This window comes from Andrographis paniculata, unplaced genomic scaffold (assembly GCF_009805555.1).
Source record: "Andrographis paniculata isolate CXL003 unplaced genomic scaffold, ASM980555v1 Contig77END, whole genome shotgun sequence".
In the NCBI taxonomy this organism is placed as follows: Eukaryota; Viridiplantae; Streptophyta; class Magnoliopsida; order Lamiales; family Acanthaceae; genus Andrographis; species Andrographis paniculata.
Window position 1 is genome coordinate 3,284,549 of NW_026137614.1, and position 62,164 is coordinate 3,346,712.

At 29.9% G+C, this 62,164-nt stretch overlaps 3 protein-coding genes across 8 annotated transcripts; 1 reads left to right on the top strand and 2 right to left on the bottom strand.

Moving 5' to 3' along the window:
* Positions 1–22,159: 22,159 nt before the first annotated feature.
* LOC127266690 (uncharacterized) lies at positions 22,160–24,612 on the bottom strand. 2 transcript variants are annotated; one of them, XM_051297039.1, is made up of 4 exons: positions 24,222–24,612; positions 23,151–23,667; positions 22,579–22,823; positions 22,160–22,486 (listed from the first exon to the last, which is right to left on the bottom strand). In XM_051297039.1, the coding sequence occupies exons 2-4, from the start codon at positions 23,597–23,599 to the stop codon at positions 22,254–22,256; spliced, it is 927 nt and encodes a 308-aa protein (XP_051152996.1). In that variant the 5' UTR covers positions 23,600–23,667; positions 24,222–24,612; the 3' UTR covers positions 22,160–22,253. The 2 variants fall into 2 exon arrangements, with proteins under 2 accessions (XP_051152996.1, XP_051152997.1); XM_051297040.1 differs by lacking the exon at positions 24,222–24,612 and adding an exon at positions 24,094–24,186.
* Positions 24,613–25,076: 464 nt separating this feature from the next.
* On the bottom strand, positions 25,077–31,122 carry LOC127239471 (ABC transporter G family member 28-like). The gene is made up of 14 exons (XM_051257641.1): positions 30,756–31,122; positions 30,469–30,545; positions 29,974–30,255; positions 29,734–29,797; positions 29,503–29,649; positions 29,309–29,343; positions 29,052–29,125; positions 27,973–28,850; positions 27,568–27,864; positions 26,993–27,481; positions 26,773–26,921; positions 26,392–26,681; positions 25,497–25,627; positions 25,077–25,420 (listed from the first exon to the last, which is right to left on the bottom strand). The coding sequence occupies exons 1-14, from the start codon at positions 31,013–31,015 to the stop codon at positions 25,264–25,266; spliced, it is 3,330 nt and encodes a 1,109-aa protein (XP_051113598.1). The 5' UTR covers positions 31,016–31,122; the 3' UTR covers positions 25,077–25,263.
* A 6,202-nt stretch (positions 31,123–37,324) lies between these two features.
* LOC127266689 (OVARIAN TUMOR DOMAIN-containing deubiquitinating enzyme 12-like) lies at positions 37,325–46,824 on the top strand. Of its 5 annotated transcripts, XM_051297035.1 has the most exons (13): positions 37,325–37,394; positions 37,545–37,673; positions 38,366–38,728; positions 38,832–39,004; positions 39,392–39,465; positions 39,865–39,919; positions 40,290–40,364; positions 40,466–40,539; positions 40,630–40,678; positions 45,777–45,861; positions 46,022–46,078; positions 46,300–46,392; positions 46,482–46,824. In XM_051297035.1, the coding sequence occupies exons 3-12, from the start codon at positions 38,392–38,394 to the stop codon at positions 46,383–46,385; spliced, it is 1,065 nt and encodes a 354-aa protein (XP_051152992.1). In that variant the 5' UTR covers positions 37,325–37,394; positions 37,545–37,673; positions 38,366–38,391; the 3' UTR covers positions 46,386–46,392; positions 46,482–46,824. The 5 variants fall into 5 exon arrangements, with proteins under 5 accessions (XP_051152992.1, XP_051152990.1, XP_051152993.1 ...); XM_051297033.1 differs by lacking the exon at positions 37,325–37,394 and having other exon boundaries at positions 37,401–37,673; XM_051297036.1 differs by lacking the exon at positions 37,325–37,394 and having other exon boundaries at positions 37,401–37,661.
* Positions 46,825–62,164: the final 15,340 nt, after the last annotated feature.

A 62,164-nucleotide genomic window follows, 5' to 3' on the forward strand; every position in this document is an offset into this window, starting at 1 on the left:
TTTTGTTAATATTATGAAGTTCATATATTTATGCAACAAAAAATATATTTATGGTTACGCCTCAAGTTACTTGTCACACATAGTTAGTCTAGTGTGACTTGTCTGTCAGGTCTAATTTGCAGGGTATTAGGTTCGATCGGTGGTTTACCCAATGTGTACTGTAGACAAAAAAATTGGGTTATATTTTTATAAACACAAAATTGTACAAATCACATTTAATTTAAATATATGCGGGTCCTATTCTCTATTCGGATCCTTTGATTTTCTTCCCGAGTCAATTCATTTTTCCGACTTGGATTTGGGTGGCTCCTTTGATCCGAAGGGATTTGGTCTTCGGTTTGGCTTTGCCGCCTTTTGGAGGACTTTGGTATCCGAGTTAGCGATTTGATCATCGGCTTTGGATTTTGATGTCTCATTTGGATGATCCGAGAGAATTTGATCTTTGAGGAGGTAGATTTGGTGCTCCATGACGCTTTTGGCGGTGTGTCCTTTTGACTTTTGGATCAAAGAGGGCCGATTTTGCGCCTTTTATGAAGAACACGACGAACATCTTGAAGCTTTGAGAGCGACTTTTTAGGCTCTTCCTTGGCCTTGATGGATTCCTCGATGGCTTTGGAAGCTTTGATCCTTCCTCCGGTTTGGGCATACGACGAAAAACGTTAACTTCATCGATTCGTCAACCAATATTGGATCATTTGTCCAAATCGGTGACTTTTCAACGAAGAACGCTTCGAAGGACACGAAGAACAATGAAGAACATTGCAGAGAGTCTAGAGAAACTTACCCTTGCGCGAGTCTTCAAATGAACTTCGGTGTGTAATGAATTGGCCAAGGCTCCTATTTATAAGGGAGAGTGGCCTTGGCTTTCTTTTTGAATTGTGCCATGTGACGCATCCTGATTGGCCAATAAAAAGATTTTATAATCTTTCATTTTCCATCAGATACCGTTTTTAATTCTTGACGGATTTGATTGTGCACGTTCATTTCTCGCCAAAATCTTTATATCATTGCCTCTTTTGGAAGATATTAATTTAAATACTTCCTTTATTGACAAGATCTTTATATCATTGTCTTTTTTGGAAGATATTAATTTATATACTTCATTTATTGACAAGATTAATTTATATTGCTGTCAAATTTATTATGACTTTATTTATGCAATTAATATTTGTACGATGTCTTCCATTTTAAGCATATCTTTGCATTAATGATTGATATTTATTGTACAAAAATTAACATATGTGTGTAATTAAATACCATATATTTATATTATTGGGATTTTATTTTCTTCCAAAATACATGATATTTAATTTAATTTAGACATTTAATTTTTAATGCCTACATGTACTTTCGGGTAGCGGCTGCGGGTTCTCACGTCATAATATATATTGTTTGTGAATATTTTAAGCTCATATATATATATACTCCATCTGTTTCAAAACAATATATATATTTAGGATGAATACGAAAATTAAAGAATAATGGTATTATATTGATAGTTGGTGTAAAAGTGTCTTTACAAGACCAAAATATCACCACTTTATGTAATTATTGTGAAAAAGTAGGAATAGTCTTATAAAATATTGGGAGGTTGGTTTCTAAAAATGGAAATAAGTTAATTAATTCTTAATGATATTATTTGAAATTAAAAAGAATATAACCAAATTTATTTGTAAATTTAATTTTTCAAATAATATATACATTTTTTAAAATATACTGTTTGATTGGACTTTAAAAATATATATCCATCGTGTTATGAAATATATCCAATATAATATAAATATAAGTATGTATACAAAGATAATTTATATAAATATATATATATGTATAGGTGTGTGTATATAATTTAGAGAGAGAAAGAGAGAGAGCCGAGGGAGAGAGGGAGGAAAACATGCAAATAGAAAGAATTGTATATTACCTTTATTTGTCCCAACGAACCACATTTATAGGAATTTTACAAGAGATTAGTCACCAACTTAGCTTGGTTGGCATAATACAATATTGACACATATCAAAGCATTATAAATTAATGATACCTATATATAATATGTCATAATACTCCCCCTTAGGTGCCATTTAATTGCAACGAATACGTCTCGTTAAAACCTTACTAGAAAAAAATCCAACGGGACAAAAATCCTAGTTAAGGAAAAAGAGTACGTCATTCATGCATTAAAAATACTTCCCCTGATATGGACATTACTTGAATATCGCTCATCCTGATGTGGACATCATTTGAAATCTTGCAACCGACGCATCCCGATGATCTTTACTAATTTCTTGAACATTGCGGTCGGTAAAGCCTTGGTCAACAAGTCTGCTAAATTTTGGTCTGATCGAATCCGTTGCACATTTATTTCATCATTTTTCTGGAGATCATGAGTAAAGAAAAATTATAGTGAAATATGTTTCGTTCTATCTCCCTTGATATATCCTTCTTTCAGTTGCGCTATACAAACTGCATTATCTTCATACAAAATAGTAGAAGAATTATCATTTTCAGATTTTAAACCACAATTTTGTAAAATGTGGTGAATCATTGATTTTAGCCAAACACTCTCGACTAGCTTCATGAATTTCTATTATTTCTGCATGATTTGAAGATGTAACGGTTAATGTTTGTTTAGTGGATCTCTAAGATACCACTGTACCGCCACAAGTAAACATATAACCAGTTTGAGACTTGACTTTATGCGGGTCAGAAAGATACCCAACATCTGCATATCCGATCAATTCATGTCGAGATCCTTTTGGATATAACAGAGCAAGATCAATAGATCCTTAGAGATAACGAAAAATATATTTGATTCCTTTCCAATGTCGTTGTGTTGGCATTGCACTAAATCTGACCAATAAATTTATAGCAAACGCTATATCTGGTCTAGTATTGTTAGTCAGATACATTAGTGCACCAATAGCACTTAAATATGGTATTTCAGGACCAAATGCTTCCTCATTCTCCTCTTTTGTTCTAAAAGGATCTTTAATAGGATCGAGAGTTCTAACGACCATTGGAGTACTCAATGAATATGTTTTATCCATTACAAATCTTTTCAATACCTTCTGGGTATATGCAGATTGATGTATCAAAATTCCATTTTCCAAATGTTTCATTTGTAGACCAAGACAGAACTTCGTTTTCCCAAAATCTTTAATTTCAAACTCTCTTTTCAAATATTAAATAGGTTTTTGGACCTCTTCAGGGGTTCCAATTAAATTCAAGTCATCCACACAGACAGCTACTATTACAAAATTTCTCCCATTTTTCTTTATAAAAACACACGGACAAATAGAATCATTGGTGTAATGCCCCGATTTTAAAGTGTATAAAATAATATTATTATAGTAATTAAATATTTTTATAATATTTTGAAATTAATTTTATTCATATTTTTTATATTGATTATAATTATACAGACGATTAAACGGATAAATATCGATAAGGATAAATATAAAATATAATATATATATATATTAATATAATAATAATGATAATGATAGAGATGGATGGTGATAATGTAAGTAATAATAATAATAAAGTTAATAATAATATAATATAATATAATAAATAATAATAATATAATTATATATATATATATATCAAACAACCTTACCTGGGAAGGAAGAAAGTAGAAGAAACGCAGGAAAGAAGAAGAAAAGAATGAAGAAAAAGAAAAGAAAAAAGAAAAAGATTTAGTCGTCCGATTTCGATTTCGATTTCAGTATTGTATTCTTTGTTAAACTTATAATTTAATTATGGATTTTAATATGAATTTGGATATTGAAGATATTAAATTAGAAATTCTTCAAAAAAATTCATAATTGGCTATTTGGCTATTTAATCGACGAATTTCTTTAGCTAATAGCCTATTCGTAGTCCTAGCATTATATTTTGAGAATTTCGTATCGATCTGAGCCGAATTAAAAACGGCAGTAATTCATATCTTTAAATATTTTTATTTAATAATCAGGCGATATAAATATTATGAGGTATAAGAGTTTTATAGCTATAATATCGTAGTATACTAAATATAAAACCCAACGAGCTAATTATATAAATTAGTTTTTGAATAAGCAGGTAGCTCATATGAATAAGCATATAGCTCAGCTGATTTGAGTAAATAATGGGGCAGATGTACGTTGGAGGAGATTTGGGTGAGATTGCAAAAGTTAGGGAGTGTCGATAAGAGGTAACTAGTAAGTAATTAAATCTAATTTTAAGAAATTAGGTATGCATGTTACATGGGATTCTGATTAATATATTAATGTGATATTATGTGAATCATTTTTTCAGTGCATGTATATATATGTGTGTGCGTATGCATGTGGGAGACTTCACGGTTTATGATATTTGATATACGTATTTGATCGCATGGGTGAATTTATGAAAATAAGGATAGGTGAGTTGTCTCACCAGCCCTTTTGAATAAATTCACTTATTTGACATGTTGCACACATATTGCACGATTTATCGGATATGTTTTATGGATCTATCGTTTAGTCGCCGTGTGCGGTAGTGCTAGGCAAGGGCATCATCTGGGGTTATGATATTCGACCCTGATGTACCGTAACACTTTGGCGGTAGTGGACGATAGTAGTCGGACAACTGGGTGATTTAGTCGAACGATCATTCAGGGTTAGAACCATTGTAATTTAGACTTATTTGGTCCTAATCATTCGTGTTCGGTGTTGTTCAACTCATTAGATTTGCACCTGGTGAGGTCTACGAGTAGTTTAGGATCATATGCCAAACTCCAAACGTGATCCCGTTAGGGCGCACGAGGAGGAGTAGAGTTTTCGGGTTTCCATTGGGTGATTCCACGTTTCACAGATTCTACTACATTACACGGGATACGGCTAGTCAGTGGGGGTCCTATCTTCGCTATCACAGATTATGGGGCGTCTTGTGGTTAATGGCGACAACGTTCGGCTATCCATGTATTAATTGTGCGAGTCATATGGTGGGTATATGGAAGTGACCGGATGACCGTTATATTATTATGGGTTTATCAGGTCCTTCCTTGACCCGAGGATTTTCCGGCTATTTATTAATGATGGTCTAGTGAGCTTGTTATTACGGGGCCGAGGTTATTCCGGCTGCACACTTAGACAGATGTAGTGAGCCTATTATTATGGAGCCGAGGTTATTCCGGCTGCTCACTTTGACGGATATATATATGTGGATGTGCATTGTTGTCGAGTTTGATATCTTTGTTGCATCATTTCACTACTGGCATGACATGACACGTATTTTATGATTGACGGGAATTAGACTTTATTTTAAAAATGTATGAAATGACATATTTCATGTTAATTCTTAAAATGGATTTAATTCTAGACTGTTTTTAAGAAAAATATTTGTTTCAGGTATGCATGGCACATCCAAGACAGGGGACGTCTCGGGATATAGAAAGACGGGTTGAGTTAGTGAACTTACATCTATTGTATTATATGTAAAATTTTAACCGGAAAAAACCTCTTGTTTATGAGCGTGTTTGTAAATATTCATAAATCAGATTTTGTTATATAATAATGCGCTTTTATGGTTAATTTTAGCCTTAATACTGTATTGTGGGGCCAAAAGTAGGAGGTGACGACCTCATGATGCAGTGTGGCGGTAGCATTTCCAGTATGAGCCAACTGAGGGTGTTACAATTGGCATATCCCTCTTTCAATAATGATTCACTGAGACAATTATACCACACAAGACCAGATTGTTTGAGCCCATACAAATACTTTTGTAATTTAATAGAATAACATTATTTTGGCTTGATTTGTACGCATCGGGCATGCAAAATCCTTCAGGGATTTTCATGTATATATCACTATCCAACGAACCATATAAATATGTAGTTACAATGTCCATCAGACGCATATCCAAATTTTTAGGTACTGTCAAACTGACAAGATATTGAAATATTATTTCATCCATTACTGGAGAATATGTTTCATTAAAATCAACCCCAGGTCTTTGTGAAAAACCTTGGGCAACAAGTTTTGCTTTATATCTGACAATTTCATTATTCTCATTTCGCTTTCGAACAAATACTCATTTATAGCCAACAGGCTTAACACCTTCAGGTGTTTGAACAATAGGTCCAAAAACTTTCCGTTTTGCCAGTGAATTTAATTCAGACTGGATCGCATGTTTCCATTTTGACCAATCTATTCTTTTCCGACATTCATCAATTGATCTAGGTTCTGGATCATCGTCATTTTCCATTAGGTCAAGTGCTACATTATATGCAAAAGCATTCTCCATAATTGTATTATTTCGGTTCCAGTTCTTTCTAGTATTAACATAATTTATTTAATTTTCAATAATTTCATTCTCTTCATGAGAAATTCTATTAGGATTAACATCCTCATCAAGTTTATCAAGATCAATTTCTTTAAAAATCTGATCCATGTTACTACCTGTTTCTTGATGATTCAAATCCTCAACCCTTTCATTTGTTCCTCTTTCCTTTCGAGAATTTTTATCTTTGGAACCTACTGGTCTGCCACGCTTTAGCCGTGCATTTGATTCATTAGCACTTTGTATTTTTTCTTCAGGAATAACAACTTTAGCAGGTACATTTTCAGCAGCTATATAAGATCTAGTGACTCTGCTGGCGTCACAAAAAGCATCAGACAACTGATTTGCTATTCGTTGCAAATGTAAAATTCTTTGTACCTCTAATTCACTTTGACTTGTACGAGAATCAAGAAAAATGAATAGTATTTTCCAAGTAATTTCCTTTTTCAGTTGATTACTTTCTTTCCTAGTGTCGGGAAATGCGACTCGTCAAAATAACAACCAGCAAAACGAGCCGTAAACGAATCAGCAGTTAACGGTTTAAGATATTAAATGATAGATGGTGATTCCTACCCGACATATATCCCCAATCTCCATTGGGGGCCCATTTTTGTATGTTGGGGCGGTGCAGTTGGCCCATAAACTGCGCACCCAAAAGTTCTCAAATGTGAAATATTGGGCTTTTCATTGTACACTAATTGTTCTGGGGAGTAACTATGATAGCTTGTCGTCTTAATTTTATCAGTGTTGCTGCATGCACAATTGCATATCCCAAAGCAGAGACAAGAGTTTGAATTTCATCAACATAGATCTTACAATTAATTGCAGCCTTTTTATAAGTGATTAAGCTTGACCATTTTGAGTATGTACATGAGGTACAAAATGTTCAATGTCAATTCTAATAGACATGCAATAATCATCAAATGTCTTAGATGAAAATTCACCAGCATTATCAAGACGAAATTTCTTTATTGGGTGATCTGAAAACTGAGCTCGTAATCTAATTATTTGAGCAAGCAACCTCTCAAATGTCAAATTTTGGGTGGATAATAAACATACATGCGACCATCTAGTAGATCCATCGATAAGTACCATAAAATATTGAAATGGTCCGCATGGTGAATCTACAGGCTCACATATATCGCCCTGAATTTGTTCTAAAAATAAAAGGGATTCAGTTCCCACTTTTTCCGGTGATGGTCTAGTTATTAACTTCCCTTTTGAGTAAGAAACACATATAAACTTATTTGTATTTAATATCCTTTGATCTTTCAAGTTATGACCATTGGTATTTTTACTAATTCATCTCATCATAGTATTACCGGGATGCCCAAACCGGTCATGCCAAATCATAAAATCTGTAGACTTCTGATCTACCAGATATGTTTCAACCACATTAATCTTTGTGCAATATAATCCAGAAGACAATGAAGACAATTTTTCTAATATATATTTATGTCCATCAATGAATTTTGTAATCAACAAAAATTCATTATTTGTCTTACTTGATGTTTTAATATGATATCCATTTCTGCGAATATCATTAAAACATAACAAATTTCTTTGAGATTTACTAGAATATAGTGCATTTTGGATATCAAGTTTTACTCGTTCGGGGATAAATATTATCGCTCTTCCAGAGCCCTCAATTAACTTCGCACAAACACTTATACTATTCACCTCAAATTTTCCCAACTTCAGGTTGGTGAAATATTTCTTATATTTCAAAATGGTGTGCGTTGATTCACTATCAATGAGACATGAATTGTCTTCCATGTTATTCATTATAACGTGCTCAACATTCATATTTCTTCTTTTGAGAGAAATATAAGAATAAATATATCAAAATTTTGGAGAAAATACATAGTTGTCATATCATTATAAAATGTAGGTAGCAAACACTACATGTGTTACAAAAATATATACACATATCTATATGCGTACTATTATATCGCATTTCCGGGATTTTCATAGTATCCACCTTCAGGGTGTACTAGAAAATTAGATACATCTAACTGCGTATTATCCTTACATTTATCACCCCCTCTACCACTGGCAACGTTCTCCGAAAAATTAATTTATAGGGGATTGACATTTTCCAGTGCTTTACCTTCTTCAGGTACTTTGCCTTTATGTTTAAGAGAATTCTTGTACAACTCAACGAAATAAGAATTGGAACGACAATTTTTGAACCAATGTCCTGTCACTCCTCAACGATAACACTTATCCTCGTTTTTCTTTGAACTCTGACCAACATCATTCTGAAGCCGCTTCATAGGCCTATTTGATTATGCTCATCAAAATATTTCTGACGGTAGTAATGCAAAACAAACCTGCCACGACCATATCCATGGTCGGCTCCACGTCCAAGACTCATTCCACATCCACGACTAAATCCACATCCGCTGCCTTGTCCGCGACCTCGTCCGCGGTAGAATCTAGGCATATTATCTAAATACTGAGTCGCATTCACTTCAGGGAATGAACTTGCAACAATTGGCCTCGATTCATGATTTTTTTAATAATAATTCTTTATTCTGTTCAGCAACAAGTAGACAAGTAATAAGATCACAATATTTATTAAAACCCTTTTCTCGATATTGTTGCTGTAAAACTATATTAGAGGCATTAAACGTGGTAAACGTTTTTTCCAACATATCCCTATCATAAATATTTTCTCCACAAAATCTTAACTGGGACGTGATTTTGAACATTATGGAATTATAATCGGCAACTGTTTTAAAATCTTGCAAACGCAAGTGTTGCCATGCGTGTTTCGCTTTTAGTAATATGACATATTTCAAGTGTCCAAACCGATCTTTCAAATTTGTCTATAATTCAAATAGATCTTTCACCATTAAATATTTCATTTTCAGGGCTTCGTCAATATGATGACGTGAGAAAATCATTGCCTTTGCACGTTCTTGATTTGTGCATTCATTTTCACTAATTATTGTTTTTGAAAGCCCCATGGATTCAAGGTGCATCTCGACATCCATTACCCACGATATATAATTATTTTCGGTAATTGCCAGTGGGAGAAATTCAAATTTTGCTATATTAGACATGATTAAAAGAAAGTGAATAAACTTACCAGAAACTCCGCAACCTTTCAAGTAACCTAAAATATAACAACAAAAAAATATGCTATCTTTATATGCATTTCCTTGGCAAAGCCTCCTGATAATATGTTATGAAATATATCAAAGATAATATAAATATAAGTATGTATATAATGTATATAAAGATAACTTAGATAAATATATATGTATAGGTGTGTGTATATAATTTAGAGAGAGAGCCGAGGGAGGGAAACATGCAAATAGAAAGAATTGTATATTACCTTTATTTGTCCCAACAAACCACATTTATAATAATTTTATAAGAGATTAGTCACCAACTTAGCTTGATTGGCATAATACAATATTAATACATATCAAAGCATTATAAATTAATGACACCTATATATAATAATTCATAACACATCGTAATTATTAAAGATGATAAAATTAATTACTTGGACAGCACTTGATTAGCAGGGTCGACCCGACCCGGCACATTGGCTATCTCTATATGTGTAATAGTAGTTTATAATATTAATATATTTATATATTTTCGACTATTTCTTTTAAATCTTTTGGTGTAAAATTCAATGATTATGACCCAGTCTATTTTGGTGGCGTGACTTGGGAGTGGGGCTTTCGGATTCTTTAACAACATATATTAAATGAATATATAAATTCTAATTTATTCAAAAAACAATATGTACACTTACTTTTTCTTTAAGGTTTGAAATTAGGGTTCTAATCTTTTTTATGGCAACATATAAAATCGATGTGTGTACATTTCATTTAAATCCATAATTCTATATGGATGTTAATATTAATTATCCAATCTAAAAAAAAAAATTCAAACGAGTCCTATCTTATTAAAAACTAATCAAACCTCAATTTTCTACTATTCTACTATTTGAAATCTGTATTTTTTTAAAAAAATATATATTGTTATTCTCACAAAATATTTTATCAAACATTGTTTTATATCAAACTCAAATCAGAATTTTTCTAAATAAATCAAAAGAAACAGACCCTAAAAAAATAAAGGCACGAAGAAAAAGCATTAAAAGCATATTAACATATCGATAAAATTCTAGAATATATAAATATGCAAAAACACAAAATCATAGTGTATATATATTTTACTCACAACTACTCCATCCTTCTAATTAATCTAAAGATTGTTTGGGATTTCGTAGTATATTAAAAAGTAAAAGTATTTTACTAGTTAGTGAAAATATGTAAGATGGTTTTGATATTTCTGTTATTTGTATTTTATGTATAGATTAATTGTATGTATAATATTATATTTGTATTCTCCTAAAATCTCCAATTCCTAAATCATTTTCCTAATCATTTTCTATTCATATAATTTTTCTATTTAGCTCCATATTTATTTCACATCACCTCTGTTTGTAATTACTACGTATTTTTACTCATTTTACCTTCTAAATAACTTTTTATTCATATTTTTATCCACAAAATATAATCCAAAACCCTTAGGTAATTAATATTTAATTATATTATTTGTTTATCTATGGAATAAATCTATTTATTTTATATAAATAAATTTTTGTATATAGAATCTATTTACTTATGGCTCAATAATATTTGCAGGATTTGTTACAATACATTAGTTTTTATAATAGAAAAATATTTTTCCAAATAAAAAATCATTATTTTCAGCTTGTTTATTATATTACTCATACTTATATCTAATTGAAATCAATATTTTTCTTATAAATATTTTATATAATTATAATGTAAGAGTTATGAGTACTTTGTATTATATATTATTATTATTTCTTGTCAATTATTATTTTTTTTGTTGTAATCTTTTATTTTATATTTAAATTAATAAAAAGTAGAAATAAATTATAAAAATTACAGTGTAGTTGAAAAAAAAATGATAAAGAAATTAAATGAGGGTACTATAGGATTTTTACATGAATAAGGAGTGAAAAAGAATAAATTTGTAAAAATAGAAAGTAAAAAAAATAAAATTAATGTACATGGAGTAAATAAGAATATGAATATGGAATTATGGATATATGTGGAAGTTGCCCTTACATAAAAGTTAAAGGGTATTTTCACATCGGTTAAGCTGATTTGACCAAATTAGTAAATATCCATAAAAAATACTAGCAAATAATGATATAATATGTAAAACATATTTGAAAAGCACATTATATAATTGCATGTAGCAAAATATATTATGATAGTAATTTAATCTGATAAGCAAATATCTAAATAAAAAAAAAGCAAATATTAATACTCCCTCCGTTTCACGTAATATGAGTGTATTACTGTAGACACAGAAATTTAGGTAAAGTATAATTAGTACGTAATTAAGAAGTGTATTAGTAAAAATAATTATTATTTAGTAAAAATAATTATAGATTAAGATTAAGATAAGTAAATAGTTTAATTAAAATTAAGAAAATTATAAAATTTAAAATGCGATTAAAGTGTATAATTATATTTCCAAAAATAGAAAGGACAAGTTATGTGGGACGGACGAAAATTAAAAATATGGACAAATTATGTGGGACGGAGGGAGTATAATATATTACACATTATATAATACAACATATATTATCTGTCTTGTGATGATTTGCTAATTATTTCAGAGTAACGTGCTAACTTAGTAATATGATATTTATTGTGTGATGATTTGCTAATTACTTCGTATTAGTTTATTAATTTAGTTTCACCACTCTCTAATGTAATTATTCGACTTAATTGTATTCAAAACTTTCAAAATAAATATTGCATACTATTCGTTTAGCTTCTATACTAATTGAACAAGTGATTATTTTATATATTTTACAAAGATTTACAATACAAAAAGTGTGTACACCAAATAAGCATATAGTCCCTCTGTCTCAATATAATAGTCTTGTTTATCATTTTTGTCTGTTTCAAAACAATAGTCTCGTTTCCATAAATAATCATATCATCATAAAACTATCATTATTTTTTCATTATTATTACATAATTGACACTGCTTTTTAAAATAATATACTCACAATGGAAAAAAAAAGTTATTTATCCTTACTTTTTATCAACTTCCAATATAATATTAATATTTTTTGAATCTCATGCTCAACACAACAAGACTATACTTTTAGTACAGAGGGAATATATGTTATATTTTCAAATCCTTACTGATAATATATCGAAAATAGTAATAAATCCATTTCAATTATTGCTTCAGCAAAATATGATAATTGAACAAGTAGTTTATAACAACATAGCTTTTCAAAATATTTTGTCATGATTATCCCTTAAAGAATTTAAAATTATATTTTCTTTTGTATTTAATATTAAAAATATTCTTATAATTATATAATTTTTTATAATGAATTTTTTTCATTATTCATTAATTACGGGTATAAATAAAAATTAAGAAAATATTAAATTAATTTTAATTTTTTTTAAGAATTAAAACATGAAAAAAAAACTATATAATTATGAGACTTATTGGCGTTTTTATATATATTAAGATTACAAAATATAATTACGATAGTTTTAATTTTATTGATTATTAATATAATTATTTTAATTATAAAAATAAATAAAATTACATTCCAAAATTATTACATTTTCAATATCCTTAATTAGAGTATAAATAGACAAAATTATAATTTACTTTAATCATAAAATTAATCAATTGTTTTATTATCTTTTAAAATGTATTAATTATAATTTTATTAATTATGATATACTAATAATATTTAATATATATTTATTTTTTTTAAAATTAAAAATCAAAAAAATCAAAAAATTTGACAAAAAGAAATTAATGGAGTAGACCCGCACCAAGATTTAAATAATATTGATATTATGGTGGCAGTGGATAAAAAGTGTGAATAAAATATTTTTTACCCTTACGAGTGTACTAATGTAAAAAATAATGAAAATTTTGTAATAATAATGAAAAAGTAATTGTAATTTTATTAGATATGGTTATTTATGAAAGTGAAACTATTATTTTGGGACGGATAAAAATAATAAACAAAAAAATTGTATTTGAACGAAGAGAGTAGTACCATATTTGCAATATCTGATATATCGAATATTAAATATTGATTTGTACAAAAAGTATGTCATATTTAAGTATCTTGACGTTAATATTTTTTCGTGGTTACCATATTTTATAACAATAATAAATTTTAGTCACTGAATGACTATCTCAATTATTTTTTATTATTTTTTCGTCTATAACGAAAGATACTATTTTTTATTTTTATTCGTTTCAAGAATATTATTTTCTTATTTAATAATTGTATTATCTATCCAATATAATTAATACATTTAGAACTTTCAATATATTAAGCAAATGTCATTATTTTATATTACAAAATCTAATAAGGGCATTTTTATCTTTTTTATTATAAACCAATATAATAATAATATTCAAAGATCTACGTGCAAAAAGTAAACGTTACTCTTCTTCTTATATCCAATGATAATATTTTCATTTGACATTTGCATGCGAATTAAAAAAAATTAATATTTTTAGATTACATTAAGAGTGATGTGAAAAAGTAAAAAATAGGAGTATTTTAGTATTTAATTGAAAGTTATTTTTTTTAAAAAATAAAATAAATTTTTTTGATTTGAACAGACTAAAATGAAAAATGAAAAATTAGCGCTGTACAAAGAGAATATTTATCACTATATGCTTTATTAATAATTTTTTTTTTAAAAAAAATAATACATCATCCAGACATAAGTTATGCATAGTTATTTTTCCGTCTCAATTTAAAATATTTTTTTATTATTATTTTTGTCTGTCTCATTCAAAATTATTTTTTTATTTTAATAAAAAAATTATATACTAATATCAAAATATCTTTTAATTTTTATTTAAATTACAAATATAATATTACATATAAAATTAAAATATAAAAATATCAAATTTTTTTATTATTTTTATTAATTAATAAAATATTATTATTTATTAATTTAATATAAAATTTGAAAGCTTCTTTTCAAATGAAACGAAAGGAGGGAGTATAATTTAATAATTAGTATATATTTATATCCGGAGTACTAAATGAGACAACAGTTGACCTGGTATAACTTTATTAAAGGTAAGGGTGTGTTTCTTTAGGGTTTTGGGTTTTGAATTGGAATTTGAATAATAAAAATTTTAAATTTGAATAGTTGTATGATGTGATATAAATAGATATTGATGTGATATTTTGAATGTAAAATTAATTTTTACTATAATATAAAAAATAAAAAATAAATATTTGATTTGATATTTTTGATGGAAAAATTTTAGATAAACAGTATATTTATCAAAATCCTACGAACGAACTTTAATAATTGTAAAACTACGGAGAAGACTTATTTAACAAATATAAATAAATTAATAAATAATTCAAAACCTCTTATCCAGCGCGTCTGATAGAGAGAGATAGTGATAGGGATAGGTAGCTATTAGCCTACGCGTATATGTACGGACAACCTTTGGCGTCCTCATATTGTCCGTTTATTATGGTTGTGTTTTTTTTATTTTTTTTATTTTTTATTATGAGTTTAAAAAAAAATTAATTTAAAATTAGTATGAAAATAATATTTAATAAGATATTTTGTAAAAAATTAATATATTTTTACTAAAAAAATATATAGTATAAATGGTAAAATATGAAAAAATTTTGTGATAGAAACAGACCCTATTGTATTCCCGCCTCAGTCGCAAATATTTTATACTTTTTTATTCAATTTTATTTGTCATACTATTTTTTTTTGTTTATTCTAACTTATTAATTATTTAATTTTTTTCAGAAAATATAATTTAAAACTTCGATGATATTTAATTTATAATTTTTTTAAAAATGAGTTTTTCTACTATTCTAAAATAAAAAATATTTTCCAAAAGAAATAATAGTATATTACACTCATTATTTTTATTTACTTACATAATTTCTTCTGTGTTTTCTTCCTATTTTTTTCTCTAAATTTTTAAAAAAATATTAATAAAGTGCATATATTTATTATTGTTATATTTTCTATACGATTCTTTATGCTTCACATAATTGTTTTTTTTCAACATTTTCATAAAGCAACACATCTAATTTTAATTATACAATTTAGTTATTTTAATTTTAATTTATAATTATTTTTGTTATATAATAATTATTTTATTAATATACTTCTTAATATTTACTAATTATACTTTACTTAAATTCTTGTACACATAATAAAATAGACACAAAAGATTGGACGAAGAAAATAATAGTCCATTTCAAAAATACTCTTATGATATTTACAAAATAAAAAGTAAGTAATTAATTTTATTTTATCAGATAATCAAATTTTATATATATATTTTTTACATCACCTAATTTTAAATTTTATATACTGAAAATCAAATATTCTCTTTGTCACAGCTAATTTGTTAATTTTAGTTAAGATACTGAGTTTTAGTTATTGTGTAATTAGTAAATAATTATAAAATTTATTAAAAATAATTATGATTTAATAAAAATAATTATATAATAAAATTAAAATAACTAAATAATTTAATTAAAAATATATATAAATTATATAATATGTTTAAAAATATACAAATAATATGAGACACATCAAAATACTCCCTCCGTCCAATGTAATATGGATGTATTAATGTAGACATGAGAATTTAGGTAAAGTATAATTAGTAAGTAATTAAGAAATATATTAGTAAAAATAATTATAGATTAAGATTAAAATAAGTAAATAGTTTAATTAAAATTAAAAAAATTATAAAATTTAAAATTTAAAATGTGATTAAAGTGCATAATAATATTTTCAAAAATAGCAAGGACAAGTTACGTGGAACGGACCAAAATAAAATATATAGACAAATGTGGGAGGAACGAGTAATAAAATTGGAACTATTATGTTGGACTAATGGAGTTATATTTTTTACTATAAATACCCTCACCCCCTTTCTCTTTCCCTGCCTTAAACTTTTCAATTTCAATCTCTCTCTCTCTCTCTCTCTCTCTCTCTCTCTCTCTCTCTATATATATATATATATAAACCCTAGCCTGCCAACTTCTGTAATTAATTGTTTCAGTGGATTGTTCATTCATAATGCCTTCGGCGGCGGGGGCGGCGGCGGTGTCAGGCGGGTTCGCGAGGCTGCCGCGGCGGAGAGGTGCGGTGAAGGTGCAGATCCTCAAGGACTGGGGCGGAGTTGTGGTTTCCGGGGTTTACAGCTTTATTGGAATTTTCGGTGGCGCTCCGCCGCCGGACGTTGTTCCCCCGGGCGGCGGCGGCGGGGATTGACCGTTTGATCGTCTTAACTAGTCGGGTTCTGTCTTTGACAGTAGTAATGTTACAAATACGTACGGAATGGCTTGAATTTTACACTTTTAAAAATAAATTACTGTACTAATTAATTGTTGGCCTTGAGATTAACATTTAAGTAATTACTAATCATTACTTTTTAGCTAGTAATTAGCTTGTCTTACAAATTGGTTTGACTATTTCAAAATTCATTACAGGTGTGTTTGTTTGGGGTTGGAATTTTGGATTGAGATTTGAACCGTAGAAATTTTTAAACGTGAATATTTATATGATGTGATATAAGTAGGTGTTGATGTGATGTTTTGAATGTAAAATTGATTCTTAGTATAATATAAAATATAAAAAAAACTTGTTTAATTTGATATTTTTTGGAGAAAAAAATTGAACGAATAGTAAAATTTAAAGAAAATGCCCCAAACAAACACATTTGATCTTAATTTTTTCTTGTAATTTATTACTACTAATAATAATCATAAAATTTTGTTCAATAAACTACTTTTATTTTAAGGAAAAACATACGGAATTGAAATTTTAATGTAAATATTATTTTAATAAAAAAGCTTATTTAGAACGGTTTGAATTAATTAAATTAAAAAAGGAAAAAAAAAAAAAAAAGAACAAATCCTTAAATAGGAGTTTTGAATATTTTAAAAAATATATGAAATGATAAAAACTTCAATATCTGATTTTATATATTGTAAAAATATATATTCAATATGATAATTTTTAAAAGTAGGATATTACATCTAATTTATTATTCAATTATTTAATTTGTACCATTATTTTTTAATTACATTACCAACTAAAAAGAACACATCTAATTTATTATTTAAATTTAAAAAATTATCAATAATGTTTTTCATATAGATTCTCACATACTAAAATCTTAAAATTAATTTTTACTTTTTATTATTATCAACAATATTATTCATATTATTATTATTATTTTTTTCTCCAATTTTATTTATTGTTCTTTATACCAAATGAACCATTATAGTTCGGTAAAAGATGGTCTGATGATATAGGATTTGGACTTGTGATCGTGAGGTTATGAGTTCAAATTCCGCGGGCTTGTTCCCACATCATCCAAAAAAACTAATAATTTACCATTATATAAAAATTAAAAAGGTAATAATTTTTTACATTTGGGACGGAAGAAAATTTCAAACAAAAATCATTTAGTGATAAGCGGGGTTGACCTGCGACAAAACAAGTCAGCGCATGTGTTTCTGGAAGGTCCTAGAACTCCAAAACCAGCACAGCCCAACAGCAGCTGCTGCCTACAACAGTTCAAGGTCAACTATTTTGTTGGGAATTTTGGCCGTTCGAAGACTAATTCGACAAGTCCCTTTATAAATAATTAGTTGATCCACTCCGTAGCTCGACCCATCGGATCGGTCCAAATCCTTTAAACCAAATCCATTTATCCAAACCCACCTTATCTTAAGCACAATTAGTTTGTTGACTTTGTTAATTGGTTAGTATGTTAGGAGGGTTTAAATAGAAATTAGTTTGGGCGTTTTGAGAGTGAAAAGTGAGATTGAGAGGATTAGAGATAGGAGGGTGAGACCATGGAGAGGGAGAAAAACCATAAGCGATTCCGGTGAGTTTTCGGTGAGGTTCGGAATCCTTTTCTTGTGCCGATTCCGGTGGGCGTCGAAGTTTAGAGTGACGTGCCGACCTTATGATTACCTCGGGCCACTTCGCACCATGGACTAAGCCGAACGGTGCGTCCCTAACGCCGTCGGAGAAGATCGGTGCAGCCGCTGGTTAGTCCGAAAGCCGTCGCCGAAGGAGATAGTCAGAGGAATCGCCGACCACCGAATGATGCCCTGCCGCTGCCTAGCTGTGTCGTCACAGGAGGAGGTGCAATCGCTGCACGGAGTCGCCGGAAATCGAAGGATGCTGATGTCCGTAAGAAGAGAGCCATCGTCAATCTGCTCTTTGCCGGAGAAACTGGAGTTGCTTCCCGTCGCTGTTGTTCGCCGGTGATGTCGTCGTCTTCGTGAATCATCGTCGTCGTCAGAATGAAGAACGCGAACAGGGAAGAACCTAAATCGATTTCAATTTCCTTTAATTGGTTTTAGGTTCTGTTTGTTTGCTTCTGTTTTTCAATTGCAGATTTATGCCTTTGCTTTTATTTGTTTGATTTCTTTTAATTTCGTTACGGTATTATTGATATTGGTTTTATTCAAAATTTGCTTCCGATAATTATCGTATTTTTGTATACTAGATTGTAGATAAATTCAAAATATTCGGGAATAAATTCACAGCATACTTAGTAAATCCAAACTATCTTAATCCAATCTTTAAAAATAAAAAATTAAAAAAAAAATAAATTATTTTATGAAAACTAAATTACAGAGAACGACGGACAAGGTAATATATAACACAACTACAATTACAAACGACGTGTCATTTCTTTGGCCGGAAATGGAATCTGCAGAATCGAAAATACACAATTAGTGTGTTTGTTTGGGGTTTGGATTTTGAATTGAGATTTGAATAGTAAAAATTTTGAATTTGAATAGTTGTATGATATGATATAAATAGGTGTTGATACGACGTTTTGAATGTAAAATTAATTTTTAGTATAATATAAAAAATTGAAAAATAGATGTTTGATTTGATATTTTTGGAGAGAAAAAATTAAATGAATAGTAGAATTTTGTTAAAATTCTACAAACGAACACACCCTTTGCATCAATAAAAACATAATCGAAAAAATAATTGCAGAGAGAGAGAGAGAGAGACTCGCCGGAAAATGACATCATCCGTCACCGCCGGCGCACAGCCGGGAAACAAAGTTCCAGAAGGTTCGACTGAGAGACGCAAAAATCTGACGTTTGATTGCGCCGCGAGCGGGCGGGTGGAGAGCCCGGGATCCGATAAGTTTTCCGGGTCGGGCCATGGGGATTCGGGACGGCGTCGTTTTGGAGCCCGTAGTGGTTAATTAATTGCAGTCTTGTAGAGGCAGAGTGGTCTATTTATATAGGTGATTTTGCATACGTCACCTCCTACTGTGGCTACGTGGCACAAAACTATGATGTCATCTAACGGCGGAGAAAATTTTAACAAAAACGCGTAACAAACGGGGGCAAGAAAGAAAAATATAAAAGTCATTATTTTTATTTTTATTTCTATTTTTTTGCATATATTAAATTTATTATTTATTATTTAATATAAAAATATAAATTTTATTGAGAGTGTATCTGTTGGGTGATTGAGATTGCGTTGATGATTTAATTGAAATGAGATGTGATAGTCGATATTTGACTTGCGATTAAATATATATATGTATATATATTCTCCCTTTAGTAAAATTATAATGTTAGATTGGATATAAAAAAAATTTTTTGAAAAAAGTAACATTTACTTTTTATAATAATTTTTTAAATATTAATATTATATTATATTATAATAAAAAAATAAAAATATTTTTATTAATATTGTGTAATATAAAAATAATGATATTTGTATAATATATTGTAAATTTAAAGAGTATTTATTATGTTAAGTAGACAGTAAATGACACTCTTGTTTTGAAACATATGAAAATAAAACAAAGAATATTTTAATATTAAAATAAACTGATAAGTATTAAAATAATGTATTGTATTATAGAAAATTTATTAAATAATTAATAAGAAACGAGTAAATAAAAAAATAGTGACAAAGTAATCAATAATTTTTGAAATAACAATAATAAAATTATAGGTGTATAGAATTATTTATTATGTATAAATTTAACGCCAATCAAATTAAATAGAATTTTGACATTTAAATAAATTAAAACATTTATTTAAATATCTTTAATATAAATATTACTCTTGCATGCATAAAGTTTTAGGTATTGTGTAAATAAGTAATTAAGAAATGTATTAGTGAAAATAATTATAGATTATGATTGAAATAATTAAATAATTTAATTAAAATAAAAAAATTAAAAGTTATGAATTTTAAAATATGATTAGAGTGTATAATTATATTAAAAAACAAATTATATAAAATATATATATAAAAAAAATAAATGGGACGAAAGAATTATTTTATTGAACATAAAATCATATAATATAAACATAATGTAATTAATATACCTCAATTTTTTATTAAGAAAAAAGTTGACAGCTTTACAAAGTTGACTGTTTTTATTAATATTTTTTTCTATTTATCTAGAAAAAGATAAAATAGAAAAATAATTTTAAAAAAATTAAAAATAGAAAGATTTGTTGTAAATAGATACTATCTGTGTGGGGTTTAGGGTTCAGGGTTCATTTATTTTTTGCTGGTTGATTTTTAAAAATTTATTATTATATTAAAATATAGTAAAAATAAAAAAAAAATTATAAAAATACTTTTATTAATATTTTATAATATTATTATAATATAAAAATATTAATGTTAAGTAAAAATGTACAATGAAGCAAAAAAAATCTTTAAAGTTTGTTTGATTTAATTTAAAATTTAAATTTTTATTTAAATAGTATTTTATTTGTCATTCAATTTGATTTATTTTTTACTATAATTCAAATTTATTCTCCTTTTATTTTTATAAAAAAATAACTGTTTTTTAATATTTTTTTATCATAACAGGAAAAAACAAGTTTATATTTTTATCTATTTTATCTATTTTTCTTAAAATTCATATCCCGATTAAATTAACTTAATTTTACACTACGGAAGTATTTTCATTGTTTGATTTTTATATATAAATTTTCTAATATTAATATTACATGTGCATGTTACAATGACATTCATATTTCTACCGGTAGTGTCAGGTAATGATGTGATATTGGTTAAGTAAGAGTTGGTTTATATCGATTTAAATTAAATTTTTATTTAAATAATATTTTAATATGATATCTTTTTTATATATTTTATGAAAAAATAATTTAGTTTTAGCTAAAGTGTATGAACTGAATAATACTTCCTCTGTCGAAGAGTAACCTTTTCAACTTTTGAACTCAAATTAAGATAAATTGGTATTTTTATAAATACTTAGTGTAATAAAATAGTGTAATATTTATTATATTGTTGACATTAAAGTAAAAAAATGTAAAAAGTAAAAATTAAAAATATTGTGATATTTAGTTAAAAATTAATTTTACTTAAAAATAAAATAAAATTTTTGACTTTGACAAATTAAAATGACAAAATTAAAAATTTATTTTGAATGGAGGGAGTATTAATTTATATTTGAAATATAAATCAAATACATCCAAAGGTACTTATCATATATTTTAATAACATTGTTTATATTAAATAGTTAGTAAAATTATTAAAAGGAAAAACTTAACACTTTATTTTTTGAACCGATCAAAATAGAAAAATTCGATACTACCTTTTTATAGAATAGAGAGATTATTTTAATTTAATAAAATACATTTTATTTTATTTTTTCACAAAAAAATATTATATAAAAATACTAGTTAAACAAAAATTCAAATCGACACCGCATTTCAAAACACTCAAGAAAGACCCTTTAAGAAGTATCAAATGAATAACTTTTACCACAATTTATTATATCCATTATCTTCCTCTTCAAAACCAAAAAATCATAAGTTATACATAAGTAAGAAAAATCGACTTACTCACGAGGTGCACTTGAGCCTGGCAAATGTCAAGTATCCCGTATGACCTTTAGCCTCACTATTGAGGCGCGCCAAGATCGTTCGAGTCCCCGGATTTTCCTCGCTATTTGTTGTAGTAGATCGTTGCCTCTTTTTGCAACTTTTAACAGATCCCCGGCCGCCATCTTGCCAGCTCCCTAATTCCCCTTCGCGAACTTCATACGTGTGGAGGAGAATTTCGAACGTTCTTATCTCTGCAGACATCGAAGTTCAAAGAAATAGCTCAGACATAAACACAGGGACTCTGCATTAATTGATACCATTCTTTACTCGGATTATAATCTACCTGTGAAATGTGACTTTAAGGTTTCACATGATCTTTGCACTTGCTCGATGCACGGTGAGAATGAGCACAACACGCCGTCTTGCTGCAGCATTTTTGCAGCTGATGGAATGGCTAGCCAAGGTTGAGGTAGGTCGAGGAAAACAGAATCGGCGCGCCCCGTAAATTCATCGGGAAAGCCCTCACCTTGAATGTCTCTTACTCCCACCGTCACCAAGCTACTCAATCCCGTTCTTTCAAAATCCTCCCTGATGAAAAGATTAAATCACATTTCGTAAAAAAGGCGCAAAAATTGGATTCCATTGCACGGGAATCATTCAATATGCAATTACATGATTCGCTTAAATTCAAACAACCCAATTGATTTACTAAATAAACTAATTAGCTGCACAAAATACACAATATAGTCGAATTCCAACACCCACACGAACCACATTGTAATAATATCAAAATGCATAATGTATAAAGCAAATCGAAGCTTATGAAACAATGTAAACTAAAAAAAAATAAAATGGTCCTTTTCATCATCCTAACTAATCTCTCAACTTTCTAGTGCAAAGAGGAAACAATCGTACCTAGCAGATGCGGCTCTCTGTTCATGGAAATCAAATGTGTAAATATGGCCGGTTGGCGCAACTGCACGAGCAAGCGAGGTGGACAGGGATCCGCTCCCAGTCCCCGACTCAAGAACCACACAACCAGGAACTAACTCCAAGTACATAACCACAAAACTAATATCGGCGATGTATAAAATTTGCGTCCTGTGACTCAACACCAAAGTCCACAGCTCAGGAGTCGGTGCTAACAGATACACATATCCCCCTGTATTGCTGAAAACCTTTGATCCAAACGGCTTTCCGATCCAATCTGAATGCTTGAACAGACCAAAGCGGTTCTGCAGAACACCGCCAGCCGAAACCTTGACCGGCTTCATACTATTGTATCTCTCATATACAATAACTAGGTCTCCATCCATTATTCGACGATTATAGGATAGTTTCTTGGTGGGATCTACCAACAGCATTGTTTTGGAGTAAGAATTGCCAATCGAATCCTATGGCTCGTTGATGAAGAAGACACAAGCAAATGTGGCTGACACATGACATACACCAAAGAAGAATTTGGTGAAGTTGTGAAGTGAAAACAACGAATAAACACTAATAGATGCAACAATGAATTCAATTTAAGCCATAAATGAAGGAAAGGCAGAATCAATAATTTGAAAAATTGCAGGAACAGCCCAAATCCCAGGTTAGGGTTGGGGACTTCTCACGTCGTTGAATTGAAATACCAAAATGAGCAAACGCGTTCAAATTAGGGCAAAATGCTTGAAAGATTCTTAAATTATCTTCTGATTTGGCAACGAAACAACAAGATCGAATTGAGATAACAAACACAACAAAAACATAAATGACTGTAAATCCTTTAGAAGTATTGAGATTGAAATATCAACGAACACATCAAAGTCGGTACCCATATGAACTTAAACTGAAATAAGAGAACAATAAAAAACTCAACCTCAGCCACACCAACGGCTAATACCCATAGACATTAAATTGCATAAGTGAAATCGAAATAATAACATAACAGCGAACATTTACGAACCAATGCAAAAAAAAAAAAAAGAACTTGAGGATTTAATTTACCAAGTTGGTCTAGTGTGGTTGAAGACGAAGTCCGCAGCAAAGGGAGGCGGAGAGGGAAGGTTAATTAGGCTTGCCCAGTTCGAAACCGGCGAACCGCTTGTCCGGTTTAAACCGGAACCGTCGTTTCCAGTTATGCGGAACAGTAAACCGGCGGTTCGGATTTTTTTTTTCTTTTAATTTATTTATTATTTTCAAACCTTGGTGTGAAATCGTGAACGGTGCTGGCTGGCTGTGGAGAAACAATGGCAACTCTGGCGCGAATATAAAGCGATGGGTGAAGAAGAAGAAGGAAGAATTGAAGAGGCAAAAAGTGAGAGGACGGAGAAGGAAAAAGAAGAAGAGGAAGATGAGAAGGGCGGCGGGCGATGTAGGTTAGGGTTTAGGGTGTGATATGTTTTTAAATAACACTAACTCCGCTTCTCATTTATTTATGTATTTATTTTTTATTTTTTGATTTTAAATATTAATTATTATATTATAAAAATAGTGAAAAAAATATTTTTAATATTAATTACAATGATAAATTTTTAGAATTAGATTTTTTTTATTATATAATTTAATTTAAATTAAATTATTTTATCATCTACTACATCTGTATGATTTTATAATTTATTATTATTCAAAATTTAATTTAATTATGTATTAAATTTATTATTTTTATATTATAACAATTTAATTAATTATTATTTATAGACTTTTTATACCATAAATAAATAATAAATAAATATTTAAATAAAATTAAAATCAAAATTAATTGTTTTTAAATTTAGAAAACCTAAAAAAATTAAGAAAGAAAAATGTTATAAATGAATATGTATGAACCAATCAAATGTACGTATGTATTTTCCAATAAAAAAAAATATACATATGTATTTACACATAAAATTAGCATTAATCAAGATCTCCACATATCTATCTATACATAGTATGGTATAAAACCACCACCACCACCACCCCCGCCACAGCGTCCCGCCCCTATTAACTCTACTGTTCTTACACTCCTCTTCTCTTGTAATAACAGCAATATTTTTCCAGTTTCTAATTATTTTTTCTGGAATGTGATCAGAATGAAGTAAGCAAAAAACCTGCTTACCAAGCCCGCAGCCACAAGGTATCCTAAGCAAGGGTAGTAGTGTTTCAAGTTATAACCTTTTTGCCGTAGCGCCCCGCATCTTTGTATCAGCCACACTCCCGAGTACCTGCTCATTCTCATTCATTTTAACGGTCTGAGGTCATTTTGTAAAAGGACATGAAATTCGATAGAATTAATGTAACCTGTTGGCGTTCGTTAGGAGGAACGCTTCCAACGCCCACTTTGTGTAGCAAAAGTCTCCGAGCTTCGAAGTAAATGTGTTTCCGTCTTGGTTGGCGATGAGCGTAAGCACAACGGGGAGCAACACCGACCACTGATGTAAGAATCCGACACCATTCATAAATACAAAACAATATTTGTATTAGATATTAACAGCAGCACACGATATAGGAACTGATAACACACAATATAAGGGCAACAATATACCATATGTGTCAACATAATACAAATGCACGATATATTTAGAGCTGTTAAATGAACTAAACTGTTATGTAAAACATAAATAGGCTCGTTTGTTAACAAAATGAGCCCTAGTTTTGTTCCCGAACGTTCTTTAATATATATATATAATTTTTAATTAAAAAAGTAAATATATATGAATTAAAAAATAAAATAAAATATCGTACATATTCAAATGAGTTCGAACAAGCTCAAACAAGCTTAATCGAGCCTAACACGAGTTCAAACAATAAAATTGTTCAATGAACCGAACTCGAACACCACAAACGAGCTCAAATGCTTAATGAATAAACACAAGCCTTGTTCGCGAACATTAATGCACGAATACAAACAGTGAAAATTCTATTCAGTTCGGTTTATTAACAACTCTAAGCATATGACACAGTCTCACACAATATATGCTGTCACTAATTTTAACAAAAAAATGATATATTCATACAATAGGCATATAAAATATAAACTGACAACACATATTTTTATTTAACACAGCATCTACTGCGTTAAATAAAAAAGAATGTCCATCTTTCGTGTTTTACATGTACTGACCGGGACAAATCACTACGACGTTGATTTGCCCTAATCAGCACAGTAACCATCCTAATAAGTTGGATCACTCACCAGCTGGGCAGGTCCCGGTTCGAAGTAGATGGCAAGAATGTAAGCGATGCCGGTGACGCAGTACACAAGGCAGACGAGGACAAAGTAGTTGTCGTAAACGGTGGACCTAGGATTGTTGAAGAAGTAGAACATGGAAAGATAGACAGCAGGCTTCACAAAAGTGTTGAAATTATCAATCGTGTCCTTTGCCATAAAGTACGCCAGGCTGCTGATTCCGGAAGCGCTCTCTCGCCAGTAATGCAGCTTATCCAAAGAAAATGATCTCAATGCAGCAATCTTAGATAGAAGAGCTACATAAGAAATCAGGACAAAAGAATGAGCACAAGGATGCAAATCTGAGTAACATTTAATATCGAGGAAGGAGATCAAAACAAAACTTACAAACTGCAATAACCGTGTACAGATATCCTGTTGAACCAAAGGTTTCGTCGCTCACTTTGGCCAGTGTACCTAAGCAGATTCCTGCCAGTAGTAGAATTAAGTAATCCACGGCTTGTATCCGAGCTTCTCTCAATCTCTGCTTCCCAACCCTGACAGAATGCAAAACATATTTAGGACAAGACATCATGTATGTGCTTCTGTAATCTCTTGTGCAAAGTACCTTCCGACGAAATACTTGTATTGGAGGAGGACACTAGGAGTTTCCCTCTCAGACAAGTCCACGGACTTGGTAAAATTATGTAAAATCTTGTCTGACTTCTGTCCAATACTAAACTTGAAATCCTGAATCAGATCCCTAAAAAAGGATGTATCCAAGTCAAGCTTATTAGCAGATGGACTTGCACTGACTGAATCTCCTCCGGGCGCAGGCGACATTCCTGCAGAATCAAGCATGTCCGGGGGTACAGGGTAGCCATTATGAAGCATCCACCGCAAAGGAAGCTCCTTATAATTTACAGCTGTGGGATTGGTCGGTTTGACGATGCCCTCCAAAATGTCAATGAAGTAATCCGGAGGATTCACCCTGTCAGGGACTTGGATTCCGAGACCTGTAAAATACTCTTCGACTTTCTTTACTGGTCCATGGTACACTGTGAGGCCTCCCTTGGCAAGAAGTATCAAATCATCGAACATTTTGTATAAGGTGTAACTACATGAAAGAAATAAACAGTAAGTGTCCAAATCTTTAGCTTTAGGTTGAATAATATTGTTTTTTTATAAGAAAGACGGAATTACCTCGGTTGGTGAACCACCATGCATATGTTAACTCCTTCAAGAGCTTCACGTCGAAGGGCTCTGAGCAATAGCAAAGAAGAGGAACTATCCAAGCCGGATGTCGGCTCATCTAAGATTAACAATGAAGGTTCCATAACCATTTCTAGTCCAACATTAACACGTTTCCTCTGACCTCCGGATATCCCTCTCTGCTCAACTGTACCTACTAGAGAGTCTCTAACAGGCTGCAATCCCAACGATTCAATTACCCTTTCAACAACCAGGACCTTCTCTGGTTTGGGTAGATCAGCTTGCAGCCTACGATATAATTAACCACGAATTAGAAGACAACATCAGTAAGTGCAGCAGCGATTTTCTGATGGAAAATAAGGTTACACACAGTTGAGTGAAGTGATGGAAGTAAACCTGCAGCGAGCACTGAACCAGAGATTTTCCTCAACCGTCAGGTTTCCATGAACTATATCATCTTGAGGTACATATCCTATAATTTTCTTGTACGATCGCATGGGTTCATCCTTCCCATTTATAAGTATATTTCCAGTGATGGTGCATCCGGCAGCTTTTCCAGTCAAAGCTGAAAGAAAAGTCGTCTTACCAGCACCCGACGGACCCATGACAGCAGAAACATGCCCGGGTACGAGCTTGCCTGTCACACATCTTAAGAGATGCTTATTTTTGCCTCTCAATGTAAGAGTCAGATCTTGGAAAAAGACCTCAATAGGCGGCCTGGCTGTGATTTCCATGTCGGAAGCTATTGATATTACGCCGGAGAAGGTCAAATTGTTTGTCTGCTCCTGCAGCGCCTTCTCCTTTTCAATCTGACCATATGCGTACTTGAAAATCTGGCTGCGTGTGTGCAATTGCTTGGCTTTTGCTGCATTCTTTTTCAAATTTTTGTCTCCAATTTCGACATTGAATCCATCCTCATTGTCGGAGTTTTCTTCAATGTCACGCATCATTTTTGTGAGGTTGCTTTCCCTTTTCTTCTTCCCCTTTGAGTCAGGTCCACTAGGTGGCAATTTATGATCACCAGATTTTGAATCCTTTCCTGCATTGACACTGACCGATTTCTTGCGTGAGAATGTTCGCGACAGCTGTGATTGGAGCTCACTTGCACCTCTCCGGGCAACTTCTTTTGCAGACTTCCATTTCTCACGTGCCTGCACCGTCTCCTTGGCACTTCTGGCAGCAGCTTCTCTGGATTTCGCCTGCCTTTTTTCTCGAGTACTGAGAACTTGTCCCGAGCAGTTATATATTATCATAAGTACCAGAGTAATGCCGCCCTGAAATGGAAAATTATAAACATTAATGACGAGATGAGGAGTTATATCTCTGCCATCCATTGAACATAACATCGATTAGACCTGTAGTTGCATTTTCCAATGAATACAAAAGTGGCACAACAATGGTGTAATCTCTTTTCTGCTAAGATTAATTATAAAGAATATGGCATGTATGAAATCAACTGAGTAGGAGGTGCTTACAAAGAAGATAATACCATAAGCCGTGATATTCTGATTTTCAGCTTGCTCGTCACAAGTTGCCAATTGATAGCAACCTGCCATTCATCCAGGTTTTTCTAATCATTTAAACAACAGAAACAATTTTGTGGAATAAAAATTCGAAGTAGAAGCTTCATGAGATCAAAGAGAAACATTTATCAGTTATTCAGAGTAATAAGATACTCTATGCTACCAAAACCAATAAATTATGTAAAAGGAAAGGGATAGACTATGCTCACTTATTTGGGATGTCGACCCAGTCCGGCAAAAATGTCTGCAAAACATTAAAAATTTCATAAACAGTTGCAACCAAATAGATGGTGAAAGAAAACTTAAGTGGATAATTGTCATGGATGAAGCATAGTTCAAACAACATAGAATTATTTCAAAGATGTAATGCAGTGATATATATAGCTCAAGCCGAAAGTTGTACCCTTTACTGCACGGAAGTTTCTGGGTGGTAGTAGGACAGTAAGATCCTCCCGTACAAAATATCTGTTTACCACGTTGAAAATCAGCCCAAATATCAGCTCCACCGCAGGTGTGATTTGATTGTCCTGGAGGTAGTTGATACGTATACCTTCCAAATAAAGTCGAATCAACATGACTTGAGAGATTTTAACAACACTAACAAAGAAAATAAGCACAGCAACATCAAACTTACGGATCACAAACGCCTGTGCTGTTGTTGAGTACTGCCAAAGGACAGTAAGATCCCAAAGGGCAGGCTTCGAGCATGATACAGTAAAAAACATCTCAGCAAAAGCATGACTTAAAAGTTAAAAAAGGTCGAAACAAGCACATTGATGATTTGAAAAGTAAATAAACAATAGACACTAGATCATTCTCTAATGTAATAGTATATGATTGGAAAAAAATCGAAGTAGAGTTTCAAGAAACGCACGTATCATGCAGGTAAGACCCTGAGGACAGAAGAAGCCTTCACAACAAGGCTTGCAATCATTAACTCTAAGGGGCATTTCTTTAGCATCTTTAAAGTTTACTTTCCCCTCGCCAACACTACACGCCCACCCTGGCTCACAACCTGCTGGCCATGACGATAAGTTGCAATTCTTGTTCAGTTTCAGGAAACCCCCGCTTTTCGTGCTCCCACTTTCCGAACTCTCCACCAGACCAGCACCATAGAACACCACCTCTGCTGCAGTGCACAACCTCTGCATAGCATCTGAATCATAGACATGAAGACACCAATAAATGCTAACAAAATATGTTGAAATTACAGAGATGGAGACATGGACAGAAGCAGTAAGCCTCTCATAACCATTACTGAATCAGGTGTTCAAATTCAATTCTCCCCTAATTATTCTCACATTGTCCCCAAATTATAAACACCATTACTAGATGACAATTCTCAATATATTATGCAGGAGCTACAGACCTCTGTTCTTATTTAGGCATGCCGACAAGAAGTCCGTGTTCTTGGAGAAATTAAACGCAGCGTCCCACTCAGCATCCCTGCAATAACAAAATAAGAAATCGATAATTTCAGGTACGCAGCAAACCTACTGAAAAAGAAGAAATTCCTCGCAATCCAAACGTGAATGAAGAAATAAAATCGTCTCTAACAAAGCATCTGGAGCATTTCGAAACATATAGAAAAACTAGAAATTAAAAATGGAGGTAGGGCATGGGCATGGGCATGGGCATGGGCATGGGCATACTTACATGTCGCTGACGCAAAATTCCAGGTGCTTTTTGATCTCCGGGGTAACGAAAGTGGAAGCATTGACGAAAGTTTTGAAGACCGACTTGGCGAGGATGCTGGAGGCGGCGGAGCCAGAGTCTACGGCGCCGGTGGGTACCTCGCCTGCGGCTGCGGCAACGGAGGTTGCGCCGAAGGAGAGGGCTAACGTCAGCGTCAACAGTAAATTGATGGCCATTATTGTGAGATTGTCATTCTTGTTGAGATTTGGGGACAACGGCATGGCATTCCTTGTTGGTGTTGTTATTCGATGGATCGATCGAAAGAGAAAAGGAAGAAGAATGGATCGTTGGTTGGGAGCAGAGTTTGTTGGAGGAAGAAATGGCGGGGAGATGATTTAGGGGGTGGATCGCTTTTGGCCGTCGGATGGAACTCCATGTTTTGAGTGACGTCATCAAGTCAACTTTTATTAATGGCGTTGAACTGGAACGTTGGCCTCGCCTTTGGTTATTGTTATATCCATGGTTCAAAAAAAAATTAATATGGTCCGAAAATTTAAACTAAAAAAGTGCAAGAAATAAAGGGTATTTTTTAATGAGTTTGAAAAACAATTTTATTTAAATTTGATATTAAAATAATATACTTTCTCTGTTCCATAACAAATATTTATTTTTTTTATTTAAATCCGTCCTATAACATTTTTCTTTTTTTACAGTAACTGTAAAATCACTTAATATTAAAAATACTCTTACAACTTACAATATATTACACAAATATTATTACATTTATATCACACATATTAATAAAGTTATTTTAGTCATTTCTACTTTATTTCAATACATCCCAATATAATATTAATATTTTTAAAACTACGTAAAAAAATAAAGAATATTTACTTATGTGACAGAGGAAGTATAATGAAATAATTTATAAGAATAAATATTTTTTCGACAAAATCCAAATATAAAATATTTAAGGTTTGAAATTAAAGAAAGTATTTGAACATAAAAGAACAAGTTTGAAAAATTTTAGAATCGAACCCTCTGACACAGTTAAAAATTCAGACTGTGAAAATAGTTTTTTTAATTAAATATTTTTTAAAAATATATTTCTATTGCTCTATTTTAAATAGTTCATTTGGGATATAGTATTTCAATTAATAAGATTTAATTAATAATAATAATAATAATTAATTATAATATTATTTTATTATATTTATGTATTAATAATATTATTGATATTTTTAAAATAAAAATTAATATATATTTAAATTTTTAAAATATAATATCTTAATAAAATATATTTAATATAAATATTATTTGTATAGAATAGAAAATAGATAATACAAATAAATAAAAAATATTTATTTATTTATAATTAAGATAAATAAAATAAAATATTTAAAATATAGATAAAAATATTTGTTTCGTCTCACTTAATTTGTCTCATATTTATATTTCCGTGCTTCCTATATAATTTGTCCTTTATTTTTTGAAATATAATTATATATTATAATCACATTTTAAAATTCAGTATCTTAATCTTAATCTATAATTATTTTTATTAAATTATAATTATTCACTAATACATTCTTTTTTAATTACTTAATAATTACACAATACCTAAAACTCAGAATAATTTAACTGTAACAAAAAGAGTATAAAATTAATAAATTAATTTATATTTGTTAATTATATTTCAAATATCAAACATACACGTCATCGTTTACATCAGCATATCTATAAAAACATGTTGCTTATTTATTTATTTATTTATTTTATGTTGCAATGGGTCTATTGAGTAAGTAAAAGTTTTCTTACCATTTCACTTTCTTACATAAAAACCATTTGTCCTCACCTTAAAAAACACTTTTTGCATTTTCATAATACTCCGTCCGTCCCGCATATTTTATTCGTTTTGCTGTAAACACGAAAATTTAGAAGGGATAATTAATAAATAATTAAAAATATATTAATAAAAATAATTATCGTATAATAAAAATAATTACGGATTAAGATTAAGAAAACTTATGAATATAAAATTATAAATTAAATTTTTTAAAAATAAGATTAAAATGTATAATTCTTTTCTTAAAAAAAGGAAAGTGACAAAATAAATGGAACAGACAGAAATAAAAAGATGGACCTGAAAAGTGGGACGGAGGGAGTAGAATTTAGAATTGAAAACTTGTATATATAAAATATAGATTAGTATGAACTATTTGGACCTACGCTCTTTTTATTGGTATCTACGGCTAATACTCCCTCCATCCACAAACTAATGTCCTACTTTCCTATTTGGGACGTCCAACAACTATTGCCCTATTTCATTTTTTAAACACAAATTTTACATTTTTACCCTTCATTCATTTATTATTTTTAATCTCCACCATACACTTAAGGGCAAATTTGTCCATTCATAACAAAAAGACAATCACCTAAAAAATCGTGTAAATATACTTCAGGACAATAGAAAATGGACGAAGGAAGTATTATGTAAGCTGTTTATTTTTACTATTAAAAAATCATATTTAATACTATTTAAAATATTATACTAAAATATTGTGTATATATATATTTTTATAAATATTACATTCAAATTTTAGTTTTCATTCAATAAAATTTTAAGGATCTATTTGGTTGTAATTCTTACGCAAATGTTTTTTATTTATTTATTTGTCGTATTTTTTTATTTCTATTTAGGAAGTATCAAATAAAAATATTTATCTATATTTTTTATATTACAATAAAATATATTTTTTTTTTATTAAAAACATTACATGAAACACATATTTATACTACATTGAATAATTATTTCACTTTAAATTTATACTATCCTCAAAACAAAAAATATATATTTATATATATACAATTAATCAGACATGATATGGTATAAATAGGTGTTGAAGTGATGTTTTGAATGTAAAATTGATTTTTAATATAATATAAAAAATAAAAAATAGATGTTTGATTTGATAATTTTTGGGGAAAAAAATGAGATAGAATAATATAAATCCAATCCCCAAAACAAACACACCCTTTTGTGAGATAATTTGGATTAGTATTTATATATATATATATAAGGTACGGTGAATTGTGTAAAGAATATAAAATAATAAATATGTGTAATATATTAATATTTTTTTGAAAAAATGTGTAACTTTTGAAAAAGAACACATTATAAATATATAATTAACAACTTGAAAATTTTACAGATTTATAATAAACTTATGAAGACACATTTGTCATATTTATCTGTGTTTTTTCCTTAGCTTTTTTAATCGAAAATAAACTTTTATTAGTCAATTCAATACTAATATGATATTGATTACTTTTAGTAACTTCAGATGAATTTGTTTTTAGTCCTTAAGCTCCGTATACGTGAACCTATAAAATATAGTTTTTTTTTTTAAGAAAAATAATAATAATAAAATTCAATAAGTGATTTCAGTCTGTATTTCAACCACTTTAAATATGTCAAAACATTAAAAATAAATTTACTTGCTCTGATTATCTCAGAATATTAGAAAATACAAAGAAAATACAGATGGTTGTAACTTGTTTGCTGACTTTAAGGGTAGAAAAGAGGTATTTGTTTATTTTGTGTTATTGGATTAATCAATTTTTTCATGTTACATACGAGAAATTGTACTGATAATATAAAAAATGCATTATTGAATGTTTTATGAGTGAATTAAATACCACATAAAATTAATATGTGTTTGTTTGTGGGTATGAATTTTGAGTTGGAATTTAAATAGTAAAAAAATTTGAATTGAAATAGTTGAATGAAGTGATAAAATAGGTATTGATGCTATGCTTTGAATGTAAAATTGATTTTTAGTACTCCCTCCGTCCACTTACAATGTTTACATTTACTTTTGACGCGGTGTTTAAGAAATAATAGTATTTTAATTATAGTGAGTAGTTAAAAGTAGTGTAACGATATTTTTGCCCTTACTTTTGTGTAAAAGGAATGATGTGATGTAAAGTAAGGGTATTTGTAAAAAAAAGTAAGTATTTAATGAAATGTTAACTTTGTAATTGGACGTCCCGATATAGAAATATGTAAATATTGTAAGTGGACATATATAGTATAATATAAAAAATAAAAAATGGATATTTGATTTTGATATTTTTAGAGAAAAAAAATTAAGTGAATAGTTAAAGTCTTTACCAATCCTCCAAACAAACACAGTTAAACTTTGTTTGATTATATAGTATGATTATTCTTTCTTACCAAAAAGACACTTAATAATCTTATTATTAATTATTGTAATATAAGTTATTTTATACTCCATATTTTTTTTTCTTTTTAATTAGAGCAATATAATATATAATAATATTAAAATTTAATTACGATATTGTCATGATATAATATATATATTGATATATTTTTTACTATTTATTAAATATATTTAATTTTGCCATCAAAACTATACATTATGTTTTAGTAATAAATTTTATAGCCTTCTTATTACTTTATATTATTGATTAAAATTTTAAAATAAATAAGTAAATTACATTTCAAATTAGATAAAAAATATTTAAAAAAAATTGTTACTTCGTCCCTTCGTCAACGTTTACAATAGTATGCTCATAGTTTTATTTTTTATGTCATTTTTTAAATAAGAAAAAAATAGTTTTAAAAGACTAAGAGATAATTCCTCAATTTTCGTCGTGTATATATATATATATATAGATATTTGGGTTCAACACAAAAATTTTAAAAAAAAAATTATTAAAAAAAAGCAAAATAATATAAATTTCCCATGTGATTTTCTTAATTGGTTTAAAAATTTATGTTCTGAAACTTAAAAAAACTACTGAATCTCTTCACCATGTGAAGTTACTAAAATACTCTCTGAGCACTCTTTTCTCCATATGCTTCCAAAAACGCTGGTTCTTGAACTTGGTGCCTCTGAAGAAGAATGGAGAAAGAAAGAAAATTGGAGAAAATGAATAATATAAAAGACTTGGTGGACCCGAAAAAGAATTAGGGAAGCAAAAGAAGAAATAAAGAAAATTGGAGAAAAAAAAACATAAAAAACCTGGTGAGTCTGAAGAAGAATTGGGGAAAAAAGGAATGAAGGAAAAAAAATTTGGGAACAAGAAAAAAATGAGGAAAAAAAAGAAAGAAAAAACTTGGTTAGCTAAGGAAGAATTGGAGAAGAAGAAGTAAGAAGAAAAAAAATTGAAGAAAAAGAAAAAAAAAAAAGAAAGAACCTAGTGGTTCGCCCGAAGAAGAATTGGGAAAGGAGAAGAAGTATGAAGAAAAAAACTTGAGGAAAAAGAAGAAAAGAAAAAACTGGTACGGTTGGGACGCAGTGAAGAAAAATTTGGGAAAAAAAAATACAAAAAAAAAGGATCCAAAAGTAAATTGAAATTGAATTAAGTTTCCATTTGTGTTCTAAAATTGGGTGCGAATGAATTTGCTTCCCACAAATCGATTGGCCGGCCTGTTAGAAAATATTAGGACCCAAGACCCGCCCCATCCCGCTTCAACCCGGCCCCAGGACCCGTCCCGGGAGGGCTCAGGGCAACCCGACAAACTTGGTTTTTTTTTTTTTTTTTTAAAATAATATATATATTTTTTTAAAAAAATAATTTAATACTAAAAACAAAAAATTATAATTCTAAAAATAAGAACAATCAAATATCGACAATAGTCCGTAGTGATGGCGGTCTAGTCCCGATTATAAAGAGAATTGTAGGATTAACAAATGTGAAGATAAATTTGATTTAAAATTAAAGTTCTATTTTATATTTAAATTTTTTTAAATAAATAAATAATATAATTTATATTGTATAAAAATATAAATAAATTATAATAATTATTAAAATATCCGGGTTAGGGTCCGGGTCCGGGATAGAGCGGGTTTATAGTAAAACCCGCAACCCGGTCGGGTCTAAAACTCAAAATCCACAACTCTCTCCGAACCAAATTATTTAGACTCGAACCCGTCCCGTTAAGACCGGGTCCGGGGCGGGTCCGGGGCTAACCCGCCCATTTGACATCCCTATTTTCAGCGGATTTTATGCTATTTTGTTTTAAAAAAAAATAAAAAAAGTGAAAAAATTGTTAAGGATATTTTGTAAATTTGTTTAGTAATTAAAAAAATAACAAAAAAAATAAATAAAAATGAGTGTATTCTTCCACTGTTTAAAAAAAAAAAATGCAATTTTTCAAAAAGATTAATGCATCACCCATATATATTCAAACAATTTCAACAGTCACATTCTAATAATAATATTAATAATAATTGTTATAAATGAATATAAAAAAAATATAATAATTAAAATATTAATTCTTTAAACTATTTTTTTTTTAAATATAGTAAGTGAGTAAATTTAACATACATACTTACATAAAAAAAAAATAAAAATCACAAAAAATCTGGCTAACCAGAAGTATTTATTATTGTAATATAATTAGTAAGAAGAAAACGTGAAGGCCGTACCGGAGAATATTGATAAAAACGAGAAAGAGACAAGAAAACGTGAAAGCGGACAAAGGTAAAGGAATCGGCGTCAGTTTGAGAACACCAGTTTCTTTCTGCTCCGCTCTGGGAATTGCGACGCCACCCCCACCCCACCCCACCCCCCATCTCAGCGAGAGAGATTCCACTTCCATTGTCCGCATCCCTCACTCACACCATCACAGTAATCCACCTCGTGACATGACACCCCACCCCCCGAAATTCTCGACATTTTTTCACATTACTATATAATAATTATAACAATAATCGTAATCCCTCCCAATTCTCCCCATATCATACGCTTCTCATGAATCAATCAATGAATATGCTGCAGAAACCATGGATGAATGATTGATGGATACCCTGATTTTGCCAAATGCTTCGGATTCCGATTTAATCGGCACGCTCAAGCTTGAAAGTTTCTGATTCCGTAACCGGGTCGATCTCCGCTGTATTGCCAAATGTACCTTGATTTTGATTTTGATTCATTTGATTTTTTCCCTCTTCGATTAGATTGCAGGCGCTGCTGCCATTTCTGTTCAATTGGGTTTTGGATTTATGCTCTGCTGTGATCACAGCCATTTTGTGTTGTGGGTTTGTTTTTGTGGTGCTGAGCTTAGGAATTAATTGATTCATATACAGTGAACTAACTTAGTATATTGTTTGCAGTTAGGGCTGTTCTTGTGATGAATTTAATCGAAGATCATGAGCGTAGAGTAGTAGGAAGATCAATTCATCAACATATTGTTGTAGTGCTCTATTTTTTTCTCCTTACAAAAATCACTGGTGTGAATTGACATGTACGTGCATGGAGACAATCTGTGATTGATGATGATAATGGTCTATTTTGGCAACTCTTTGTTTCCTTTTTTGAATGATAGGGGGCAACTGTGTGTTTCTTTTTTTGAATTATAGGTTTAATTTAGTTGCATTTAGAGGAAGTTGAATTAACTGACTTGTATTTATGGCCATGTTTTTGAGCATTACAATTGTATTTGATTTGAGTGGCTAATATGTGAAAGTCAGCTGGATCTACTTTCTTGCTATTGTGCATAGATCTTTTGTTAAGAAAGTTATTTGGATTGTATTTCCAGTGTTGATTTTATAGATTGACAATTGTGGGACCTGCTAATATCTATTCTTGAATCCTGGCAGATATCTCAAGATATCGTATACTCAAGATGCTTACATATGAGCAAGATCCTGATGTTGTTCGTTGGGGACTTCAGCTTTTTGACGGAGACCCTTATGCTAATTCTGGATATTGCAGTTCGATGGTCCAGCATAACACAGACTGTTATCCTGCACAGTACTTAAAAGGATATCAGTATGATCCAAACTACAGCTATATGGGAAATCATGATGTTTCTATCAATTGTCTTCAAGAAGGATTGTCGCAACTTTCTGTAACGGAACCAATCAAACCTTCTTTCCAAGAGGGGGCGGAATATCTACAGACTTCATTTTGTTCTCAGGATTGGTTTCCACAATCGCTAGGAAGCTTTGATTATGTTAGAGGTATGCTTGCTTCCCAGACGCCTTTTGCCTTTGACCTTTGTCTCATATCACCATGTCTTTGTTTTTTTAATGGATTTTTCATAAAAGTCCTTATGACTTGCAGAAGCTGATAATCAACATGAAGAGGAAACTGATGTGGGAATTTCAGCTTCATGTTCCAGCACAGGAGATGAATCATATACTGGGGAGGAATGGTCATACTTTCTAGAACTAAGGGATGAACATGCTTTGGATGGTGAAGTGGGCAAAAGGCTGAACCAGATGGTTCCTGTTCCTGTAAGTATTCTCTGCGCGAATTAATAGTTCTTGTAGCAAAACAGAAACATAACAACATGAAAGTCACAGATCTACTCTGATAGAGGGACATATTTGATACCTTGTTACTTATTGTACTTGAAATTTTTGGTCTCTAAAGCCCTGAATTGTAGCTAAATGTTTTGTAGAGACAAGACATATGTGAAAGGTTTCACTTCATATGTACGTATATGTTTGTGTGTGTCTGTGACTCTGTTTTTGGGTTGATATCTGTTGTTTACCGTTTAATGGCCTAGTCTCTTCAGGAGTCATTTTCTATTACTTGAACTGTAGTTATATGCATAAACACATTCTGCTTGCTTCACTCCTATTAACATTACTCTCATCTATTGGGGCCCATCTTTGCAGCATATTCCAAAAATCAACGGTGAAATACCATCCATAGATGAAGCAACTTTAGATCATCAAAGACTTCTGGACAGGTACTAACGCATCATGTATCTTTACATGAAGTTCAATAAATGCAGTAGACTTGTTATTTTGTTTTTCAGTTTGGATTCATAAAGTATACAAAAGCATATCTTTTTGTTTTTATGTTTTGTTTGATTATTTTTCAACATATGTTATAAAAGTCAAATCTTTCTTTCCTTATTTTCTTTAGACAAATACAATAGTAAATATGGTGCATGGCTTATGTATCTGTTATTTACTGGAGCCCATTTCTACTAACTTTTTACATGCTTTCAATTCATACATAGTTTTGACTTTTGACAGGGTATAATATATGCCCTGGTTCTCTTTCTCAAAGGCTAATCAAACAATGATAATAAATTTTATACATTTTTATAAATGTCAATACATGTAATGTTTATCTTGTGTAGATTGCAGGTGTATGAGCTGATTGAATTTAAGGTACAAGGTGATGGTAACTGTCAGGTTAGTCTTTGAGTTGCTTCACTTAACTATTGCTTTAATTGCTCCCCACTTGGATATTCCAATGCATATTAGATGCTCAAATAGTTCAACTGATCGTGAGATTATAATATCTTCTCATTAACTGATATTGTGGAAAAAAAAGAAAACTCATTGAATCAACCTTGCATATCCAATAACAATAATCTGGTGCCATAAATAGATTTGATTACTTCAATGAAATTTTTGTCTTTTATCGAAACCGACTACACTTCATATTTGAATGAATATAATTTTAAGTTTGCCCCCATTAGTCCAGATCAAAATTGCTTTTAAAGATTCTCAATAAGTGTAACCTCTGGACACGTGGTTCTAAGGTTTTAAGTTTTTTCAGTTTCGAGCTCTGTCAGACCAATTTTACCGTACTCCCGAGCATCACAAATTTGTCAGACAGCAAGTTGTAAATCAGGTTGAAACATTTATTGTGCAAATATCCTTTCCGACTCTTTTTGGTTCCACCGTTTGGTTTTCTAAGTGATGTTTATTCTGCTGCAATAACTGAAATTCCAGCTTAGGTCTTTTCCAGAGATGTACGAGGGTTACGTACCAATGGTTTACGAACACTATTTGACAAAGATGTCCAAGTAGGTTGTTGCATTTATTTACCTTTGTTTACTCCAGTATTGAGCCAATAACTTGACTGATTTGTAATGTAATGGGATGATCCATTATAGGAGTGGAGAATGGGGAGATCATGTAACCTTGCAAGCTGCTGCTGATTCAGTATGTTTTCTTGCATCTTTAGTATCATTAATATTTAACATGCAAACACCTTTGTTTGTTATTTGTAAAGCAGATAGTACTAATTCAAATTTTATTAACTAGATAGTTGGGTTTAGGGCAAGATTCATAGGATAGCTAAAGGATAGGAGAATACACATTGATATGAATGGAATTTTAGGATTAGGACAAGATACATAGCAATATACCATAGCTAAAGGATAGGGGAACTAGACCCAATCTACCCTTGATTACAAATTCTGAACAACCTTTCTCCCTCTTTTTGCAAAATGGTCCACAAAAGAGTTCACATTTCAAGGCACATGGGAAAGTCACGAGGTGATACTTGGAAAGGAACCCTCCAAGTTTATTGATATCAACATATAACTTTCATGGTCCTGAAGTTCCTTGAATTCAACCAAATGCATTGGTGGAACTGCAACTCAAAATAGAATTTGGAGAGCTGTCCCAGTTGGTTGTCCAACAAATGCTCAAAAGTATGAATAGTAGCCGAAATATGTACAACATTGGAGTCGGCTATACCAGTACATTTGGAATCGATGAAGATGATTTGCCTATGTTGGCCTCTAATGACCATAACAATACTTGCTAGCCCTAGTTTACCAAAATCCGAGCCGTCTGAATTGTTTTTCCACCATCCTGGTTCCGTATTAATTCAAACTGAAGGGTCTCTCTTTGGTCAGATAGGTGGCTAGTGTATGGTATATCTTACAAATTATTTATAATGCAAGCAAGGTGGACATCTAATGATAGAAACAAGATAACTAGATAAGATTAATCAAATGATATCAATCGTGTGTCCAATCAAATGGAATCAACTGTTTTGAGCAAGCCTCTAGGATACTTTATTTCCAAAATTGAGAATGATATCTCAAACCCTAGCTACTCCTTAACTACTACTACCTAAACCCTACTTATTAAAATTAAAATAAGTAACAATAAATAAACCAAACCCAAAATAATAAAAGTTCATAATTAAAAGCCCAAGCTTGCGAAAGCAAAACTAAGCCCATCCCCGCCTCTGGTACACCAACATGAGCCTTGTTGCCCTCTCCTCATTCCCGAGCTCCTGCCCCTGCTCCCTATCAACTCTATCTTTGTTTGAAACAAACTTATCCTTAAGGTTGAAGTCCGGAAACTGACTTTGGAAACCGGTTTACTTATCCAAGTCATGTGATACCCTCGGAGTTGGGTTGTTGCTTAGCCAACTCCCGTGTGTGGATGATCCAGTGTTAGGTCATCCGAAGTTGATTAAAGGTTAAATGGATTGAATAGACTACTCATGACAACAATGTGCAAATTCATTTTCAGGAACCCTACTGAAAAATTCTAGAATTAAGCGTGTTTGCCCTAGAATAATTTGAGGATGGGTGACCTCCCGAGAAATCTCCCAAGGTGCGTGTGAGTAAGGATAAAAACGTGCTTGAAGGACTCGTATTGACCTATGGGGCCAGTCTACAATTCTGACACACCTGACTTTGGTGGCTTGCGGGCCGGAGTGTCACAAGTCACATTATCAGTCTATTGCCCTACCTATTTAACCAACAATTGCTTTTCATTTGCTCAATTCTCACGCTTTTGTTGTCAAACTAGCACATTCTCAGGGTCAAACACTGGCCCCATTAACGACTCCAAACTTTCTTGTAACTCCATCTGGTGGTCGCCCACCACTCGGCACATTGTCGGATCCTTTTCTAACTCCGGTCGTCCACCACCCCACTCGAAATTCATTATCAGTGTTTCTCAATTCGTAAGAACTTCTAGCGTGGCATGCCAAACGATATCGGTAGGTTCCTGCACACCCCTTTTGACTCTTGTCTATATCCGTCACCAAACTGCACTTGGAATTTGCCTGTCTTATCCGAGTTCAATTGTAGCATGGAAACCAAGTGTGATACCCCCAGAGTTGGGCCGGTGCTAGGCCAACTTCCGTAGATGAGCCGGTGCTAGGCCAACTTCCGTAGATGAGCCGGTGCTAGGCCAACTTCCGTAGATGAGCCGGTGCTAGGCCATCTGAAATTAAATAATAATTAAATGGATTGAATAGACTACTCATGTCAACAATGTGCACATTCTTTTTTTAGAAGCCCTACTGAAAGAAGTTTGGAGTTAAGCGCTTGCCCTAGAGTAATTTGAGGACCCCCAGGGAAGTCTCCCATGGTGCACGTGAGTGAGGACAGAAGCGTACTGGAAGAACTCGTATTGACTTGTGAGGCCAGTCTTCGATCCCGACATGCTCGACTTCGCGTGACTTGCGGTCCGGGGTGTCACACCAAGGAAGAAGAAATAAATTTGTGACTTGTGCCACTATTAATCAAAATCCTCACCGGGCATCCTTCAACCACGCTCCGAACCTCATAGTGCGAAGGCTGAAAATCGAAAAACCACCATCTTCCTCATTCAAACCCTTTTGAATCTCCTGAATGTCCACGGAATTGCTTAAAAGGGCAATCATGACTGAGTGTAAAGAGTTTTTAACACCCTAAAGTATAGACCCCTTATCCTTAATTCTGCTAACACTGTTGGCGGAATCTGAGTGAATTTGAATCGAGCTGTAGACTGTCAGGACACCTCTGAATCTGTTCTTGGGGCTGTCCCGGGGACTGCCCCCTGTCTTAGAAAATTACTGCTTGAACCCTGCACATTGCTGCCAGTTGTTACATAATTACTTTCCCCCAACAACTTCGAAAAATTGACTGAATGTGTTGCTGAAATATTGAAAGTCTGATCCCCTCTCCCTCCATTTGAAATGTTGAAAGTCTGGTCAACTCCATCGGGGTCTTCAAATCATTTGGGGTGTAGCAGCCGTAAGGAGCCTCAAATCAGGCCCTTCAGTCCATTCATGAAATTCCTCAAATAGTGTTCCTCAGATAGGCCTGGCACCTGGCTTGCCAATTGGACAAACAACGACACATAATTCTTGCTACATTTTGGAAAACCTATAGTGTTGGTGATTGATCACAAACAATATCATTGGTTCATTAGATTATCTATCACATATTGTTCATCTAGTATATCATATTTAATTCTCATTGTTTCATTGTTGGATGAATTATGTTTAGTTCCATCAAAAGATTTTACTAGAAGTAGAAGCAATTTTATGCTTTTCCTCTATTATTTATTGACCAGATATTTAATTGCAAACTCTAGTTCATATCTTATGGCAAGCATTTCACAAACTAGATTGCAGATGTTCTATGCCCTTTCTGGCTTGACCACAAACATATAAAGACACATTTAATGCTTTAACATCAGACTTAAATATCTCGTCTCTTGGTATATGCACATTAGAACTAAGCACCATAACTAATAAAGGAAATACCCTTTCATAAGAACACTACATTTTAGAACCCCTTAACTTCGTATATAAAATGATGGTTTCCAATTTTTATTCTTTGTTTCATCCAATTCATCCAGTTATCATGTGTAAGAGCTACTAAATGATGTTGTATTCCTTAAGACTTCAATGTAAGTATAAAACTACAATTCCCCTGATTTAGGTATAGTTTAAATAGATTGATAAGACTATTTATATCATAAAGTGTGTTTTTATTTCTGGGAGCCTACCACTAAGAACATTAGGGGCATGTTCTTTTGTGATTTCAAATTGAAATCAACACGTAGTTTCCAATAAAAATAAAGTATTTCCTCTTACAAAACATCACATCAAAATACTATTTAAATAAAAACTCAAATCAACAGTTCATTTCAAATCAATTTCAAACCACAACCAAACAAACCTTAGATTAAGTGTGAGGTTTGGAGTGTGTGCATGTGAGAACAAAACACACTCAAGGAAATGTATATAGCCTGCAGAGCTAGTCCACGATCATAAAACACATCCAAAATTAACCTACGGAGCTAGTCTACGATCATAAAACACATCTGGTAAAAAATATAAATATATACTTGTATTGATCTTGAACTTTGTTAAAAATATATATATGCACTTTTATTTATCTTTAGGGAATGCAAATATAATAAAAGGTGCAAATCAATAGACTTTGGCATTGGTTCACATACATTTGAAAATTTTAAAACCCAATATATTGTTTATTTTGGAAGTTTGGAAATTCTTGAATACATCATTTATGTAATGAGCAAGCTATACAACTCTTTAGATGAATTGTATATTTTTCTAGATTATGCTGCCATGCCCTTCTCACTCATACGGCACAATCATTTTTACCAAAATATATATATCGACACTTTTCATTGTATTAATTTTGTTTTCCTTATGGCCATTATCTTATAATCCTTTGAAATCCTTTTTTTATTTCTAGCTAATTAAATAAATCTCATTATCAACACAGATCATTTCACCTAGCTTTGTTATAACTTGTGCACACCCTAAGAAATGTCTTAACTTACTCCAGCACAAGAATGTTATATAATCATAGACTGACCCTACATATCGACATGAGTAATTGGGTACTTTTAGTGTATTATGGGAAAGTTTCCAATGGGTCGTTCATTGTGAAACTATCCCAGATTAAGTACACTTAATTCTGGAATTGTACTGGTTGGCTCCCAAGAATGAAGTGCACCTTGCTATTAGAAAGAGTTTTATGAGTTGTCTTAAATATTTTCCCATTTTAGGATATTACAATGCTACCCTAATAGTTCACAATCTTGTGGCTTGCCTTTGCGTAAAATTTCCAACCAACAATTTCATTTTCACACTTTTTCTTGATCTAAGTAGTGGTGTATATATCTCATCTAATAGCACCTATTTATAGGTGTTGTTTATTGATTTCTTTTATATTATTGTCTTCATACCTATGCTTTAGTGTTTTACAAATCTTGAATTATTGTAAAGTTTAGGTCCGTGCTTTGTAGATTTACTGATCAAAATCTGTACTTGCAACATTGATAGTTGGTGATCCACCACCAAATTGTCTGATTGAGAATCTAGATCTCAAATTAGTTATTTTTTTTTTTACCATAACTGTAATGATACTCGGATATTCTTGTTCAAAAACGGAATAGAGATGATCTATGCAAATATCTTAATGGTGTTGCGACATGAACTTTGCTGAGTAATTAATGGAGGCTGATCCTCATTCTCAACTTCCTGCAGTATGGTGTAAAGATATTTGTCATAACATCATTTAAGGACACATGCTACATTGAGATTGTGCCAAGCGTTCAAAAATCTGAACGAGGTATATTTTTCTTCAATGCGAGATCCTCAATATTCAATACAAAAACTTCTCGTGATTATTTATTTGTAGCAACCAAGGAAAATTACATCATTCATTACTATTATTATGATTAACTTCTTACTCAATTATTAATTATAATGTACTATTATTCTTTCCACAGTTATTTCGCTGAGCTTCTGGGCAGAAGTTCATTACAACTCTATATATCCTCAAGGAGGTAAAATTCCGAGTTATTTGAAGCCAATCTGAAATGCCCTCCCATGTTAACCTTATTTTAAACTCAATTGGAATTACATTGTCCCCTGTCCGACTTATTTCTTACTACGATATATTTGTCTTGAAGAATTTTTATAGAGATAAAATCCTGTGCATTCTGAAGTTTCGAATTTATTTCTGATGATCAAATAACTTAAATGGGATGTTTACATTATTTATCAGAGTGTCCAACCTTTCGGACAAAGAAGAAGAAGAGATGGCAATCTACACAACATGAGCATGTGGATTTACCTGATAATTTCTGTTGATGAGATTGTAAGTGAACAATTTATATTGCATGTGTTCTACATATGAAGTAGTTTTAGCTTAGCGATTCTCCTGACTAATTGCTTCTCCATATGCAGACATGGATGCCATAAACAGACTGTACTGATAAAATCTCCCTGCTGATTAGACTAAATTTGATTCTTTCCTTGAATTAATAAAATGTCGAAACATGAATAATGGGCTCCTTGCCTCCTCGGTTTACTTTAGATCCTTCTGCTTTGTGCTGTATAGGATGTCTTCTTTCAGACAGCCTTTGGATCATTGAAAGTATTTGTATAATGTTGCTGTGTAACATGGAAAGTTTTATCTAACAGAAACTGATGTTATGAGGCTGGATTTAAATGCGCTGTTGCTTTGTCTCTTGTCTTGCAAATATTCCCTGTACGGGTTTTGAAGTTATAATATTATACTGATTGATGTGACCTAAAAAAAATGGTATTTTAGAGTGTATTAATGTAGTGAGAAATTATTTTTGATAGATTAAATGTATAAATAATTGCGACATTTTTGTAAATAAATATAATATAGATAAATGAAAACATGCATGAATTTGGTGACAGAGGGTACAATAGATTGGTGAATATACAATTATACATTCTTGTGCACTTTATTTATGCTCTATGTTTGTTGTCCAAAATTTCTAGTGGTATACATGAACATATATGGGATTTAAATAGCACATGTTATTTATGTTAGTTAATACTCCCTCAGTCTTAATTCGATAGTCATATTTTATTATTTTTGCTCATTTTAAAATAATAATTTTATTTTTATAAATAATCATATCCTCGTAAAATCATAATATTTTTTTTTATTATTATTACATAAATGACATTATGTTTTACACTTAAATTAAAATACACTCACAATATAGTAAAAAAATTATTTTATCCATAGTTTTCACTGGCTATCAATAATAAACTTATCTTTGGAGACGGAGGTGGTTATGTATTGTGCTGTATTAGTATGTGATATATGTTATGAAGAATTGTGTGAAAAGTATAAAATATATTATTTTAAATTAAATATTTGATTTGATTTCTTTTTTTACTTTTTCTAATGAGTATTTGAAGATTTTTTTTTTTAACATTTTGACTTTCGTAAAAATTTTTTTTTTGTTTCTTATTATTTTTAGAATCGCAATTGAGAAATAATATCGAGTGATGGTTTTATAAATAATAAAATTTTAATATGAGAAGTGTTTCTTTATTTTTAATTTGTAATTGAATTTTTTATTTGAATTTTGATTTTGATATTATTTTAATATAATATTTTGTGAGAGAAAATAATATATTTTTATTAAAAATCAAAAACATTAGTAAATAATATTAATCTTTGTTTGAAAACATAACAAGCAAATCCTTTGTAAAGTTGAAATTATTTACTATAATATTTTAAATAGAAAATATATTTTTAAATTTAATAGTTAAAACATAAATATTTAATATAGTATTCTTTAAACAACATATATTATTATATTTGTATACTAATTATTAGTAACCTACACAATTGCTCATGCAGAATAATATTCCCACCCTCTCCTCTATTTTGTCCACGTTATAATAGAATAAATCCTCTATTTTGTCCACGTTATAATAGAATAAGAATTTATGTAAAGTATAATTAGTAAATAATTAAGAAAGTATTAATAAAAATAATTGAATAATTTAATTAAGATTAATAAAATTATAAATTATAAATTTTAAAATATGATTAAAGTGTATAATTATATATATATTTTAAAAAAAGACAAATTATTTGGAAATGATAAAAATGAAAAAAAATGAACATTTTATGTAGGACAGAACGAGTAATTTTATTCGACGTTTAAATTTTGTTTTCTTGTTAAGTCAATTTAAAATAAATAGTTCATATAATAATATGAATCATTTATATCTTTTGTATTTACTTTTAGGAAATTATAATCTAATACAAATTAATCAAATTTAATTCATATATCATATAGTTTAATAAAATCACTCCACTAGTTGTCAATTCGCTTCTTTGTCTATGGTTAAATATATTTAATTTTTAAGTCAAATTTTTGTAGATCGAGCGGTGATGTATCACTCTCTTAAGAGTTAGGATTGGAGTTCAATCCCGAATAGGTATAGTTGAGTTGGGGGTGTGCGTGTATAGGTAAAAATATGTATATATATATAGTTACATTAGTAAATAATATGGCTTGAAATGAATATCTTTTAAACTTTTACGTGAAATGATAGAAATATTTTATAATTTTATGAAGTTTATATTTACTAAATAAGAAAATATGGTTATTATTTTATTAACATTCTAAATAATAAGAACATTTTTTTTTTTTTTTCAGATAAGCTAATGATGTGTAGATCATTACACTGACCAGAGACACCCATAAAATTTATTTCTTATTAATATATGACTTAACTCAAGTAATGATGTCATTATAAGTACTAATAAAACAGTTCTATATATTTTTTTAAGAGAATATCTTAATACTGAAAAACAAATTGCATATGAGTATTCCAAAAAGTACAAGTCAAAGTAAAAATCAGGCCAGGGCCAAGACGAAAAAAGGGCCCTAGCCCAGGGCCCAAAATGAAAAGAGCCCATCATGTTGGTATATATATATCTGATGTTTTAAAAAATAAAAATAAATAATAAATTTATAATTGAAAAAAGTTAAAAGACTTTGGCGTACCGTTGCAATGGTAGTTTCTATGTAATCTCTATAGGAACTTTAAAAGGAAGTTGCAGAATTTCTCTCTGCATTGAAGAGTTTTTTTAGACCGTTTTTAACTTTTTTTTTTTTTTTTCATTTTATAAATTTCTTTTAAGTTTTATCTCAATTTTCTTATTTTCTTCCTTCAGTCATTCTTTCTGTGTTCTCCATCTTCATCCATTCATCTTCACACAATCACAACGTGATTTTTTGTTTATGCAATCTACAATTTTTTATAAGATTATTATTATTTTTTTTATCTATTTACTTATAGCCTGATAGTTTATAAATTTATTCATCAATTTTTATTTTATTTTTTACATCAAAACTAAAATTAAAACTTAAAATTTCATAACAATAAAAGTTTTGTTAAGTGAAATTCTCTTAGATTTTGTTCTATGGAGTACAGAATAAGGTTAGATTTTATTGTTTTACATTTTTAATAGTGTATATTTTTGTTAATGTTTATTATTTGATTTTTTAATATTTATTATATGGTATTTTTTCTATTGCAAGTACAAGATAAAGAAAAAAAAAACAAGAAGAAAATTCAAATTCTAAATCTCTCAAAATATTTTTTCCGTAGAATCAAGGTAACGACTAACAAGGTTTAATTTTTTTTTTTATTTTAGGGATTAAACTCTTTTATTATTTTATTTTGTTTTTAATTGTCTTGTGTTATATACTTATATATATAGATATTAATATACATATATATTATTGTTTCATTTATATGTCTAATTTTTAGAACCTTTAAAATTTGAAATTTTATATATTTTTACTAATTATGTATACTCCCCCCGTCCCGTTGGAAGGGTGGCGTTTGCTTTTTGCACATAGATTTTTTAATATTAGTATTATATTGGATTGTAGTAAAAAGGACAAACATACCCTATTAGTATGGTGTAATATAAAAGTAATGACATTTGTGTAATATATTGTAAGTTAAATTAGGAAATGGTAACTTTGTTTTGGGACGGACGAAAATAAAAAAATGGTAACATTTCAATGGGAGAGAGAGAGTATTATTTATTAGTTTTTCAATGCAGGTAGCAAGGAACACGCAATAAAAATTGACAGTAAAGCAAAAAAGAGGAAAATTCATCGGGTAGTGTTGTTCTTTTATTGTTTTCTTTATATTTATAAATTTTTTAAAATGCTATCTAAAAAACATTTATCAGGAAGTGAAAAAAGAAAAAATAAGAAAACAAGAACAATTAATAAAATCACAAAAATTAGCTTTAGATAAAATTTTTAATAAGAATATAGGTCATTCTACGGGTTTTGATGAATTAAATGATAATTGTATTGAATATTCTAAATCTATTGAAAATTTAAATAGCAAAGATATTGTCGATAGTAATATTATCAATAATAATAATAATAATAATAATAATAATAATAATAATAATGAAATATGATTAGAAATTGATGATAGTGATATTTTTATTTAGATATTTATGATCCTAAAAATTGGGATAATCTTGATAGTATAAAAAAATATTTTAATTGAAAATGGACTTAGAAGAGAATTAAGTCTTACTTTTCCTTTCAGACATTTTTCATATGTCCATTACTCTATAAAATTAAATAATGGAGAAACTATTGATAGAAAATAGTTAGTTTATTCTAAACATGTAGATAAAATATATTGTTTTGTTGTAAAACGTTTAAAAAAAATAACATTAAATGTTTGTTGGCAAATGATGGATTTAAAGATTGGAAACATTTAGCCGAAAGACTTAAACAATATGAAAATAGTATTGAACATATAACATATATGAATACTTGGAATGAATTAAAAATAAGATTAAATAAAAATCAAACAATTGATAAAGATATTCAAAAAGAAATTACAAAAGAAAAGGAACGTTGGAGACAAGTTTTAATTAGAATAATTTCTGTTATAAAATGTCTTTCTAAATATAATTTAGCTTTTCGAGGTTCGAATGAAAAACTTTATCAAGACAGTAATGATAATTTTTTAGGAATAATTAAAATGATTTGCTGAATTTGATATAGTTATGCAATATCATATTAGGCGTATTCAAAATAATGAAATTCATTATCATTATTTTGGTCACAAAATTCAAAATGAATTAATTTCTTTATTGGCTCATAGTGTTAGAAGTTCAATTATAAAAATTATTAAAGAGTCAAAATATTTTTCAATAATTCTAGATTGTACCCCGGATATTAGTCACCAAGAACAAATGACTTTAATTGACCGTTGTATAGATATGTCAAGTAGTAAAATTAAAATCGAAGAATACTTTTTACAATTTTTGCAAGTAGAAGATACAAGTGTTTTAGAACTTTTTAAAGAATTGACAAATGCAATTGAATACCTTGATCTTAATATTGATAATATAAGGGGTCAATGTTATGATAATTGATCTAATATGAAAGGTAAACACCAAAGAGTTCAAAAAAGATTACTTGATATAAATCCTAGAGCATTATATATGTCATGTGCTTGTCATAGTCTTAATCTTACACTTTGTGATATGACATATTCTTGTACAAAAGCATTATCATTTTTTGCAATTGTCCAACGTATATATACATTATTTTCAAGCTCGACAAAAAGATGGAAATTTTTGCTCGATAATATTTCAAATTTTACCTTAAAATCTTTGTCAAACACTCGTTGGGAAAGTAGAATTAAAAGTGTTAAAGCTATTAGATTTCAAACTCCTCAAATTAGATTAGCTTTGTTAGATTTAATTAATTCATGTGATGATGTTAAATAAAAAAGTGAACCTGAAAGTTTGATTGGTTCACTTGAATCCTATGAATTTTTACTTGTATGATTATTTGGTATGATATTTTATTTGTTATTAATAGAATGAGTAAAAAATTACAATATGAATTTGTAAGTATTGATACGGCTATAAAACAAATAGAAGATACTTTATTATTTTTTGAAAAATATAGAAATGAAAGACGTTTCAATAGTATGCATGTTGCAAACGAAATTGCTTTAGTTATGGATATCGAATGCGTATTTCCAACTAAACGTCGTATTTTTAGAAAAAGAAAAATTGATGATAGTGATCAAAATGAACAAGTACAATCAGAAGAAGAAAATTTTAAAGTTAATTATTTTTTAGTTGTAGTAGATATGACCATTACTTCATTAAATGATAAATTTATACAGTTGAAAATGTTTAATAGCATTTTTGTTTTTTTTTTTATTTAATTCACAAAAATTAAAATCTTTAGACAATAAGAAGTTAAAAGAATATTGTATTGTTTTATCAACTATTTTTTCTCATAATAATATTTCTGATATTGACCTAAAAGAAATGATTGCTGAATTAAAAGTTCTACGAATGATTTTACCTGATAACTTAATGTCACCGATTGAAATTCTTGAATTTATTAGAGCGGTTGATTGTTGTCCTAATGTTTCTATAGCCTATCGCATTTTATTAACTGTACCAGTAACAATAGCATCAGCTGAAATTTTTTTTTCAAAATCAAAATTATTAAAAACTTATTCAAGATCGTGTATGTCTCAAGAACGATTAAATGGTTTGGCTATGTTGTATATTGAAAAAGAAATGTTAGAAAAAATTAATATTGATATTATTATCGATGAATTTGCATATAAAAATGCTAGAATAAATTATTTTATTTAATTATTTATATTTTTATTATTAAAAAAATTATTGTGATATATTTTAGGGGCCCATGCTTTGAATTTCGCCCCAGGCCTATGAAACCTCAGGAATAGGACTGGTAAAAATTATCGGCAAAAGATTAGTTAAGTTGTATCCAAATTCATTAGTTGTTATGAGTAATCTAATAAAAGAAGATGAAGTGTACAATCATTATTAAGACAAATAACAAGAAATTCAAAAACTGATCAAGAAATGAGATACCTCCTCCTTTAGTCAAGCATTTTTTATTCGAAGATGCTACTCATCAAACCCTATCTTTCCAAGCATGGCGGACCCTTCACAATTAGGGAACACGAAATTCTACAATGTGTCATGCAAATAATAGTTTTTGTTTTTCAAGCTCTTATTATTTGCCTGCAGCACAACATTATCCTGCTTGTCTTGTTGTGCCTGATGATAACATCAAGAATCATAACTGTAATATAACAATGTGTAGTTAAATTGTGCCTTTTTAGGGCTGGAAATTTCAACTGCAGTTTGGGTTTGGATTAGGTTGAATTGGACTAATTTATAATTGTATGTACTAATAGAGACCATAATTAACTCTAATGTGTAAATGTATTAATAAATGGATGGCTCCAAGTTTGAAGAAGTAGTTTGGATGATGATGTGTATAGTTGACTGCACCAACTCATAAAAAGAAAGAGTTAAAAATCTAGTGATGATGTTTTAAATAAGATATACAAAATATATTATTCACCAAACAACGATATTACACTTTCACAAACTTATCAAATAATTTTTATCAGTGTTTTTTCCAATATGAATGTTGTTATCTATATTGTTAGCATTAATGCCATAAGCCAACATACGTAAGGATATTGTACATTTTTTTATTTGTCATAGGCTAAGTCTTCTCGTAACATCAGTATTAGGAATGTGATATCTGATAGCAAGTCATTCAGTAAGTACAAGAAAGAACATGAGAAAATGTTAAGAAATTCATAAAACACCTCAAGGAGAGGAATCCAAAAAAGAATGGTTTTGTCTACACAACTAGGAAACCATGGATTGTTGTAGGTATGCATAATATGAACTACAAGTGTGCTTCCATTTTAAAATTTACCTTTCTAGTTTTAGAGATATTTTTGACATTGATAAGAAGAATGATTGCTCGAGGAGAGCCTTTGGTCAATGTTGGCCAAATTTCCAGGGCCACAATCCTTTTGAATATTTTTATACCAGTTGTTGTGGAGCTTGACGATATGGTTGTTGGTGGTCTTATCAATAGCTATGGGGTTGAGATGAGCTCCTATATTTATAAAATGATATCAGATACTGTGGCTACTTATGAAGTTGTTTTAAATGATGGGTGATTGGTTAGAACCAAAAAGGATAATGAGTACTCCGAGTTGTTCTATACGATATCCCATGGTCTCAGAGGCGCTAAGACTTCTTATTACAATTAAGATTAAGCTTATATCTACAAAGGAATATATGAGATTAACTTATAAACTTGTTGTTGGATTTTTTAAGGAGGTTTTCCAAGCATATATGAATAATTTGCATATAAGGATAGAGATCAGGACAACTTTGACAATATTTTAAATTCTGTTGAGAGCATAGTTTACACTCCAATTCAAAGTTATAATTGATGACAAAAAGATATGTTTTTTAAAGAAAATCCTAAACAAAATGGTAAAAAAATCAATAGTATTGGTAGATGGTTCAAACCTTAGTTTTACCAGCATGTGTATATTGCACTCAAGAAAATAGAACTTGTGCAGTATATTCCCACAAGAGAATATTACCACAGAAATACAAGGTGCTTGTATCAGGAAAGCAAGCTTATATATTCTTTCGCTAATTAATGGTGGTTTAGGTTCTCTTTGGATGGCGGAAGTAGCATAAGGTTTCCACTCTCAATGCCACCGAATGTGAATCCAACAAAAAAATTATTACCATGAAGTGCATGTTATTCAAGACATATTTGTTTTCATTTGTAACGTTGGTGATGCCCTGGAATGGGTCCATAGAGGAATGAAGATTTATCCCATCTGGCTCTGCCCGCATAGACTTTACAAACTTTCTCTAAGAATCATGATTTATCCTGAACCAAGATTTGAGCTTGTAAAGCAAACAGAATGATACACCTTATGCCAAAATGTATAGAAATGTTGAAATTTACTATGCCCCTAGGCTAGTCCTAAGGAGTGGGGTTTTTGATAGACCAGGAGCAGTTCATCATATGGGTGAATATGACTAATAAACAAACCATTCCAACATTAATATGTTTTATCGGAGCTTAATGAGAAAATTTTTTGAAAATGTTTGATGCGGGTCTGTACAAGCATTGCAAACAGAAATACAGAGCAATGAGTACCTTAATGGGCGTGTTTTAAAAATGGAAAAAGATAAGAATACCGAAAAAGAGGTCTACAAGCTATTTAGGAGACTCAAAATCCAATTATTGATTAGTTACTGATATGGATGAGCTTGGAGGTGATCATAGACCATTTCAACACAATTTTATTTTTTATTCAAGAATTTTCTTGTCTTTCTTTGCTTGTATGTTGTATTCCATTGAACCCTATCTAGGTTTGTAGCCATCTGTGACATGACGACTGACTACTTACTATTACATGGCTACTTGGATAAAAAATAAAAGAGTCTTCTTGTAACATTTGTATATTGTTGAAAGTATTCTATTTAATTTGTAAGACATAAAACATGCGAAGAAAATGTGTTTTCTCATTCGAAACCTTCAATAAAATTGATCATCTATATACATTTTTTTTTTCAGTAATTTTTTTTTTAAATAAACAATTGTGGCATTCTTCACAATTTCACTCAAAATAAATTCTTTGTTGATTATGAGAAAAAAATATATATATTCATCTCATTATTAAAGGATCTTTTCACAAGTATTTGAAGAATTTGATGTATTGTCCACCAATATAAAATAACTTTAATTGCATCTTCCAAATCAATACTAGGATATGTTTTAGTTGAATTTAATATTTTTTCCAATAAAGAATCTTTGAAATAGGGAGTGGTTTGAAATTAATTTAAAATGAAGTGTTGATTTAAATTTTTGTTTAAATAGCATTTTAATATAATGTTTTATAAGACAATAATAAATTTTTTATTGAAAATTGTGTTAAATACATAATGTTACTTTTAAGTTGAAATATTAAAAGAACAAACCGTATTGTTAAGAATATTTTGTACAAGGAGAGATGTTGTAGAAATAATACAAAATATGTTATTCATAGCTTATATACAACAAAGTAGTGATATTATAAATAATAAATATGATTTGACATAATAATTAAAATGAGTGCAAAATATATGAATTAGTAAAGTAATTAATATAAAAAAAATTAATGTGATGTAAAAATTTATTTTATGATGCAATAATTTGTCTTAAAAGATAAAAACATTAGACATTATAGCTAGTGATTTGATATTACAATAAAAATGGTGTCAAAATATATAAATATGTAGTACATTAATAAATTTAAAAAGTTAATATGATATAAAAATTCAACTTATGGTACAATAATTTCTGTTTTAAAAAATATATATATCAAATATAATAATTAGTATTTTTTATATGACAATAACACTGAGTTTAAAATATGTAAGTAACTTACAATAACTAATGTAAAGAAAGCTAATCTGATACTAAAATTGATTTCAGGTAGAATAATTTGTGAATAAAAATATTATCATAGCTAGCGATTTGATATATGACAATGAAAATAAGTTCAAAATATATAAGTAACTAATACAATAATTATTTGAAAAAAAAAGTAATATGATGTGAAAAATTATTTTAGAGTACAATTTATCATGTATTTAAATAAAAAGAAGTACATTAGATATCATCAACAGGGATTTGATATGAAAATAAAAATAAGTTCAAAACCTAAAGGTGAAAAGGTTGAGGACTTCACCAGTACACTATATCCTCATTCCCGGTGTGAAAATTTATTTTATGGTGCAATATTTAATATTTCATTCATTTTATTTTATTTTTTTGTTATATATAATATTTTTCTATACATATATTAATATATTTAAGATTTGCGAGATTATTGGGTATTAATTTTTTTATTTTTTCACTTTTCTTCTAATTATGTATTTAAATTTATTGGGGTGCAAACCCAAGTCCCACATTGGAAGCTGTGAAGAAAAATTTCACACCTTATAAGTCCCAAGTGAACTCCACTAGTGTGAGGCCTTTTGGAGAATATCCAAAAACAAATCCGTGCGGGCTCAGCCCAAAGCGGACAATATCATACTAGTGTTGAGTTGACCCAGTCCCAACAGTGGTATCAGAGCCCGGTTAGATGGTGAAGTGGACTGGGTGGCATTGGGCATTGGTTGTGGTGGTGAGCTCGCCCTCATGACCTGCGGATGTGCCTTGTGTCGAAAGTCTCCTGATGGTGTTAGATCGGTCCCGATTGAGGTGGTCAGGCAGCGGGTCCCTTTGTAATAGGCGGCACAAGGTGGGCAGGGAAGGTCCATTGGTTGGTCCTTGGTTTGAAGGGAGGATTGTTGGGGTGCAAAACCAAGTCCCACATCGGAAGCTGTGAAGAAAAATTTCACACCTTATAAGTCCCAAGTGAACTCCACTAGTATGAGGCCTTTTGAAGAATATCTAAAAATAAATCCGTGCGGGCTCAGCCCAAAGCGGACAATATCATACTAGTGTTGAGTTGACCCAGTCCCAACAAAATTCTCAACAATTCTCAAATACCGTACCATTCTATTCCACAAATTTATTTATTTTTATCCATCAATATTTCAAGCATTTGGAGTTCACCGTATCTTCACCACTTGGCTCAATGCAACATACACATAAGAAATATATTTATGAATTTTGCACACAAGCCGATGATGTGCAAATCATTACTCTACCGCGATGAAAAAAAATAAGAAGATAGAATTATAAATAATATCTATTTCTTATTTGTAGATGACTTAACACAAACAAAGATGTCATTACAAGAACTAATAAATCATATTCTATATATTTTTTTTCTTAAAAGATGGTATGGTAAACAAATTAAATACAAGCATGTTAATAAGTACAAGTTGTTGAAAAATGAATTTTGGTTGATGTTATTCGTAGCTGGTCCAATCAACATATGGATACTAGTGATCAATTGCGGTTCATTCAACGTGAAATAAGTGGTTTATTTGTTGCAACCAAAGTTGATCACTCCAGTATATCTCGGAAAGGAACATCGGATTTAGAGGGTCTGATTGAATTAAATATGTAGATCTTAAGAGATTTGATTGAAAAAATATCATTGAGTCAAGATATGGATTTATTTAAAATGATTTATTTCCATATTTGACGTTCTTACCTTATGTATTGATTATATTGGTGATGTGGAGATTTTGTTTATATAATACATAATTGTGTGAAGGGGTAGTGTGAGATTATAGAAAGAATCCTTAGGATGATGAACAATTCTATAAAAGAACAATAGAGTAGACAAAATTGAGTGATAACTAGTTGAGCAACTTTAGGAAGAATGTGAAAAATATTGGAAGGGAAAAATACTTCGAAGATGAACCCGTTCCCATGCAATAGTTAAGAATTCTTGACGGTATCTAGTGTATGTGCTTTTGAGATAGCATCTATTACAATTTTATTGTAAGCTTGATTTGTTCTTCCTAGAGCTAAAGTGATATTGCATGGGTTGAACCCCCATATATAGATCACGATTGGACCAAACTAGGTTAACAATTGTTTTGTATTTTATATTCTTGTTGTCACTAGTATGTGCATTTGCAATCCGATTGTCCAACAAACAACGAGTTTGTGTTGAGATTTTATTTATCTATGTTTATTTTCGAAGTGAATTGTTGTTGTTGCTAAGTGTTTGATTGATTTCGAAGCTAACACAACTCAATGTAAAAATTGTTGACAAAATATTAGTCAAGTTGTATAAAAATCCATTGATTGTTACAAGCTAGCTAACCAAAGAATATTTGACAATCTAGTGATGTTTTAAACCAAACATCAGAAATATATATGTGAATTGTGATAACTCTTTCACATGTGAACATATAAGAAGTGAGTTAAAATATGAACTAAAGTCTAAAATAGAATATGAGCTATTGTACTGTTAATAATGTTGCTGAAACATTTTATTATTGTAGTGTTGTTTTGAACAAACCAAAATTAACGAAACTGATGGATATTCATCAAGTTAAAAGTTAACAACACTATATAGTGACACTCATGATGAATCATATTCTCCTAGTGTGAATGCTTGCAGGAATTAAAAATAAAAATAAAAATATTGATCTTATCCAAAGAAAATTGTAATATTTAATATTATTGTTGGCAAAAGATGAAATATTTGGACACCTAAGGAAAAATCCAATGGCCAAATTAATTAATAAATTTTTTAATTAGTTATTTCAATGATCTATATTGTTATGTTTGTTATTTTAATATTACATTATCTACATAAAATTACAAAAAATGTCTTATATATAGATCTTATTATCATGGTGATGGATCACATGCTGAATTTAAAGTGTGTTGAATGCTTATAAATTTAATATTTTAATTTACTCTATTAATTAATATAATTAATGTAATTAGTTAAAATAATTTTGTAGGCATCACCACACATGCTGAATAATTAAATTCAGCATATGATCCATGTTGTATTATCATTTGTATATATATATATATATTTGTATTTTTTCAATAAAAAATAATAAGTCTATTCGGACTCTAAGACTTTAAAATTATCCTCCAATGCCAGAAAAGACACGTGTGCCTCACATGAGTAAACGTAATTTCGCTGGCGCACGTGGAACTCGCTGGAACCAATGTGGCAAGTGACGTGGCCTTGGCTCCCCATAAATAGCCGGAGGTGAGGCCACATCATTTGCCACATTGACTCCGGCAAGTTTCAAACGATTGCTGACAAGGTCACATCCGTTCACGTGAGGCGCACATGCTTTTTCCGGCATCTGAGGATAATTTTAAAGTCTCGGAAAAATCTATTATCCTTTATTGAGAAATTGAAAAAAAAAAAAAAACTGAAAATGATAATGAGACTTACATATAAGATATTTCTTTTTATAATTTTCCCTATTATCCATATTATGTTAGTATATTTTTTCACTTTTAATATTATATTATTTGTGTCTTTATGTATGTTGTTATATATATATTTCTTTAATATTAATATCATATTATTTTTGTCATTATGTATGTTTTTTATTATCAATATTGTTATTTATATTTTTAAAATTTATAAAATTTCAATGATATATTTAGTATTTTTGTTTATTATTTGTACAATTTATTAAATTGTAAGATAATTAAAAAATTAAATTATTATGAACAGTTAATTATATTTTATTAAAAAATTATTGAATAAATTATATATTCATATCTAGCAAGATAATGCAAAACTAGAGTGCCTTTGTTTGGTGAAAAAAAAAAAAAATAATAATAATGCAAAGCTAAACATATATAAGGATTATACTAATTTTATAAATGCAGTAAGAGGTTTCAATATTGTTCTTACTCCATAACCATCTAGGGTGTGTTTATTTTGTAAAATAATTTGAAATAATATTTTTTTATATGAAATATAAAAAATTGTGTAGAGAATATGAAAAATATAAATATGTGTAATATATTAATTTTTTGAGGAAATGTATGATTTTTTATTTTTTTTAAAAAAACACACCACTAATTCTCCGGATATGAATGTCAATAATTTAGAATGATTTCGAGAAATTCAAAATTTCCAAACTGAAAAAGCAAGCAAAAATATGAATGAGCTAGTTGACCGAGTCTTCACAAGTTTCAAAAAATTGACATAAAAAATATTGAACAAAGTATTCTTAATTTTACAAGAATATTTAATTGAAATAATTATATTAAAGGGAGATAATTCCTATAAGCTTCCACATTTAAGAAAATATAATTTATTTAAAATTAGAAAACTCCTAGATCACCTCATTGATCCTATGGAGTTGGTGATTTAGTGCATTCAATATCTTATTGAAAAATAAAGTGTGAAGAGAATTAAAATACTTATAAGTTATTTAGATTATTAAAGATAAAAATATAACAATGCTTGTTTAGTGAATGCTTATTATGCTTTAGTAAACCTGTAACAAAAAATTTTCAAAAATAGGTTTATAATATAAATATATATATTTTTATATATTTTTAATTTTTGTGCTGAAAATGACACTTAAATACAATTGTAAATACAAGACTGATTTGCCTTAAATGAAATACAATTCAAAAAATGTTTATTTCCTCAAATTGGTACTTAACAAATTGAGTTCAAATGTAAAAATATGTTTATTATGAGTATATACGGGAAACCGAAAGCAAAATCACGTCCTAACACTTCATATAACCAAAAACTAGCCATAGCATAATTTTCAAAACAAAGCAATGAACAATACTCCTAGTCCAATGTTAACGGAGCATGCTTTCAAATACACAACAAGAAAAGTAGAAAGTCAGAAATAAAATTCATACTCAAAACACTTAAATAAGTCATGAATTAAAATATACTCATAAAAATAACTCGATATATTGTTGGCGCCCTCTCGTGAAACCCACTGGAGAAATAAAATCCAATCCTAAATTGAAAGACTCTTCCATATCCGACATTCATCCCTCATCTCGTGCACTCGTGACCAGTTGCTTTCTGGAGTCTAGATACAAACCGTCGTTGCCATGAACTCGGACTAATGAGGTGAACAAATTTGCTCATCGGCGCATTTAATATGAGCAATAATTGGATTAAACTTGTTCCCCCAACTTTTCAATAAAAATATTATATGAAAATATTATTTAAATAACAATCAAAATTAATTTTAAATTCCAACCAAATATAAAGTAATTTTTTCTTTAGTTTTTTTCTTATTATTTATAATTTTTAAAAATTATTATCAAATTTCTTTTTAATTTGTATATTAGTATTAAAACTAGGGTTTGCTTTTTTTACACTAAATTCAAGATTTATACTATTTGGGAATTTTTTTTTTTTTTTTTTTTCATAAGATATCTCATCATATATTATTTTAATATCAAATAAAACTAAAATTTTTAAAATTCTATTAAAAGAAATATACCCTAAATTTACATTCAAAATACAACTGTATTTATATTAAGACTTTGTTCTTTCATTTCTTTTTTCCAAAAAAATTACTACACTACACACATTCATCGTTATTTTTATATTATTTATATAATTCTCTGTATCTCCCATACAAAAATTTTCTTTCCAACAATTTCACAAAACAAATACACTCTAATATTTTTTAAAAAATCGTATTAAAAAAATGTAATATTTGATGATATATTTTACTAAAGAAAAAAATATATTTTTTTCAAAGAAAACAGAGTTCAAATAAATAAGTA

Coding starts and splice junctions, on each gene's coding strand:
- LOC127266690 (XM_051297039.1), bottom strand. CDS start 23,599: ATGCTGTTGGTAGATCCCACCAAGAAACTATCCTATAATCGTCGAATA. Junction 22,824..23,150: donor CAGAGAGCCGCATCTGCTAG/GTACGATTGTTT, acceptor TCTTTTCATCAG/GGAGGATTTTGAAAGAACGG. Junction 22,487..22,578: donor CTTAAAGTCACATTTCACAG/GTAGATTATAAT, acceptor CGATGTCTGCAG/AGATAAGAACGTTCGAAATT.
- LOC127239471 (XM_051257641.1), bottom strand. CDS start 31,015: ATGCCGTTGTCCCCAAATCTCAACAAGAATGACAATCTCACAATAATG. Junction 26,682..26,772: donor GTACACGGTTATTGCAGTTT/GTAAGTTTTGTT, acceptor TTTCTTATGTAG/CTCTTCTATCTAAGATTGCT. Junction 25,628..26,391: donor AACCGGGACCTGCCCAGCTG/GTGAGTGATCCA, acceptor TTCTTACATCAG/TGGTCGGTGTTGCTCCCCGT.
- LOC127266689 (XM_051297035.1), top strand. CDS start 38,392: ATGCTTACATATGAGCAAGATCCTGATGTTGTTCGTTGGGGACTTCAG. Junction 38,729..38,831: donor AAGCTTTGATTATGTTAGAG/GTATGCTTGCTT, acceptor TATGACTTGCAG/AAGCTGATAATCAACATGAA. Junction 39,005..39,391: donor ACCAGATGGTTCCTGTTCCT/GTAAGTATTCTC, acceptor CCATCTTTGCAG/CATATTCCAAAAATCAACGG.